This window comes from Euphorbia lathyris, chromosome 2, assembly GCF_963576675.1.
Source record: "Euphorbia lathyris chromosome 2, ddEupLath1.1, whole genome shotgun sequence".
NCBI lineage: Eukaryota > Viridiplantae > Streptophyta > Magnoliopsida > Malpighiales > Euphorbiaceae > Euphorbia > Euphorbia lathyris.
This window is the reverse complement of record NC_088911.1, coordinates 83,894,076-83,966,164: the sequence shown is the minus strand read 5'-3', so window position 1 is coordinate 83,966,164 and position 72,089 is coordinate 83,894,076. Positions and strand designations below refer to the sequence as shown.

General features: G+C 34.6%; 5 protein-coding genes across 16 annotated transcripts; 3 read left to right on the top strand and 2 right to left on the bottom strand.

The window, feature by feature from the left end:
• Window positions 1-22,688: 22,688 nt before the first annotated feature.
• Window positions 22,689-27,213, bottom strand: LOC136218769 (V-type proton ATPase subunit D-like). Of its 3 annotated transcripts, none has more exons than XM_066005868.1 (3): window positions 27,078-27,213; window positions 26,675-26,922; window positions 22,689-23,762 (listed from the first exon to the last, which is right to left on the bottom strand). In XM_066005868.1, the coding sequence occupies exon 3, from the start codon at window positions 23,749-23,751 to the stop codon at window positions 22,966-22,968; it is 786 nt and encodes a 261-aa protein (XP_065861940.1). In that variant the 5' UTR covers window positions 23,752-23,762; window positions 26,675-26,922; window positions 27,078-27,213; the 3' UTR covers window positions 22,689-22,965. The 3 variants fall into 3 exon arrangements, with proteins under 3 accessions (XP_065861940.1, XP_065861941.1, XP_065861939.1); XM_066005869.1 differs by lacking the exon at window positions 26,675-26,922 and adding an exon at window positions 25,707-25,843 and having other exon boundaries at window positions 27,078-27,171; XM_066005867.1 differs by lacking the exon at window positions 26,675-26,922.
• Window positions 27,214-27,369: 156 nt separating this feature from the next.
• LOC136218768 (uncharacterized) lies at window positions 27,370-32,974 on the top strand. Of its 10 annotated transcripts, none has more exons than XM_066005858.1 (9): window positions 27,372-27,613; window positions 27,727-27,835; window positions 28,463-28,579; window positions 31,293-31,486; window positions 31,566-31,671; window positions 31,764-31,911; window positions 32,014-32,153; window positions 32,242-32,408; window positions 32,488-32,974. In XM_066005858.1, the coding sequence occupies exons 2-9, from the start codon at window positions 27,775-27,777 to the stop codon at window positions 32,779-32,781; spliced, it is 1,227 nt and encodes a 408-aa protein (XP_065861930.1). In that variant the 5' UTR covers window positions 27,372-27,613; window positions 27,727-27,774; the 3' UTR covers window positions 32,782-32,974. The 10 variants fall into 10 exon arrangements, with proteins under 10 accessions (XP_065861932.1, XP_065861931.1, XP_065861930.1 ...); XM_066005857.1 differs by having other exon boundaries at window positions 27,372-27,618; XM_066005864.1 differs by lacking the exon at window positions 28,463-28,579 and having other exon boundaries at window positions 27,372-27,618.
• A 4,699-nt stretch (window positions 32,975-37,673) lies between these two features.
• Window positions 37,674-39,134, top strand: LOC136220643 (pathogen-related protein-like). The gene is made up of 4 exons (XM_066008436.1): window positions 37,674-37,919; window positions 37,995-38,127; window positions 38,498-38,796; window positions 38,884-39,134. The coding sequence occupies exons 1-4, from the start codon at window positions 37,749-37,751 to the stop codon at window positions 38,998-39,000; spliced, it is 720 nt and encodes a 239-aa protein (XP_065864508.1). The 5' UTR covers window positions 37,674-37,748; the 3' UTR covers window positions 39,001-39,134.
• A 1,272-nt stretch (window positions 39,135-40,406) lies between these two features.
• Window positions 40,407-42,327, top strand: LOC136218767 (pathogen-related protein). Its single transcript, XM_066005856.1, has 4 exons — window positions 40,407-40,567; window positions 40,974-41,106; window positions 41,451-41,749; window positions 42,057-42,327. The coding sequence occupies exons 1-4, from the start codon at window positions 40,439-40,441 to the stop codon at window positions 42,186-42,188; spliced, it is 693 nt and encodes a 230-aa protein (XP_065861928.1). The 5' UTR covers window positions 40,407-40,438; the 3' UTR covers window positions 42,189-42,327.
• Window positions 42,328-42,403: 76 nt separating this feature from the next.
• On the bottom strand, window positions 42,404-61,419 carry LOC136218766 (anaphase-promoting complex subunit 6). The gene is made up of 16 exons (XM_066005855.1): window positions 61,080-61,419; window positions 60,593-60,727; window positions 58,790-58,863; window positions 57,134-57,173; window positions 56,853-56,898; window positions 56,522-56,601; window positions 56,192-56,373; window positions 55,969-56,094; window positions 54,361-54,435; window positions 52,742-52,867; window positions 47,560-47,629; window positions 44,497-44,579; window positions 44,093-44,203; window positions 43,103-43,202; window positions 42,897-42,932; window positions 42,404-42,758 (listed from the first exon to the last, which is right to left on the bottom strand). Exons 1-16 carry the CDS (start codon window positions 61,323-61,325, stop codon window positions 42,654-42,656), a joined length of 1,635 nt encoding a protein of 544 aa, XP_065861927.1. The 5' UTR covers window positions 61,326-61,419; the 3' UTR covers window positions 42,404-42,653.
• Between the last annotated feature and the right edge of the window lie 10,670 nt (window positions 61,420-72,089).

Genomic DNA, 72,089 nt, shown 5'->3' with positions numbered 1-72,089 from the left:
ACCGTATTTAGTCGTCAAAACTTTCGATTATGGTTCTTTAAAACTGGAAGGTCCTAACGGAGTTCGATTCAAAGTTAATGGTAATCGATGTAAAATCTATTACGAAAATATTTCACAAATTGAAATTCCATTCGTAACGAGATTATCTGACGTATAAATTACTCAGTTTTTCTTACACAGTTTATTTTGTTTTATTATTTTTATGTTTTTGTTTATTTTATTTTTATTTTATTTTATTTTATTTTTCCAAAATGCCATTTTTATGATTAGATTACTTTATGTTATGATTTAGTTACGTAAATATTTTTATTTCATGATTTTAGATTTAATTTTTAGATAATTAGGATGAAATTGTAGTTTAAGGCAATTCTCTGCCGAGAATTTGAAATTCCCTGCCGAGAATACTCTTTTTCAGAATTGTCTATTTGGATTCGGATTTCTCTGTTCATGCCGAGAATTTTAAATTCTCTACCGTGAATCGGGAGGTAGCTTTGATGCCTGATTTCCGCAAGGAAATCAGCGTGTCGCGACCGCGGCTTTGCCATTCACGGTCGCGACACGCGTGTTTCCTGCGCTATCAGGTCTGAAATGTCACAATCCTTTCAACAAACCTCTTGACAAACGAAACATTGAGTTTCTTCATTTCCGAAAGGTGTAATTTTATACCTTTTCATAATTAAAACAACACCACTTTTCATCCTAAACTCTTATAAATTAATCCTAGAGGATTCAAGTTCTGTTACAATTTCTTTTCATCTTTGTCAGAACTCTGATTTTTCTTCACAAATACCGTTCTTTGCTAAAGTAACACAAACATTGCACCATGCCTACCAAATACAAACCATCTAGGCACAACGCTGCCTCAATCAACAAACGCCCAGACTTATCCAAGCGATATGGGGCACCTTTTCCTATCTTCAACCACGATGAAGGTAGGCGTTATTGGAATCACCGTTACAAATTCTTCACCGGAATGTTGTATATGGATGAATTTCTTAATAGCCAATTAGGCATTTCTGATGACATGAGCCGCTATATGGAGCGCCTAGGGTGGAAAAAATTCGCCCAAATGTGATTTCCAATAATAGGCGACTGGATACTCGAATTCTTCTGTACCGTGCGTTTTACTAATAAACGACAAGTACGTCTCAGTTTTCGTCGAGAAGGCGAAATCTTCACTTTCGGCTATCCCGAGTTGCATGCTTAGTTTGGTTTTCCCCCGAGGGATACAATCAAACGTCATCCTGGACGAGACATGACATCCTCGGACATTTGGAGAATGCTCACTGGATTCTGGCGGTTCAATTCAAAACTCGCCTATAATCACTCTTTTCGCTCCAACTCCATGTTGTATTTGCACAAATTTCTGTGTCACAGTTTATTCGGGCGCACATTCAGTAGTGTAGTCCGTGACACTGATTTATATGTTCTTGGAGATATATTCCAGGGCAATGCAGTGGATTCTTCCAAAATTCTGATGGAAGGTCTTGTCGCCGCTTCTCGATCCAAAGATAAGAAGATTGGGTTCGGCAATATAATCTGTGGAATAATTCTCGGTTCAAAGGGTGCTATTGATGTTCCCTGGAGTGATGATGAATTCTTCCCGACAATTGACTATGAATTTCTCGAGCGCGAAGGACTTGTGAAACGTGTCTTTCGAGCAGGGCCTCAATTTCTGTCTACACCGGAACGTGAAACTTTCGTACAGTTTCAAATTGATCGTATTAAGGCCAGAAATATCCCGTTAGATAGGGATGAATATGTAGAATAGTTTCTATTTTTCATTTTATTTTTGTATATATTTTGTTTTAATTATTGGTTTGTTTTCATTATTTGTACATATGTTACAATAATAAAGATCTTATTTCTTTCAATTCTTAATTTTTATCCATTTGATCCATTATATATACTTAGCATATTTCATATGGGTACATTCTAATTTTTCATAATCAAATTAAGATAAAAAGGATTCACATGAATTCATATGGTTTTCTATTTTTCCACACGTATATTCACGTTTAATTCTATTTGTAACTCAATTTATTTTTAATGAATTAAGTTTACATTTAATCAATTCAATTCATGTATTAAATATGTATTAACATGTACTTATTATGCATTTAATATGGTTCTCTCAACTTATATGCATAAATGCACATTTAAGTTTCATTAATTCTTCATAATAAATTTATTTTAATTCAATTTATTAAGGTTAAACTTTTGGTTTTCCTTGCAATTAATGTCATTTATTTTAGTTTTAAGTGCAGGAACACTTAATATTAAGTTCAGGAACCATTCCACAACAAAAAAAATGCACAAACCAAGTCAAAAGGCACCAAAATTGGCCATTTCAACCAATTCTCTACCGAGAATTAAGAAATTCTCGGTATGACCAGCAAGTTCGGCCATTTTTCATTGCGAAAATTGCCTGAAAGTCATGTGCCGCGGCTATGCCATTCGCGGTCGCGACACGCGTATAATTTGCCCTATTCAATCCGATTTTGCCACCAAATTTTGCCTATTCCTATTCCTATTCTACCTATTCACCTACCTATACAACCCTATATAAACCTACATCTTACACAAACCTCACATCACCTCTATTTTTACCCAATCCCTTACTCTAAACTCTTCCCCAAAAACCTACTTTTACTCTTCCCAATCTATTCACTCCAATTTCCTATTTTCAATCACTTCCAATTCACAACCCCCAACCTCATCTTCAAGCTTTGGTATTTCTCTCAACTTCTTCTTCTTCTTCTTCTCAAACCCTAAAAACACCATCACCATGGTTAGGACAAAGCGTGTTGGTAACAAGCCCGCCGTTACGGAAGCTAATCGCCTTCGGGTTCAATGTGGAGCTTATTTTGACATCTATTCGGAGGAAGAAGCCGCTCGTTTCAAACATTTTTCTCAAGCTGATCGCCAATTTGTTGATATGCACTTCTTAGACTTCCATTCGGTAAGAACGTTGAATTTCTCTACTCGAATTGATGCCTTTATTAAAGCATTGGGTTGGCAAGAATTCGTTAATATGCGTTTCCCGCGTATTAATGAATATGTGGTGGAATTTTTTGTCACTTTGTCCATGAATAAGAAGAAAACTTCAATTTCTTTTAGGAATAATGGTATCCCTTACACCATTGACTATGAAGCAATGGGAAATATGTTTGGTTTCCCTACTTCTGATTTTTATGATAAGCCTAAAGATTTTGATAATGATGCGGTTTGGCAAACTCTTTCGGATCAAGATTATTTTAATTCGAAAAACACTTCCAGCAAGTTGATTAAGGACAATTGTGTGTTCTTCTTTCATAAGTATTTGAGTTTCTCCTTGTTTGGTCGTGTTGAGAGTTCAAAGGTTCAGGTTCGGGATTTGTATGTTTTGGATAGTTTGCTTAAAGGTTTGAGGATTGATAGCATTGGCATAATATTTGATAATTTGTTCCGTGCTTCGAGGGCTAGTACCATTCAAATCCCTCTTTGTAATTTTATCACCGGTATTGTGTTGGGAGCTCGGGGTGAATTGGCCGAATATGACATGTCCACCTACCGTGGGTATGTTCCGCTTTTGGACATCTCGGCTCTTGAGCGAGCTCATTTATTGCTTCCCCAAGGACCTCCCGTCTTTATTTCCTATGCTACCCGTATTGCCCATCTTCGTGGCACTATGGGTGGTGGCGCTTCAAGTTCTCAATTTGTAGGTACCGAAGGCGGCGGAGATGCGGAAGGAGAGGACAATGAACCACCGGCTCAAGCACAACCCCAAGCACCTCAAGCGGAGGATGATCCGGTAGATTTGCGGAGGATTTTGGACCAAATCAATTCCAACAACCGTCAAATGAATTTAAGAATTGATGATTTGGTTGAAAACAATATGGTGATGAATGACAACCTCAACCTTTTGAGGCGTGAGCATAGATCGACTCGGCATCGGATGCTTTCCTTTTTCCGACGCCGCAATGTGGAGACGTCACCTACACCTCCCGATTCACCACCTCAAGCTTAGGTTGTTTTCCTTTCATTTTATTTTTATCTAGTTATATGTTTAGTACAATTTTCATTTTCTTATGTTTGGTACAATTTTCAATTTTTCATTTTATGTTGAATGTTTAATTTGCTCAATTTCAATCTTTGTTTCGTATTTTATGTTTTCTCCATTATTTTTGCACCAATGAGGACATGGTCCAATTTAAGTGTGGGGGGAGACATACATATATTAATTTCTACACAAATACGAACAAATGCAACGAATGATATTCATGCAAATGCAACACATATATATATTGCAAAACATTTTTCACAATAACTTAACATTTTTCACAATATATTTTTCAAATTTTTCACAAATCTCCGATACGATTTTTTTAAGTAAAATTGTCTCGAGTGAATGTATTTAAGTAATAAATTCTTTATTTTCAATCTCTATTTTATATCATGAAATCATGATAGAATAAATCTTATTTTAAATTTTCAATTAGGTTTATAGGCTTTTAATTAAACTAACAATTTTTAGCTCGGTTTGATTTCGTCTTACATTAAAACTAATTGAAGTTTTTAAGGAAACTTTAGCCATAATACATGTTGAATTTTAAGTCAATATAGGATGAATGTGCTATTTTTCTTTTTCCCAAGATACAATTTAAATTCATGTTAATTAATCGATTAGTTGAATTCTTAACTTTTGGCCACGATTGAGACCAACCTTATCACAATCGAGGTATGAAAGGGAAGAAAATTAAGTACCGTTTACTTTTGGCCACGGTTGCGACCACCCTTATCACAATCGAGGTATGGAAGGAACGTTAAAAAAATATAATAAAAATTAAGCGTGTATAAGTTTAAAGTAACGATTGCGTCCACCCATGGCATGGTCGGTACCTCTTTAGCGAACACAAAGCAATAAAATACGTATAAGGTTACGGTTGAAACCACCCTTATTTCGGGCGTAACCAAGCAAATAAAAACAAGTACTTATTCATTTTAATATATCTTATATATTAGTTTAGGTTTGGGAAAGAAAATTTTGTGCTTTGAAATGCCTTGAGATGAAAGACTCAATAACATGCGTGCTTATTTCGTCCTCAATGCTTCAATACAAAAATTGGAAATACAAGACGAATGATATATCATATTTATACTAAGTTAGTTTGATATTTTGCGTATAAATTTGCCATGCGAAGTTAGTCTTTTCGGCTTAACTAATTTAAAAGGTAATACAAAGATATATGTTTTATTTTCATAAAGAGATTAGTTAAAGAATAAAATCAGTGAAATTTTGCTCGGAACTAGCAAAAGATTAAGTGTGGAGATTTGTTAAGCCCAAAATATACCTAAAATATCATCAATAATTACATCAATATTGCTACGAATTTATGTTATTCATACCTATTTAGAATACTTTTACTCTCGAATATGTTTCTTTCGTGCAAGGTACATAAATATTTGGTAAAATCCAAATAGGAGTAAAAAGAGCTTAAAAATAGAAGAAAAGCCCTACAAAAGGAGTCAAAGACGACGAAAATTAATAACGCCAAGTCGAAGACACGAACAAGAGCCAAAAAACCGAAAAACGCTCCGTGCCACGACCGCGCCCCCCCCCCCCCTTTTCACGGTCGCGACACGCGTCCTTCAGCCTTTTTTCCCTTCTACCGATGACCAAATTGTTGCTCCCCTATTCTCGGTAGAGAATTTAATAATTCTCGATACGAGCAGGAGATTTTGGAAGCCTAGTTACACACTTTCGTTTTCGACGAAACACGATCGTTCGGGTGGATAAAGACGTCCTTTCACAGCGGACACGATCCTTCACAAACGGACACGACACTTCAATCAAGACTCTTCAACATCTATAAATAAAGAGTTGATGGAGAGTTGAATGAAATAATGATATAATGATATGTGTAGAAGAAAGAAATTAGTGTATAATTTATGCTGAAATTCCGAATCAAGTGATTCAGAAGTTAGATTTAGATTCTGTAAAAAGCAATATGATGTACACACATTGTTTACAAATTAATAACAAATTCAGTAGCGTTTAGACATTGTTCCAGTTTAGTTTTCATTTTGGTAGTAGACCGACCCAGTCTCTATTACGAAGATTCAACGAGAAGATTGAGTAGAGGATTCGCCCCTGAGCCTGACAAACTCTAACGAAACCCAAGGAAAGGATTGACAACCCGTTCACTTGCACGCCGTCGAAGAATTCAATGCTCCATATTCTCTGTAAACTTGTATCAATTTATATTTCATCTAATAAAGTCTGTTCTATTCGATAGATTCTTATGCAGCACTTTGGTAAATGAGCCGAAGTGGATTGATGCTGGTGTTTTCATTAAAACGTATTTAATTCAAATCTTTACAAGGAAACTTCGTTGAACACTTAGGCAAATTATCATCTCGAAAGAGTTTTAATTTGATTAAGGGCAACTATCCCGAAAGGGTTTTGTCGCGTTCAAAGCCAATTAATTAGAGGTTCCGTCATTTATTTCATCTTTATAATTCGTACAAAGTTTAAAGTTGTTTCTTTGCTTAATGCAAACAAATATACCTGTTTACTTTTCTAAAGTACTAAAACGTTCCTGTTTTGCAAATTCAATCTTAAATCAGATATTTTCTAACATTTTCATATTCTAATCTAATTCTTATTCTAGCTATTTCAAAACCAAAACCGATTAAACGATTTTCCATATTATAAACCTTTAAAGTAAATTTAACCGATTATAAATAAGTTTTGTTCAAAAAACGTTCCCTGTGGGATCGATATCTTTTATTACTATAAGCGTATACCGTGCACTTGCGGAAATCGCTCAACAGCTGCCTACTCAATAAACATATTGTTAGTCCCTAACAAAGGCGAATTAGTTCTAAAGATGGGGTGAATATAACTATTGAGTAATTTACGCCTGTAAAAACTTTTCTTACTCAAGTCAATAAAACACAGAGGGTGATTTAAGTATCAGAGGCAATTTCAGTCTGTTGAACTTTTCAGCAATTCAGTATACTGAAATTGCTTCAGCTTCTGATAATTCCCAACTCAGAGGATGACTCTTTTATTAGAGGTTCTGAAGATATGTAATGTATGCACAGTTTAACGAGTGTCCAAGGTGTTGATGTGTGAGATTAAGTTCAAAGCATAAAATAATTCAGTAGAAGTGAAGGAAAAAGCAAGAAAAGAAATACTCAGTAGATTTATACTGGTTCAGCCTCTTGCCTATGTCTAGTCCTTAGGATACCTTCTCTTGATCTTTAATCCACTATTGATCTCTTTCAGAGGTAGAGAACAAACCTTTACAGAATAGCCTAAGTTTGAATGAAGTACCTTCCTTCACTCAACTAATTCACTCTTTGCTGCTTATAACCGAAGCAACAAATCACTATTGATTACAATCGAAAAATTACAATTTCTTCACATAAGAAATGTATTTGAACTAATCTCTCTCTAGCGATTACATATATATGAACTTGATTTGTGTTTTAGACTTTGCCCTAATTTTTTTAGCTTTTTACAATATATCTTGTATGCACTTGAATTTATCTATGCTAATTTGAACTTGAGCTTTGCTTATATAAGCAGAGATTTAAACTAGCCATTTGATTCTAGAAGGTGTACATTGAGATGAAACTGTTGGTCCCGTGTGATTAGTTCCAAGGGGAGGTTAGGAACTAATATAACTTTTTTCGTTTAATTGATATGCTGACTTAATTATTTTGCAAGTTTGTCAACTCAGCTTTTGGTCAGCTTGGCCAGATATGCTATAAGACAGCTTTGGCCGGATATTGACTAAGGCTGTTTTATTTGTAAGTTAGATATTGACACTCTTGGAGGTCAGCTTCTAACTCAACACTTGAAATTACTCAGAGTCAACTTTAAACAATTTTATATGCTGAGTAAACTTCAGACACAACATATGCACATATATATATTGAGAGAGAGTTTAGAGATTACTCAGTATCACTTATCCTGGTTCGGCCTCTCTGCCTACGTCTAGTCCCTAGAGTCCTCCGGGCTTTTAGAATCCAATACTGAGCTCTTTAAAGGTAGAGCACAAACCAATTACAAAGCAGTTGAATATGCAAGAGTACCTTCCTCTATTCGTCTACTCAACTCCTACTAAGTGCTACAGCCCAGCACCTAGATTTCTCTACCACTGAATGTTTACAACCAAACACTCAGCACAACACTCTCAATTTTACAATTGATAAACACTTGTTCCTTTTCAAATAAAGAACACTTTAGAAGATTACAAGTAATCACTCTAGCATTTACACAAGGAATAGAAAATGGGTGCAAGATCTCTTTTTGTATCTAAGTGCTTTTGTATCTTTTTCTCTCTTGTATTTTTCTTTTTGTAATTCGGCTAAAGATCCAAGAGGTTTGATTGTCCTTATATAGGGAAAATTTGTGATGGATCATTTTGAAATGATTTAGCTGTTGCTGTTAAAACAGCTCTTTTAGGGGACAGATTCTGGTCAGCTTCAGACTGTTTCGGCCATTCCCTTCCTCTGCATTCCTTCAGACGTCAGGCTTGTCTTCTTGCGTCTGGCTTGTCTTTTTGTGACAGTCGTCCTTTACCAATAATCCATTGACCCATACATCTCGGAATGTGTCTTCTGCGTATTTTCAAGGATTCAATTATTGGTTCAGAGGGGCGGTAATCATTATCTTTTAGCAAACGACTTGTTCATGCTGTCCTGAAGAATCACTCAGCTTCTACTGCGTAAATCATTGTCTTTGGCAATTCCTAGGCTAAGTATGTTTTTAGTCAGCTCAGCTTCGTAAGACACTTGTTGTTGTTGTTTCTTATGCTGAGTTGCATTTCGCTTCTCTTTGTTGGACTTTTATGTCTTAGTCTCTTGATGCTAAGATTGATTCCACTCAGCTTGATACTTTAGGCTTCTATGCTGACCTTCATTCCACTTAGCTTGTTTTGTTCATTTCATGCTGACTTCTTCCTGTCTTTCTTTTTATATTTATCTTTATTTATATTCATACTCAACATTGAACAAACGGATTAGTACAATTAAAATAAAGCACTTAAATTTAATTGTCTCTGAATCATGGATGATTTTGTCAAATCAAAATCTTGTGGAAAGGTGTTTCAACAGAAACGTCATATGTTCTTCTCTGGAACTTCTAGTTTCTCTGTCGAAATACCAAATGGGGAAACTAGCCATTTCAGCCTTCAGAATGTCGTTGACCGTTGAGAAGCTTCATCTAATGACCTTCTCTGGTTTCTGATATTGCAAGCTGCAGGCTAGAGCATTTCTATTTTGGTGATTGCAGAGAGAGATGGGTTAATGGCAAAGATAATTGTCTTATGCGTTTTACTAGAATGGGCAAGTCTTTGGAGAAGACGATGTAGTTGTCTTCTTCCGAGTTTGGACTTGGGCTTACGTCTTCTGGTTCTAGGCTTGCTTCTGATTGGATCTTTATTTCTTAAAGGCCTTTTTACTCTTTATGTAGAAATAACCTAATATGCCTTATACAATTTTTACACTTTAACCAAAATTATTAGATGATAAGGACATTTTTAATTCTGAATTTCAATATAATTTGAGGGATCTAATTTCTTAATATAATTTTTATCTTAGGTTTCAACACATATTACACATATATGTATATAAAAGTAATTTAAACATCACAAGTACAAACATATCATCATTATCGTAATAGCACTTTTGAGCATTCTCAATACAAAGTTAGTCATTTGCTTCACTTATTATAATAAGCATTGTTTTATTAATTACGGGTCATGTTATACTTAGATAACATATGTAAAATGGTCATCGAGTCCAATTTGTATCCCGGCTCACTAAATTCGGAATACAATCATCTGTGTTACGAATGAGTTAAACTCAACTCACGTAGTCTGCTACAGGTATAACTTAACACATGTTCTTTTGGCTCACTAAATTCGGATAGCACTCTCAACCAAAACTATTTCACATACTGTATCCATCTAAGTAAGCTCGTATTCTTTTCTTATATGACCATTATTCTGTTCAAGTGTGTGCACAAGACTCAACATGCCACACTTTAGCTCATAACATTGCCCAACTTACCCAATCATATAACTTTAGTATCTATCATAAACATTCAAAACATTATTCACATCAGATTCAAACACATCCCACACTCAACAAGTCACAGGCCACAATACATTTTTACACATATATAAGCCATATGTACCGTTGCACTTGACTTGATCTATTCTACACGATCGAGTGTGTGTTCAATTGCACATTATCCTCCTAATGTCACATAACATTTATATAATTATTCTCAATGAAAACTTAATAAAAATATAAACTAATGCTGCTATATAATATTCACAAGACACTAACTCCACAATGTTCTTGCAATCTATTTCTTTTGTCTTATACCCTCACATGACCTACTTACACACATTCTGCCTTAACTCTCTCTATACTAATCCAAATTCCATGTTTCTTAAACTTACTGAAACTAGACATATATCGGTATAACATATCCAAAATTCACATTAATATCACTTTTACACAATGTATGGCATGCAAAATGATTTTGTCTTGTTTCCAGCCAAGAAATAGACTACCTAGCTTTGCATCTACCATAATACACTCAACCTATCTCACAATCAACATAATGTATTTCCAAATCCTTTTATAGGAATAAACTTAAAGTAGTTAGTAACAATGTTGTATGAATACACTTTCCCAAATTCTAACCCTAAAGTCCTTAAAATGTCATATCAACATGGTTGTCTCACATGACATTCAATTTCAAGGCAGTCAAGTTCTAGCAAACTTAGCTTCATCTATATATTGAATTAAAGTATGGTTAATTATAAATAACTACCCTGTGGTTTGGCCGATTTGCACATGTGGTATTTTTTTTTTCAAACACAATCTTGTGGTTGCAAAATTTTACATATTTTTTTTTACTTTGCCAAATTTGGCCGATAACAACCTCAAAATGAAAATTTTCAAGAATTAAACTTGTTTAGTATCATATTTACTATGGAATCATATTCTTAATTTTTCAAAATCTTCATTTTTAGAGTTTTCTCTCTCTAAATATTATCTTTCTCTCTCATAAAAAAAACACCACCTAAATGACCTCAAACCTAAAAAGTTCAAGAATTAAAGTTGTTTAAAATATCATTTAACTTTTGAAAATTTTCATCTCGAAGTCGTTATCGGCCAAATTCTGATAAAGTAAACTCAAATGCAAAATTTTGCAAACCACATGGTTGCGTTTGCAAAAAAGAAAAAAGATACCACAGGTAAAGGTCTGTAAATCGGCCAAACCACAGGATAGTTATTTGTAATTAACACATTAAAGTATCATATTTTACTATAGTTAGTTAGTATATATATGCAAATATTTTGTTCTTTATGTTTTTCCAAATTCGAACTCTATCAAGATTTACAATATGCTACAAGATGACTGAAAACAGTCTCATATATTTCTATTTAGGACACTTGATATATACCTTTCAATTAGACAACATATAACTAATTTAAACAACACCAAAAGTCAATAAAATCAATCATAACTCATCCATAACAAATCTTATCATCGTACTTGGGGATTTAAGAATCCCAAACCCATAAAATAAGATGTTAAGACAGCCTACTACCCTTCAATTGGTGTCTTTCACCTACTGTGTTTCCTAACTTCACTTGTTTGCCTTGAAAATGGTAGAAAATGGAAGAGTTTTATTTGGAGGGTTTTAGGATATGAAATATTAAGGTTTTGAGTACCTCTCTTCGAAAATTTAGGCTAAAATGATAAGAATTAAGTATTGTACACCATTTTAAAGTAAAGTGGTATGGTTTGTCTTACTCATGTGTGACACCTCGTGCTTAATAAGGTGCTTGCTCATAAATTGCAATTCCAATCCTCCATAAGTCTACTTTAATTAATTAAGGTCATATTTGTTCATTCATTTAGGTTTTAACTTAATTAACTCTCATTAACCAATCGTTACATCTTAATAACGTATTAATCGCCTACTAATCATATGTTAATCGCATTATTCATATGAAACTTCTAATGAAAATGAGATTAGGGGTGTTCAAAAGCCGAACCGGAGCGAAATAACCAACCGAACCGATATATTTCCATTTTTCGGTTCAGTTTTCCGATCTATTAGGTTCGATTTTAGTTTTATTTTTTTCTAATATTTCGGTAATTTTGATCGGTTCAGTTTTTGTGATAAAATAACCGAATTAACCAAACCGACCGAAATTAGAATTAATTATTAGTTATCTATTATTAATTATTTAATTATTAAGAGTCTTAAGGCAAGCAATTTGTTTAAAGCAACTGTTCAGTTCTCTAGCTAAGACCATATTTGATATATTTTGGATTTTAAGGTTATAATTTTATTTTTCTGAAAGCATAATTTTATTTTATTTTTATTGTCAATACATATTTTGAGAATTGAGTGGCATTTGATTTAAATATTATGAATAATATATTCAATTGTACATTGCACAATTAATGCATTGTAAGTAAATACCTTCAAAAATATTGTACTTAATCTATTAAATTTTTTAATAATAATCTATTAAGTTTTTAATAGTATTCAAATACTAAGTATCTATACATTCTACATTGCGAATTAGGAAAGCTTTTTTAGTCTAGCATCATGAATTTTTAATATATATATTTTAATATAATAATATAATATAAACTAATAAATAATTAATAATTTATTTAATAGATGATGAAACCGAGTGCTTAATCGAACCGAATCGAAATACTTGGTTCAATTCGGTTCGGTTTTCATTTGAAGTGTTATTCGGTTATTTCGATTATCAGTCTAAACCGGCCGATATATTAGGGTTTTAGGGATGTTACAAGTTGCCCAATATCTCTTTAGTGATATGATGGCCTCATGTCTCCTCATGATATGAAGCTCTGCGGGAGGTAGGATTGGTGTTTCCAAAATATTGAGGAACATGTGACTTACCAGAATTTTCTTGGCCTGCTGAATTAGCGGTCACCTGCAAGATGATCTCATCCCTTAAGGTCGAAATTTGATACTTCTCAGCACTAGACACACAACACCTTCATTAGACTCTCGGAAGCCATTGGGAACATGGTTTCCTCCACTTTTGATGACCCCTGGCTGCGACAACTTCTACAGTATCTTATCCATCTTCTGATCCATGCTGCTCCTCAGAGCTTTCAGAATCTTTTCAATGGAACTGAAATGTCTCTCCAAGAATGGTGAATTTTGGATCTCTGCAGAGATCCATGATTATCTTCCGGGGCTAATATTCTTTTCCCTTTCAATTTGTCTCACCATTATGTGTGGAACATTTCTTGTTTTCATGACCTCTTCCTCTTCGTAGCTGGCTACAGGATCTTTGTTGTTCTTATCAGTTTTCTTTAGTGGCATTGTGATTTTATCCCAACAAGTCTACTAATTTTTGTTTGGCTCTTTTTTGGGAAATGTGGGCGTGGAAGAGAATTATTGTGTTCTCAACTTTTAAAATTGATCTGAGTGCGCTTTCTGACATTTCTGAGTAACAAATGATTGTAAGAAATAAAAAAAAATTAAGGATTCTATTATCAAAACGATATCGACCTTACAGAAATGGTTGAAAAACAAACAAAATAAAATTGTACTGAAAACTTGAATGAACTTGAACTTTGAAAATTAAAACTAAAGGAATAATTGGAAAATCTAAAAATGATGAAGTATAAAAAGAATTTATTAAAGTTTTGCTTAAGTGTGTGTTGAGTTGTTTGTTTTATAGTGATTTCTGACTTTTATAGATGTTGGAGGTAAAGTTCCTTCCAGTAAGTCACGTTCTCCACCTTCAGATCACGTCTTGAGTAACTGCTCCACCATTTGGTTTCCATGATCTCCATTATGGATTGACTCTAATATTTTTTAACTTTCCTACTTTTAAATTCGCTCACAAAACACACGTCAAAAATATTAAATAGCCTTCTGCCTCCCATTAGGTTTACCTAAAGTCTCCCCTGAGTTTCACTCCAGGTAGTAGATTTCACTGAGGTTCACTCTGGGAAGTTGAGGTTCACTCTCCCAGATTTACTCTAGGAAATAGGTTTCATCTCAAGTTTACTCTAGAAAGTATCCTCTAATTTCCCTGGAGATATTTATCTTATGGATTGTTTGGATGATGGTATTTGAAGGTAGGTGAGGGTAAGTGTAATTAACTAACCTTGTTTATTTTGATGTGTAATTGAAGAGCATAGTAAGTGATGGTGAATTTTAGGTAATTTTTCTTACATCCCAAATTGGAGAAGAATCTTTTTCTTCAAAAACTACCCTTTGCCTTTTATTTTATTTATCCAAATGAAAAAATATAAGAGTAATTTTATATATAATTACATTATTAAACCATCGCTTGTCATACCTTCCATCCAAACACAACAAGTTATTTTATACACTTCACTTACTTCATCTTACTTTAGTTACACTCCATCCAAATAAGACCTTAGTTTCCCTCGAGATATTTCTCCTCGAAAAGCTGAGGTTCGCTTCAAGAAATTCTATGTGAACAGGACACTAACGAAGATAAACCACTAAAAGTGGAGTGCATGAGGAAAATATAAAAAAGAAAGTTCCCTTTTTTTTTTAGGAAAAGTTCTTTTAAAAGTTTACTAAACAAAAACTTCAAATTCATACATCTAATTCGATGTTGGACCAAATTGCAATTCGATCAACCCTTTATCATTTTGTCTTAAATTGACAATTGTATCCCTCTAGCACGTGCTCTCAAAGACATTGAAGTTCTTTTAGGAAAAGTTTCTTTTAAAAGTTTACTAAACAAAAACTTCAGGGGTTAGGCTATGCTTACTTTGTTTTTGACAATTGTATCACTCTAGCTAGGAGTACATGTGGTCGGTTAACCAGTCCATTAAGGTCAATTCGGTCGGTTAACAATTTAATCGGTTTTTTAAAAACACTAACCATACACTAGTCCATTAAATTCGGTTAACCACTAATCGGTTAACCAATTATTTCGGTCGGTTAACCTTTTATTTCGGTTTCTAACCATTAGTAAATAAAAATAAAAATAATAAGAGAATTCTAATTTTTATTGTGAGGGAGACGGCGGGTCAATGGCGAGTTGAAGAGATTAACTGCGGAGAGGGAGATGTATGTGCATTATGATCCCTCAGTTTTAATTCCGTTAAATTGTTTAGTCCATATATCAAATCTCCGTCTAAAAATATGCTAAAGAACAATTAAATAAATAAATAAAAGGCAAAATGCCTCTAATAAAACTTCTGGCTATAAAGTTTTGAAAAACAAGTAATAAAATTTTTATCATTGTTTCTACATCCAGAAACATAAAAGAAAAAAAAGTGGCATAAACTGAAATTAGAGAGACAATAAAAAGTTTTAATATTTCTCTCTCTCTCTCTCTGCTAGGGTTTATGGTGAAAAGGGTGAGGGATAGATCTAGGGAAAGGGGGGAGGCGGCTGGTGGAGAAGGTGATCTGGCGGCTAGGGCGGTGAGGGGAGAAGGCTTGGGTGATGTCGGGGTGGGCGACGCGGAGGGTGGAAAGATAGGGGAGGAGGGAAAGCGGAGATCGTCGGTTGGGGGCGGGGTGATTCGATGGTGAATAGGGGAGAGATACGAGCGATGGTGGCAATGGGGGCGGGGCTGTCGATCGATGATGGCGGCAGGGGACAGCGGCAGGCAGGAGGCGCGGCTGAGGGTTTTGCGGGTGGGGAGAGTGAGTTATGCGCTGATGAGATTCAGGAGGTAATGGAAGGTGCGGGTAAGGAGGAGTTGGTAAAGGCGGAGGCTTCCGCGATAGGGTTTGCAAACACGGGTCGAATCCTGACGGGTGAAGGGGATTCGGGTAGGGTTGGACATTTTGGTGGTGGTCATGTTCAGGGGAATACGGTGTCCTCCAATAATCGGATTGGTGTGAATGGATCTCTCAATCCTATTGGAGAGTTGGCAAATAAATTTTCTTCTAACATTGAATTAGGGAGAATTTCATGGAAAGATACGGTGATGGGGGTGGTAGAGGAGGAGCCTTGTATGGATGAAGTTTTGATGGGGGAATCGGAAGAAGTTTATTCTGAGTCAGACGAAGAGGACGGTGATCAAGATGATCCGCTTTGTCTAGTGATCTGGCTTTCCTCGGCCGAGAAGCATGCTCTTAGGATTAAATGGAAGCTCTCTTTAATTGTTACTGTGCTTGGTAAAAAAATTAGTTTTAATTATTTCGCTCAAAGAATCCAGGCACAGTGGGCAAAAAAAGGGAAAGTCAGTATTACTGACTTGGAAAATGACTACTATGTAATTAAATTTACTAGGGCTGAGGATTTTAATGATGTGGTTAATGGGGGTCCGTACATTATTTCTAATCAAGTTCTGGCCTTAACGCCATGGGTTCCATATTTTAATCCACTTGATTGCTCGGTGAACATAATTTTGACATGGGTGAGATTCCCAGGGCTTCCAATCGAATATTAGAATGAAAGTTTTCTCAATAAGATAGGTGGGTTGGTTGGCAAGGTCCACCATGTGGATAAAACTATCATAGGGGCTATTAGAGGAAAGTTTGCAAGAGTATGTATTGATATTGACCTGGCTAAACCCCTTTTGTCAAAATTTTGTGTTCATAATAAGGTTTACTTTATTGAGTATGAAGGATTACATAATATTTGTTTTGAATGTGGTATGTATGGCCATACTTTTGAGGGGTGCCCTAAGAGGGAGAAGGAGTTAAAGGAGGTTATTGAGGTTGTGGAAGGAAGAGTTGAAGGGTTCCAAAGAGATGGGGGGAATTTTGGCCCCTGGATGGTTGCTAAAAGGTCAGGTAGATGAAGGACACGTCCATCGGTTGTTCAGAATCGTCCTCCTCACATCAATATCGAAACTTCTCTGACTCATTCTATTTTTAATCCTGCTGTTAGAGAGAAGATTAGCCCATTAAATAATAAAGGTTTTGGGGTAGACTCAGTCATTACTTCAGGGTCTAGATTTGGGGCTCTGAATTGTGTGGAGGCTCAAGAATCTGACCAGTCAGACGAACACATTGAGCAAAGTATGCCAGGTTTAGAATCTGTTGAGCCAACAAATAATGTGGTTGAGACTATTAATCCTCTCTTTGTTTCCAAAGGTGAAGGCCAGAATGGATCCCAAACTCATGCTTCACATGTGAAAGAGAAGCATAAAGATGTTAGTATCCCTAAATCCTGTGTTGAGCCTAGTGTTGGGAAGGCAATGGGTGTAAATAAAATTAGTATGAAAAAGCCTAAGGGTAAGCAAAAAAGTATCCAGAGTTCTATGGACTTATCGGATAAAAGGGGGCCTATTAGTACCTCTGCAAGGCTCTTAGGAGCCCCTAATAAATACCTGGTTTAGGGTTTTGGTGGGGTCAGTAGTCTTCCTTTCTATGGATTTGTTGGTTTGGAATGTTAGAGGAGCGGCAAGCAAGGCTATCTGCATCCATATTAAAGATTTAATTAAACAGTTTAACCCTTCTTGTTTTGTTTTAATGGAAACTAAGATTAGTGGAGTTAAAGCAGATGAGGTGGTTAAAAAGTTTAGGAACTGGAGTTGTGTTAGATCGGAGGCTACTGGCCGGGCTGGAGGGATTTGGCTTTTTTGGAAGCCAGATCGAATTCATTTTGATATTGTTAGTATGGATAAACAGTTTATTCATAGTAAAGTGTTATTTTTCCTGGTAATAATCCTTTCTTTATTACCTTTGTTTATGATGATCCTATCCTGGCTAATCGGAAACGGCTTTGGGAGGTTCTTTATTCTATGAGTGTAAGAATGACAGAGTCTTGGTTTGTGGCTGGAGATTTTAATGATATTGCCCTTATGCGTGATCAGTGAGGGGGTGTTAATCACTATGTTAATCGTTGCCTCAATCATAAGCAAAGTATGGATTTGTGTGGGCTTTTTGATCTAGGGGCTGCTGGTCATAAGTTTACTTGGAAGCGAAATAGTACTTTTGTTCGTCTTGACAAAGTTTATGCTAACGTGTCGGCTCAAGCAAGGCTTCCTGAAGTGTCTGTTTTAAATCTCCCCTTCAGACACTCGGATCACTGTCCTATCTTAGTTAGGCTGGTGCGAGGCCATCGGTCTAGAGGGAATAGACCTTTTAGGTATCAGGTGGCTTGGGAATCTCATCCTGAATTTAAAAACTTTGTTAAAGAGAATTGGAAACCTCATTCTAATGTCTTACAAGCAGCTGAGGGCTTTAGAAAGAATGTTCTGGGGTGGAATAAGAATGCCTTTGGTCATATTATTAGGAGAAAGAACAAATTATTAAGTAGAATTGAGGGCATTCATCGTAGTTTGGAGGCTAGATTTGATCATAGTTTGGATGGTCTTCTTAGAACTCTTCAGAAGGAGCTGGAAGCTGTGCTTAGGTAGGAAGAGTTACTCTGGTTTCATAAGGCTAGAAAAGCTTGGATTAAAGATGGGGATCGCAATACCAGGTTTTTCCATCTTTCTACTATTATCAGAAGGCAGAGAAATAGGATTGATGCTATTAAAGATCTAAATGGTGATTGGGTCTATAAAGATGAAGATATTCGTCACTTGGCCCTTACTTTTTATAAAGATTTATTCAAAGAAGAGAATGTGGATCTGGATAAAGCCCTGTCTAATACCACGTTCTCCAGGATGGGGGAGGATATGTTTCTGAAAGCTTTCCACCCTTTTGAAAAAGATGAGATTGATCAGGCGGTCTTTAGTATGGGAGCCACTAAAGCTCCTGGGATTGATGGCATCCCTACTGGTTTTTATCATAAACATTGGGAGACTGTGAGGGAAGGTATCTATAAGTTTATTGAAGGTGTATTTAGGAATCCTGAGGATATTAGGCTTGTTAATAAAACCCTTCTGGTTCTGATTCCGAAAGTGGATAGTCCTTCTTCTTTCTTACAAATGAGGCCTATTAGTCTTTGTAATGTGTTATATAAAGCTATTACCAAAATGGTGGCGGATAGACTCCGTTGCATTCTTCCAGATATTGTTAGTCAGAACCAAGGCAGTTTTGTTCCTAGTAGACAAATGATGGATAATGTGGTTATAGCCCAGGAGATGGTTCACTCTATGAAAATCAAAAAGGGTAAAAGGGGTATTGTGGCTCTTAAGCTGGATTTGGAAAAAGCTTATGATCGCCTTAACTGGAGTTTTTTGCTAGATAGTCTAAAGAGAGCAGGTATCCCGGATAGTTGGAGGAGCCTAATTGAGGTATGCATTTCTTCTCCTACTTTTCAGGTTTTGATCAATGGTGATATGTCGGAGGAGTTCTCTCTTTCCTGGGGTATCCGTCAATGTGATCCTATGAGCCCTTTTCTTTTTGTTATCGCTATGGAAAGGTTGACTCACCTAATTCAAGAGGCAGTTGATAATGGGACTTTTCATCCGGTGTCCATCAATAGATTCTGTCCCGCTATTACTCACTTATTCTTTGCTGATGATGTCATGATCTTTGTGGAAGGGAATGGGGAGCAAATTGGTGTGGTTATGAACATCATTAACTGTTTCTGTGCTGCTTCTGGTCAAAAGCTCAATATCCAAAAATCCAGGATGTTGTGCTCTAAAAATATGAGTAAGAGTACTTGCAAAGAGTTGAGCGTTATTTCTGGTATTCCTTTAACCAATTCTTTGGGTAAGTATCTTGGGGTCCCCCTCCATAGTGATAGAGTTTCCAAAGCTTCATTTAAAGAGACTCTTGATAAAACTTCTAGTAAGTGTGCAAGTTGGAAAGCTAAAACTTTGTCTCTTGCTGGCCGTCTAACTCTTATTCAATCAGTCAATTGCGCGGTTCCTAACCATATTATGCAAGCGTGTAGACTGCCTGAGCCTGTCCTTAATGATCTAGATAAAATTAATCGACGGTTTCTCTGGGGGAACTCTGAAGGGAGTAAGAAAATCCATCTTGTTCCTTAGAGGGAGGTTTGTAAACCTAAAAACATAGGGGGCCTGGGGATAAGGCAAGCTAAAGATAATAACAAAGTGTTATTAATGAAACTTCTTTGGAGGATGTGGCAACTTCCTTCTTCTCTTTGGGTTCGCTTATTATGCGGAATGTATAGAAAAGATAGGATTTTTGGAGGTCCAAAAGAAAAAGTTTTAAATTGTTCTTTTCTCTGGAAAGGCCTCAGTTCTGTTTTCTCAGAATTCTGTTCTAGGATTGGTTAGGCTGTGGGTAATGGTAAGTCTATCAGCTTCTGGAATGACAAGTGGATTGGTGACAATTCTTTATTAGAGGTTTGCAATTCCCCGTCCCCTGTTAATATTCGCCACTAGAAGATTGCTGATGTGGTGGATTCTGAAGGAGATTGGATTTGGTCAAAGTTTGAATCCTTTTTCAGTTTGGATACTCTTCTGAGATTTAGAGGTGTGGAGATTAGCAGCAAGGAGGAGGATAGGGATTCTCATTGTTGGGCTTTGACTAACAATGGAGCCTATACCTATAAATCTGCCTTTGAGGCCTTTAGCCACAATGATGAGGGTCCTCACTCTGATATTTGGAAGATTATATGGGCCCTTAAAGTTCCTTACAGAATTAGAAGCTTCTTGTGGCTTGGTATTAAAGATAGATTGCTAACTAATTCAGATAGGAAAAGGCGCCATCTGGTGGAGTCTGGTGATTGTAGTAGATGCAGAGGGCATAAGGAAACCATTTGCCATGCTCTTAGAGATTGTACTAGAAGTAAAGAGGTGTGGAGGAAAGTTCTCCCTAACCACATGTGTGCTGCTTTCTTTTCCCACTCCAATCTTGACTGGTTTGTTGATGGTGTTAGAGGGAAGTTATTGGCTAACCTGGAGCGTGGTGAGATCTTCTTTGCAATTATCTGCCACCAGATGTGGAATTGGAGAAATAAGGAGCTCTTTGGAGCAGAAACGGTTATTATCCCTAACTTGGTTGAGTTCTTCGCCAAGAAATTATATTATATTATTGATAGCTTCAAAGAGGATTCTCTTGCTAGATATACCTAGAGAAGGGCTTTCCACCTCCTTTGCTGGAAAAGACCTAGGGAAGGAGTGGTGAAACTTAATACTGATGGTTCTTGCCTAGTTGATGGTAAAATTGTTGCGGGTGGAGTCTTGAGAGATGATGGGGGTGCTTGGTTGTCTGGGTTTGCTCAAAATCTTGGCTTGGGTTCATCCTTTTCAGCTGAGCTTTGGGGCATTTTTTCTGGCCTTAGTCTTGTTAAGAGACTGGGTGTGGAAAAACTGCTTGTGGAATCTGACAATCAAGAGGCTATCAAAATGATCTCCAACAATAACGCTATTTGCTTAAATAGCCAAAATTTGATTAAAGGTATTAAGAGAGTCTGCTCTTCCTTTGTTTCCATCAGTTTCAGCCATGTCTTTAGAGAGCAGAACCGGGTGGCGGATCGTCTGGCGGCTGCTGGTCATGAAGAGATGGGGGGGATCACTACCTATTCTTCTCCTCCGGCGTTTCTTTCTTCACTCCATTTAGAGGGACGTGGTGGGGGTTAGCTTCCCTAGGCTAATCTCAGGTTAGGTTTTTGTTTTTTTTTTTTCTTTCATGTTCCTACCAAAAAAAAAAATTAGAGAGACAATAACAAATTAACTGAGAGTTATTTACATATTTTCATCTCATTTTATGCTAATATTTGATAGAAGGACTAAACCATTAAAAGTGAAGAAATTTAGAGATCTTATAATTAAATAGTGGATTGATTAATAAGTTATGAAAAACTATAGGGACTAAATATAAATAAATTTATTTTTATATTTTTTTAATATTTAATTAAGATTCGGTTTCTGTTAACCGCGGTTTTTGGAATAAAGAAACCGTAACCATTAACCATTATTTTTAAAATTAAAAACTGTACACTAGTCCATCAGTTTCGGTTAACCTTACTTTCAGTTTGGTTTCAGTTTGGTTTTCCAGATTTTTGTGTGCACCCCTAGCACGTGCTCTCAAAGAAATTGAAGTTCTAAACTGGAAACGGAAGAACTATTTCTTATGTTAAAAAAATTGAAACCTTTTGGAAGGGAAATAATTGAAAGGGATAATGTACTAAAATAGGTTTATGGTTTTGAAAAAAATATCAATTTGGGCCAGTAGTTGTCACCTGATCAATAACTCATCAAGTGAATTAGTCGATCACCATTAGATCTAGGAGGTGTAAATCTAAGTCATACAATTATTTTAATCTCAACCATATGGTTTTGACAAGTTTAAATCTAACGGTGACTTACCAAATTTACTTGGTCAGTCACTGACCAGGTGAAAACCACCGCAATTTAGGCTTCACGTACAAAATAGCACCAATATAGGCTTAACGTTTAAAAATGATATCAATTTAGACCTCGAAAACGGATTGAACACGTCATTCCTATTACTCCGTTAATTTTTTATTTCTCCCTCCACGTATAATTAACAGAACTTAACGGAGTAATATTAACATCGTGTCTCGTTCCGTTATCGAGACCTAAATTGGTACCATTTTTAAACGTTAAAACCTATATTGGTGATATTTTGTACATAGAACCTAAACTGATACTTCCCTAAAAACCATAGGCCTTGATACCTTATCACTAATTGAAATTGTCTCCGCACTGAAATAAAAGAATAAAAATCTTTGAATTCTGGATATTCTCGCTAAAAGATTGAAAATAATAAACAAAATATTACTAATAAGTACCACCCAAATATAATTTATTGCGTCCTCATAAGCAGATGCTAATACTTGATACTGAAATTAAATAGCTTCTTTATCTGCTCAAATCCAGCTTTGCAAAAATGCACAAATTTATAACTCATACAACAGATAAGCTGAGCCAACTAACCAATGACTCCACAAACTTTTTCAAACCAATACAGTGATGAAATAATATAAGCAATAAATAGAGCCATAGATTTTGCCTTTTATTCAACATCTAAAAATAACTGCAGATCCCTCAGCATAAACCGAGCACCAAGCCGAAGCCGCACATCCTAAGGAAGAACATAAACTAACTTTTAGATCAGAAAATTATATCCTCGTCCTTCTCCATGGCTGCAGACAGCATGTTGTGTGCTGATTTTAATGAAACTCCTTTCTGCAAAGAGACTTTTTCTGCAAACTGTTCCTCGGCAAATTGCTTTGCAGAAGCAAGTTGTCTCTCAATTTCCCTTTTCTTATACCCTTGGATTTTCTTTAGCCTGAAGAAATCTTCCCTTTCAAGCTCATCCAACTCTCCCTTAATGTAACTTATTGTATTTTCCAGTTTCGGCTTTACAACATTCTCTAGTGCGTTAACCCTGCGATTTGTTGTCTTTATCGCCTCATCAAGTGTTAAAAATGATGTCTGGAGTGAAGCAAGCTCAACAAGAAGCTCAATTGATTTCACATAAGCAGCACGGCAGGCCTGAACTTGTTGGCCACCTCTAGCCAATCCAGTCAGGTCATTCCTGGTATCACTTTCAGTGAAATACTCGAACTTAGGAAGCTTCACACCAGCAACATTCTCTTGTCGGGATCGAACTTTGAGTGAGGCATTTTGGACATTCTCAAGGACAACGTGCTTGATGTTATCACCAGCAACATACTTAGCTTCAGTTAGGGCAAATGATGAGGTTTTCATAATCTCTCCCATTGATTCTTTTGTCGAAACAATCTTCTTGAGGATTTGACGGAACTGCACAGTCAAAGCATCACTCTTCTTCTTGAGAAGAGCATGACCTCTTGTAGCACCAACAAGACGAGCTTTAACAACAGCAAGCATTGTAACAGTTGGAACCACATTCAAGCGTTGAGTTTGGCCTGACATATTTCAAAAATCTAAACAAAAAGAAAGAAACATGTGTCAGCAAATAAATGCAAAAAGGAGATTATCTTGGGCATACAAGTTTTAATAACATCAACATGAAGTCGGAGCAATCCCAAACTGCTACCTTAACAAACCCAAACAAGATCTTCTCTAATAGGCCAAATTCTCTTTCATATTCATACTTAAATCCTAAATTTGTTTCACAATCCACAACTGTCATTTCAAATTGAAATCACTGAGATGCAATTGATTCCTAGATAAGGCATAAACACTTCATAAATTTGTTCCTCTTATCAGAGTTTCAACAAACATCAAAACAGTATGCTGATTAAATAATATAAGGGTCATGTCTTCTATTATAACTAGTGTTGCTTTCTCATAAAAAGACTAAATCATTAACATACCAATAAATGAATATATAGAACTCATTGAACATGTCAGTACAACGATGAATAACTAGAACAAACAGAAAATTGAGAATGCATCAACACATTTCAAGATCTAAGAAAATAGAACTCGGAAAACCTAGCTAATTCCATACAAAATACAAAAAATTCACCAATCTAATTCTAGGGGTGAGCAGAAGTTGATTTGGTTCAATAACCGGAACTGAATAAACAAAAAAAGAAAAACAAAATCATCTAAACTTTCAGATCAAAGCAAACTGGGGTATTCAAAGAACCAAACTGATTGAGCCAAAATTTTGTTTTAGTTTCATCCTAGGAAGCACCGACACAGGTACTCATACGGGTACGGGTGAGGCAAATGAATTTTTTTTAAAGTATGAGACACGGGTACGATGGGGACACGCTATATTTATACATATGTATATATATATCATAAATAACATTCATTTTAGTGATTATAAACCATAAATAACATCCATAATAAGTCACTAATTCATCAAAAAGAAACATCTGATACTTCAAGCTATTGAAACTACCAAAAATGGGGCGGCTGCAATATTCTTTTCATTAGATTTTGATTTTTCTTTATTAGGGTTTTATTTTATTTTGTATATACTAACCCCTCTTTTTTGTAAAATTATTAAAAATTACCCCTATATCCCTACTTAATTAACTTAGAATCTGTGTCCCTAAAAGGCCCTGAAGTGTCCCCGTTAAAAAAGAAAAGAAAAAGAGGGGATACTTATTTTGGACTGTCGGGTGCGTGTCCCCGGAGTGTCCGAAACTTGTACGTTAACCTCCTAGAAGTGTCGGTGCTTCCTAGGTTTCATCAGTTTTGGCTTTGGGCGACATTATTGGGATCTTTTTGTTGTCAAAGCTTGAAACTTATTTTTATTTAATAACAATCTGAAAACTATGCAAATATATTAAACTAAAAAACCAAGCAGCTATAGTAATTAAAGAAAATACAAAATCAATAAATATAACTGAATTTCCATTTTTGAAGCAGATCACAACATGTAATTGAACTGGTAATCATGTTAAAACAAAAAGCACCATGAATCAATTAATTTCTAATAATCTATCAGAATATAGAACAAACCAAAAACATCATAAAAATAATTAAAACCTAAGTTGGGAGAGGATGATGTGCAAATGATCAAGCTCAAAAGAAATCCAAACATTCAACTGAAATTGTAATATCAAAAGGTGTCCCAAACAATAAAAAAAAGTGTGGGCTGCAACTTAACCACATAGACACAATAATACAATCCAAATCTCTTATGGAAAAAAAGCTTCTCTACTATGCAGTAGATAATGACATATTATGAGACTGACAAATCAACTTAAATTGAAAAAGAAATATCTGCAAACACACTATTCATGCATGTATTAGCTCAATGTAATCAAGTCCAGAAAGCAACAAATTTTATTAAAAAATTGTCATACAACAATAAGTAGAAAAAGTTTTCAAGTTTCAGTAGGGAAAGAAAGGTATCTATCCCAATTCAGAAGGCCTAATCCAAAGGGGAAATGAAGCTAACTAACCTGAACCAATTGGCAGCAGCAGATAATGAGATGAAGTTAGAAAGCCGAAAATCAGCTAAAGTAGATCAGAACTTGAGAAGTCAAATCTTCAAATACAACTGGAAGTTTCAGAATGCAGATGAGACTTGAAACAATACCTTGAAGATTCAGAGGATTAGGTATGGAAGAAGAATGGAAGTAAGGGGGCGTTTGGTATTTGATGGGGATAGGGATAAGGATAATTGATTGGGATAAAGGGCGGCCCGGTGCACTACGCGTCCCCGCTAAGCGAGGGTCCGGGGAGGGGTCCCACCACAAGGGTGTACTGGGGGCAAGCCTTCCCTTGCCAATTTTTTTGGCAAGAGGCCGCTCCTAAGACTCGAACCCGTGACAACAACGTTTACCTATACTTCAATAAAATAAAATAGAAGTACCCGTCCTAAAGTAAGAAGTCTGCCAAGTATGTAAGGACAAAGAATACATTCCCTTGCAGAAAACATACACCATCTTATATGTATTAGATTAGAACACATTTTTCATATATAGAGATAAGATTTTTTATAGATCCTAAAAGACTGAACTTGTTTTCTCATAGGCATTTTATTTTCTTTACAGTTTAAATATAGTTTGATTTGCTAGCTTCAACTAATAGGCAAAGCAATATCATGTCCTGCTAGCAACCTTTTCCAAGTTTTTCTGAATATATATATATGTTCTGCCAAAGAAATATGATACTTGTCAGATTTAAAATTGTTGCGGGCACTATACATCTGCCATCACTTCTGAATCTTCCATGAGCCCAGAGAAATCAGGGGATCTGATTTGTCTTAGGAAGTTCAACATGGAAACAAAAAGATAGGATTCACATTCAGCAGTCAAAGAAATTCTGCATCAACTCTACAAAAGCAATACTTAAATTCTAAATAATTATAATCAAAGTAAATTTCTATTGCATTTTAGACTTAAAGAGAAAAAAGAAATGAAAATACCAAATGGTCCCCAGAACCATTGCTATGATCATGCTCAAAATTATGAGACTTGTCCCCATATAAAGAAGCAACTACCGAAGCATAATCATCTTTGGCTATGTTTTCAGATTGCAATACTTCCTTGAGATAGGGTTTGATTTTAGCAGCACAATTAGTGATAACTTTTTCTCCGAGTTTCCATGCAATAGGAGAAACACTCTGATTATCTTTTCTATTATATGTTTAGTATGTTGGATAGAGATTTACCCCTACATTAAATAATACATTTTGAATTAGGTTAGATTAGGTTTTACAGATTTAGGATTAGGAGAAATCAAGCATCAGATTAATTAATAAAAGCAACCCTTTTAACCCAAATACAGAATCAGAAAGAAAGATAATGAATCAGAAGAATAAAACTGACCTTAAACAGGGAGCTGAGAAAATGGTAGCCTGGAGAAGCGGGATAGAAGATGAAGATGAAGCTTCGCAAGTGAGAAACAAATGGGGAAGAGCTGTTGATTGTCGATATTGTTCATTGGGACAGAGGAGGAAAATAACATTTTTTGCCAGGGATAATATAGTATTTTCCATTCTATTTTAGCAACTTATCTTGTACCACCCCCTCCAAAGTAGATCTGTTTACGGGCCTAGGTACTCGCCCGGCCCATCCAGGCCCGTGTCTTTGGCTGGTTAAACCATGCAGTACTCCCCACAGTTCAGATGCAAATGCTGAGCAGATTCCCAGATTGACCGCGAACCCGCTGATTCAGGCACCACAATGATCCCGTAGCAGGGCTCCGGCTGAAGCGTAACCCAGCGATCCCTTACTTGCTCCATCGGTGTTAATTTTAATCCAAGGCTGTTCCTGCTGATGCCATTTAATCCATTGTTCCACCGCCTGATTAATTCGGATGTTCCGTCCCGTTGCTAGGGCCTTATTTAGCTCAGCATTTATCAGTGAGGTTTTTTCTTGCTCCTCTCTCTCTCTCATTTTTTTCCCTTTCTTGATTGTTCTTGCTAAACCACAATTGTGTATCGAAATTCACTGCTAATTTTCTGTCTGTTTATAGCTGAAAAGGGTGTAGTTGTATTGCAATTCTCATAGAAGCGAGAAAAATATGGAGAGAACAAGGAGCTCAAAGTTGAATATCGCAATAATTCATCCTGATCTTGGCATAGGTAACTTTATCTTGAGCTCTGTCTCCTTTTTCTTATGAAGGTTGATATGAATAATCATTAGCATGTATAGAACTTAAAAAATGAAATTATCACTTCGATTAAGGCTGTGAGATTACTTAAGATAATAGATTTTGGTTTCTCTTATTGACTATCTACATGCGTTCAAATGTTTGTTGTTGGATGAGATGAGATCCTAATTTAGAAAGAAAATAATGAATCTTCATTCGTCTTAGAACAACAAATTTCTAGCTTCTACTCTAGGAGAAAGGAAAAGTCTGTATATGTATGGTTGCAACTTGCAGGCTTTCACTGCAAAATTTCGTTCTGTTCTGGAAACTGAATATAGTTTTAGGCCGGTTGAGTTTTTTTTTTTTTTTTCTGAAATGTGGACCCTTGGGGAATTCTCTATTCTGGACAAGACACAAAGGAGGATTTCCTATCTCTCTTTTTTTAACCATGTTGTTTCATATGAAATATACGCTTTATGCTATTAGAAGTAATGGTTGTTTTTCTCCTCTTTTCCATATTGTATGTTGTGTAGTGTCACTTATGTGATAAATGTTCCTCTTCTATTGTGCTTATCATTTTCAGTTATATTTTTTTAGTGTGTTTTATAATGTTCTCTAGGTGGAGCCGAAAGACTAATTGTTGATGCGGCTGTTGAGCTTGCTTCCCATGGCCATAGTGTTCATATTTTTACATCTCACCATGATAAAAATCGATGCTTTGAAGAAACTATTTCTGGTAAGTGACTTGTAATTTGTTGGCTCAATACGTACGCAGCCCTTTCAACTTGGCCCCAAACACCAGTTGACCCCCTAAACTTTAAAAACGACAGAATGACCCCTGAACTTGCTTAAAATAACAAGATTAACCTCCTTTCCTACTTGACAGAGAGAGTGAATGGAAAACATAATCAGGCACATCCGAGACATCTAATATCACCAAAATAAAAAATTGAAAATTAAAAAACTAATGATGAGGTGTCAGTTATTTTCATATAAAGATAAAAAAGTAAATGGTCAATGCATTGTGTCATCCATGCTTTTTATCGTTTGACGAAATCAAGGCAAATGTGTTTCAATTCCAGCTATGCCATGTGTAAATTACAGTGGCAAGGATTAAGAAATAACGAATTTTACAAGTTTAGATAGTTAGTAGGTCAATTTTTTACCACTTTATGTATTTGATGTCGTTTTCAAAGTTTAGGGGACAGTAGGCGTTTGGGGCCAAGTTGAAGGGGCAAGGTATGTATTAAGCCCTATGTTGCACGGAAACTGACACCGGGAAACTGACACCGGGAAACTTTATTTCTGTAAACAATGGCCTAACTCACCCCAAAAGGTACCTCAAATGGTGAGGATTGCCTCACATATTTAAGGAGCCATATAGCTTCCTCATTTAGCAATGTGGGATGTCTAACACGCCCCCCTCACGCCCAATTCATTTGGTGCGTGATGCTAATATTAGCGGGAGCCCCAACATTAAACCATGGCTCTGATACCATGTAAACAAAGTCCTCGAGCATGGTTTGGAAAGTTTAGTCAAGCAATTGAGGTTTTTGGGATGAAGAAGTGTAAGTGTGATCACTCTGTCTTTTATAAACATTCTGCTTCAGGCATCATTCTCTTGGTCGTCTATGTAGACGATATTGTTATTACAGGTACTGACAGTTCAGGAATCTCGTCTTTGAAATCATTTCTCCATGGTCAGTTTCATACCAAGGATCTAGGAGCTTTGAAGTACTTCTTAGGAATTGAGGTGTCAAGAAGTAAGAAAGGAATTTTCCTGTCTCAAAGAAAATATGTTCTTGATTTGTTATCCGAAACTGGAAAATCTGGAGCTAAGCCATGCAGTGCACCTATGACACCGAATGCGCATCTCACATCAGAAGGAGAGCCCTTTGAAGACCTTGGAAGATATAGGCGCTTGGTTGGAAAGTTAAACTATCTTACAGTGACTAGACCAGATATTGCCTATTCTGTCAGTGTTGTTAGCCAGTTTATGTCATCTCCCACTGTTGATCACTGGACTGCACTGGTACAGATCTTATGCTACTTAAAGGGAACTCCTGGCCGGGGCTTACTTTACAAGAATTATGGTCATACCCAGATTGAATGTTTCTCCGATGCAGATTGGGCAGGAGACAAAGATGATAGGAGATCCACTACCGGTTATTGTGTTTTTGTTGGAGGTAATTTAATTTCTTGGAAGAGTAAGAAGCAACATGTTGTTTCTCGCTCTAGTGCAGAATCTGAATACCGAGCGATGTCTCAATCAGTGTGTGAGATTATGTGGATTCGTCATCTCCTCTTCGAACTTGGTTTCGACGTCACCACTCCGGCAAAATTATGGTGTGACAATCAAGCAGCGCTTCATATTGCTTCCAATCCAGTGTTCCATGAACGTACTAAGCACATTGAAATAGATTGTCACTTTGTTCGTGAAAAGCTAGAAGAGAACATCATTGCTACAGCCTACATTGGCACAAATGAACAGCTCGGAGACATTTTTACCAGAGCCACTATGACCAAACGGTCGAGGGTTCGAGTCCCGGCAACCTCATTAATTTGTGGAATTAATAAAACACATGGCGGGATGGGCCTGTGTTGTGCACGCTGCAAGCCCAATGGGCATTTGCGTATGGGGGTGTGTCGGAGATTAATATAAGATATATGATTGGGCCTTAACTATCAGCTCGAGCTTTTAGCTAAAACGGTTCCATGACAATTTCTAAAAGAATATAGCTAGGAGACGGTATTGGAAACGGAAAAGAAACGGAACGGAAACGGACATGAAACGCGGAAACTCTAGTGTATAAGAGTTTCCGTGCAACATAGATTAAGCCTAATTTATTTGTTGTCATTATTTCAGAATATGGGTTATGTTGTTTGAGGTTTTGTATTCATGGATTAGAAAAATATATTCTAATTTGTCTTGGTCTTTAAGTTGGTCAGTTTGAATTTTAGAAAATATAATTTACTGAAAAATCCTGTGATTTTATAGAAATTAATGTTACGGGCTCAACCAATATGTACTTGTGAAAACAGGGAAGGATCGTCAAACATGATTTCATATTGCAAAGATTGAGGAAGAGAAAAGTGGCATTTTATTGATCAATGAGATATCAGTTCTATGATTTGTGTATTTCATCATATCTTTGCAGTTGCATGTTGCAGAAGACTAACTATACGAGTTCACCCTGCTTAAAGCTGAGTTTAGGATTATATGGTAATTCCTCGTAAAAGAAAGAACTGTTCCATTGAAAAATAGTGGAAATTATTTAAAGAAAAAGAAGAAGCTTCTTTCCTTTATACATTTCAGGGAAGTGATAATTGAGGTGACGATTGTGCTTATGTAGACCTTGAACCATTCTCATCTCCATAACTCTACATGATGTTCTTATAGTAATTTACATGCTGTACCAAACTGAGATTAACTTAAATTTCCTTTGCAGGTATCTTCCCTGTGAGTGTATATGGTTCCTTTCTACCTCGGCACATATTTTATCGTCTACATGCACTATGCGCATATTTGCGGTGTATTTTTGTTGCTCTATGCATGCTGTTCCTGTATCCATCATTTGATGTCATATTGGCAGATCAGGTGTCTATTGTCATCCCCCTGTTGAAACTTAAAAAATCAACAAAGGTAGAATATATTTTCTAGTTGACCTGTGGCTTTTAGGCTCTTGACGACATGGAATTTCACGAATGGTCTGTGTATCCAGGTTGTATTTTATTGTCATTTCCCTGACCTATTACTAGCTCAACACACTACCTCTCTCCGGAGGTTATATAGGAAACCCATTGACTTTGCGGAAGAAATTACAACTGGTACGCTTTCCTATTATCAGGTTGTAACGAGGTTTTAGGACTTGTATCTCCCATGTTTCTGACTGTTATCAAATTGCTTTTGGAGCCTGCAGGAATGGCAGATATGATCCTTGTTAATAGCAAATTTACTGCATCTACCTTTGCCAAGACATTCACCCAACTCCATTCACGAGGAATTCAACCAGCTGTTCTATACCCTGCTGTAAATGTGGACCAATTTGAGGAACCACATTCTTATAAGTAACCAACATATTTGCAAATCTCATGAATCCTTCATTTATGTGCATGCTTTTGAAATGTTATGTTTATTTCTCTTTGTTTTTTTGTGCTTATGTGGTGTAGATTGAATTTTCTGTCCATAAATCGGTATGAAAAGAAAAAGAACATCGAATTAGCAGTTTCAGCCTTTGCTATGCTACGCACCCTCGATGAGCATTCTCTTCAAAATTCCAATCTAGCTGATACCACTTTGACTATTGCAGGTAAGGTCCTTAACTACTCCTTTATTTGGCTCAATTGGCTGTTCTTGCTTCATTCACAACATGTTTTTGACTTTGTTTCATGATTCAGGTGGATATGATAAACGGCTGAGAGAGAATGTTGAATACTTGGAGGAGCTGAAAAGCTTAGCAGCAAGAGAAGGGGTGATGGATCGGGTTAAATTCATAATGTCTTGCTCAACAGCTGAAAGGAATGCTCTTCTTTCTGAATGTCTCTGCGTCATTTATACACCAAAGGTGCAATATCATTATTACCTGATGACATAAATTACCAAATTAAGGATATCTTGTTGATAAAATATAGAATTGAATGTAGGACGAACATTTCGGGATTGTTCCTCTGGAGGCAATGGCAGCTCATAAGCCCGTTATTGCATGCAACAGTGGGGGTCCTGTGGAAACAGTAAAGGATGGAGTTACAGGATTTCTTTGTGAATCCACTCCTAAAGATTTCTCTCTGGCAATGGCTAAACTCATTCAAGATACCCAGATGGCGAAAATTATGGGAAACGAGGCACATCGACATGTAACAGAGTCGTTTTCTACCAAGATTTTTGGCCAGCATTTGAATGAGTACCTAGTAAATGTTGCAAGCAGTAAGGAGGATTAAGAATTACCAGAGTGAACTGTGAAATTCAACCATTCAGGGCTTTACAAAAGATAAATTATAGTATTCATGTGTTTAATGAAATAAATTGCTAAATATGAGGGATTGACATGACATTGATGTTGGAGTGGTAATTTTTGGCCAAAATGAAATAATGTGATCTTAAGCATCATTTAATCAGAATTTATTGATTGGATTTTATTTTGTAAAAGAATAGAAATAGATTTAAGAACTGGAAATATCATCCCTACAGTAAATTTTGTTTCTGTATCGTTCATTTCCATTCAAAAATGTAATCGCCTCAATACCAGGTTACATGAAAGGCAAAGCGTAGTATGATCCATAATATAATTTGCTTCATCATGAATATAAAATAATCTGTAGTCCTTGTCGAATAGGAACACTGCTAACAATTTTCACTATGTTGAATTACACATATTTGTGCATTACTGTTGAAATTTGAGGGATATTTAGATAGATTGACATTTGGTTTTTGATTGTCGAAAGCGATTGTAAAGAAGCTATTCCATTTATCCCAAGCTCCGAGCTCTTATCCTGTCTCTCACCTTTCTACAAATCTTCTCAATTTCGTTGGAAGCTATGCTTTCAATGATATTTATACCAAGTTTGTTCACATCTATTGAGAGTAGCGGATCAAATATGTCGAAATTATGGCTAGGAAGGTTACTTCCTACCCTTCGGGTATTACCATTCTTATAAATTCCTCAGATTAGGTCCATAGTTCGTTTTCATTTAAAAATCTAATTTTCTCAATATCAGGTACATAAAAGGCATGCTTCAACATGAATATAAAATAATCTGTAATCTTTATCATCAGCCAGTTATATTATATTGTATTCTGTGGTGTCATCAATTTGATAAAATATCACGTACTTTCCTCTCTGAGTAATCAAAATTCCTTAAATGACATTGCTAAGAGCATTCAGTAAGACCTAGTCGAGATCACTCTTCCTCAGGCTTCTCATTCTTTAATCCTTTTTGTTCTTTTCCTTTTCTTTCCTTTCTGTGATCCTTATCATCAGCCAGTTGTATTATATTGTATTCTGTGGTGTCATCAATTTGACAAAACATCACGTACTTTCCGAGTAATCAAAATTCCTTAAATGACATTGCTAGGAGCATTCAGGAAGACCTAGCTGAGATCACTCTTCCTCAGGCTTCTCATTCCTTAATCCTTTTTATTTTTTTCTTTTTCTTTCTTTTCTGTAATCCTTATCATCAACGAGCTATATTATATTGTATTCTGTGGTGTCATCAATTTGACAAAATATCACATATTTTCCTCTCCGAGTAATCAAAATTCCTTAAATGACATTGCTAGGCGCATTCAGGAAGACCTAGCTGAGATCACTCTTCCTCGGACTTTTTTTTTCCTTAATCCTTTTTGTTCTTTTTTTTTTCTTTCTTTCTTTTCTGTGTTTGTGTTGTAACAAAAGAAAAAAATCAAGTATCTGAACAATAAAAAAATATGTAAGAATCCATTCAAATTTCATTCATTTAACTTTAATAAATAGCACTAAAACCAATATTACTGGAAAAAATTTATATTTATATTTATATTACTCATTTCATTCCCTTATCTAGATCAGTCTATCAAATTCGTTTTTTTCCCCAAATATAAGTCCTTCTAGGATTCCAAGAACTTTTAGTTTAGTTTTTTGGTCCAGATATTAAAAAAAAATTGTATTGGTACATGTGTTTTTAATATTCCAATGCTTATTCCCCAATAGTAGCATGAGAGAGATTTTTTTAGTTAACCAATATATTTTTTAATTTGTGTGTAATACCCTATAATAACTTATATAAGGGAATGGATGTAGTAATAGATATAAAAATAACTTACAAAATATCTCAAAGAAAAAAATTATATAACAGAAAAAATATGTAAGGATCTATTCAAATTCTTTTTATTTAACTTTAATAAATAGTATTAAAACCAATATAACTGAAAAAAATTTATAACAAATATGTAAGGATCCATTCAAATTTCATTCATTTAACTTTAATAAATAACATTAAAACCAATAGAAATGAAATATATATATATATATATATATATATATATAATAGACATAATAAAATAACTTACAAAATATGCCAATGAAAACAAATTATATAACGATAAAAAAATATGTAAGTATTCATTCAAATTTCATTCAATTAACTTTAATAAATAGCATAAAACTAATATAACTGAAAAAAAATTATAACACACATTTAATTTTTTTGTTGTAATAATTAGGGGAAAGTACGAAAAAAATGCTTGTGGTTTGTCCAATTTGCAAACAGAGGCATGTGGTTTAAAAGTTCACAAATAAAGGTCTATGGTATGTTTTATTTACAAAACAAAGTATTACAATTACACATTTAAGTTTTAATCACAAACAAAGACATTTTTATCTTAACAAAAATTATACTTACATATCAACAAAACATAACCCCCGAAAAAAACAACTTTCTAAATCCAAACAATAAATAGTATGGTGGAATTTTACGTTTTTTAATAATCTGACAGTTTATGAATTAAATTGATATTTAAGTTCATTTTATAAAGTTGCAATTTGATTTTGGGATCTGTGTTTTGTTAATATATAAATGTAATTGAAAAAAAAATAAAAACTGCTCTTATTGTCATCGATTACTTAAAAGTTTAATTTTAAATACCTTGTTTTGTAAAAAAAGCATACCACATACCTCTATTTGCAAACTTTTAAACCACATACCTCTATTTGCAAATAAGGTAAACCACAAGCATTTTTTTCGTACTTTGCCCTAATAATTAACACAATATTTAAACCTCCAAACTACTGTATAAACCAAATAAAATTTAAAAAAAAAGACATGCTTATTTCAAATTCATGGATTTATCAAAAAAAATTAGAAAGTACGAGAAAAAGAATTTTGAGAAAAACTAGAATTTGATTGAAAAAAACATCGCCACAAAGTGTAGTAAATATTTTAAAATTGCAGATTATATAAAAAAATATTATACAAGAACGGAAAGGAATGACCTTTGCAAACATTCAACTGGGACAATAGATTATGACTTCAACAACTTCCAAACGCTATATCAAGCAATTATAAAGGTATGTTTTTTAATTTATTTACCATTTATAAATTTAAATTATTTTAAAACAAAATATTAGTATCACTATATGTAAACGATATAAAATTTAAAAAATGTTAAAATGTTAAATTTGTGTACAAAAAAATTATCAAATACTAGTGATATTTATACCAAGTTTGTTCACATCTACAGAGAGTAGCCGAACAAATACGTCGAAATTATGGCTAGAAAAGTTACTTCCTACCCTTCGGGTATTACCATTATAGATTCCTCATATTAGGTTCATAGTTCGTTTTCATTCAAAAATCTAATTTCCTCGGTGTTAGGTACATAAAAGGCAAGGGATCAGGGGTGGGGAGGGTCGGCCGACCCTTCGGCCTGCCGGAACACCCTTGAGGAACATTGGTTTAGCCCCGAGCAGCCCTCAAGATAGTTAAAATTAGTATTTATAATATTTGACGTGATTATGTAACATAAAATTAAGTTTGCACAGTTAGTCTTATTGGTAATTAAAGGCACATCCACGACCAATTGGTCCTATGTATTACCTAAGTATCATTTTTAATCATTATTATTATTAATTAATTTTAATTTTTTTGATTGAATGTTTTCCATTAAATCTCCCAAAATGTGTTTTTATCCAATTATAATTTTATCTCATTATGATTTTTCTCCTTAAATCATTTTTTCCCATGTCAATATTATTACTTAATTTAATTATATTTTTTCATTATTATTATTAATTCAATTTAATTTTTTCTTTAATCAAAATGTCAATTTAAATATTCAATTTATAAAGAATAATATACTTTAAGGGTTTTAATTTAGAAAATTAACATTCAACTTATAAAAAATTAAATATATCTACACTTTTCATGTTAAAATTAGCCCCTCCAAGCGTGGAGTCCTGAATCCGCCGCTGCAAAGGATACACCACACCACACTGCATATATATCATAACATGATCTGCTTCAACATGAATATAAAATAATCTGTAATCCTTATCATTAGCCAATTGTATTGTATTGTATTCTGTGGTGTTGTCAATTTGACAAAATATCACCGTACTATCCTCTCTCTGAGTAATCAAAATTCTTTAGATGACATCCCTAGGAACATTTAAGAAGACCTAGTTGAGTTCACTCTCTTCAGGCTTTTCATTCCTTAGCAGATAAGGATCATGATTCATCATTTACGTTTATTCAGTGGCAGATCCAGGATTTTATAAATATGGGTTAATTTTAAACTTGCGGACTGGCGTCGGATTTATATTTATGGAGATGAAGGAAATTTTTAAACTCGAACCCTTTAGGTACCAAAAGATATTAGAGTTACCTCTATTGGATCAAATTAATAGACTTTCAGGGGTAATTGTTGGAAGAAATTCTCTTCTAATTCTCTTACTACTTGTATTTTTTTTTTTTTTTTTTTGAGAAAAATACTTGTATTGATAGGTATTTATAGATTACAGACATGACTCTTGCTAAACAACATTAACTCTCTATAAATACAAATACAGTTGGATAATACAATGAATCAAATTAAAGACTATTAATTATAAATTCATTATTTCAGATAATGATACAGAAATGACTCTTGGATAATACAATGAACCAAATCAATGACTAAGTTCATTATTTCAACAACCTCTGGTGACTCTAATATCTTTTGGTATCTATCTATATCTTTGGATATCTATTGCATATCTAGGCTTTATTACATACTGAAAAATTATATATTTTTTCTGAATTATCATAAAGTACACTAGTCAAATTTGTATCTAAACAGCACATTATGATATACTTTCAGAAAAAAGACAGTACATTCTGATATTTTGTATCTTAACAGAATCTGTATTTTAATAGTATATATATCTATACTGATGGACAGACATGGAGATAGGAAGAAGAAGTGGAAAATGGAAAGTGTTGGAAAAGCAGGAGATAAATATCGTTCAATCTTGAACGAAGAAACAAAGGAAACAAAGTGGAGGCATGGAGGTCCTCCTATTTTCGATGCTGTGAACAAGCTCTTTGAAGATGGCCGAACCAGGGTTAATTTACAATTCATCTTCTTCAAATTAACCTAGCTAAGCTAGCCACCTTCTAATTAATTAATTAATTTGCAGGAATGGCCAAAAGGATCACTAGAAGAAGTAGTTCAAAATGCAGTGAAGTCATGGGAAATGGAGCTGTCTCATAAGACTTGCTTACAGGATTTCAAAACTATAAATCCTGAAAAGTTCAACCTCATTGTTAACGGTACGTACCATCCTCCATCCAACTTGAAAGAAGCTCAATCCTAATATCTTAAGGTTTTTCGGTATGGTGGATGAAAGGTTTTGGCCAGTAAAAATTCTCAATTGCTCTCAACTTTCAGTTTAGGTGAAAACTTATTTAGAATGTCCGACGTAATGATCAAACAACTAATTTGTTAAAATGTTCTATTAGACAAAGGAAAATTTGATCTTACCATAAAATATTATTTTATATGTTAGAGATAAATTTACAATTCTTAACAATGGAGACAAAAAAAAATTATAATTTTTAAAAATATTAGTTTAACCATTTCAATTATGAATGGGGTTAGTAGCATAAATACATAAATTTGATGAGTATAAGAAGGATACAGGAAGGGAAGGATTGACAGCAGAAGAGACATTAAAGATAGGAAGTTACAATGCGTTGCTGAAAAGCTCATTGCCAAAGGAATTTCAATATTACAAAGAAGAAGAAGAAAGCTTTGAAACATCGCATGATGCTTTTCGATCGGCCTTTCCTCGAGGTTTCGCATGGGAAGTCATTCAGGTCTACAGCGGACCGCCGGTGATTACTTATAAATTCAGGCATTGGGGTTACTTTGAAGGTCCTTTTAAACAACATCCTCCTACTGGACAATTGCTTCAATTTTATGGACTTGGAGTTATGAAGGTAATTAACTTATACCAAAAGGTACTTCAAATGTTGAGTATTGAAGGTAAAAGACTCAATTTTGTAATTAAATTGTTTAATATGCAGGTTGATGAGCATATGAGAGCAGAAGATGTAGAAATATACTATGATCCAGCTGAACTATTTGGAGGTCTTTTGAAGAATTCTCACAATTCTCTATGTCCGTTCTCCAATAAGATCTGAAGAATATTTTCTTTTCTTTTTTTTCCTAAAAAAATAATAAGATGCATTGTTCTATGCAAGACATGTAACTTTTAATGATTTTAGAATTGATGTTTTGTTTTCTAATTAAAATAAAGAGCAGAATTTCTAAATTACTCTTCCTAGTCTTTTATGTATGTTTTTTTTTAATCATTGTAACAATCGTTTGCTCAGCATAATATCAAAATCATAATCTAGCATTTTTGTTTCCTTTATATTTCAATTCAAGCACTTTTTGTTTAAAAGCTGAACTGATGTAAATGGCTCATTCACATAAGAGCAACTCTAGAAGGACCATTTTGCATAGTAATCTATGTTGATGATGCATTGATTACTGGCACGTTTGAAGAATTAATTATAGAGATTAAGCGATCACTTGATAAGACTTTTACTATCAAGGACTTGGGAGCAGCAAAATACTTTCTATGGCCACAAGAGTGTGTGGATTGAAATGGTTGAGTTACCTACTTAGAGAATTCAAGTTAAAAGTCCAATTGATTATTCCATTATGTTGTAACAATCAAGCTGCAATTTATATTGCAGCAAATCATGTTTTTCATGAAAAAAACTAAACATATTGACATTGACTTTCATGTTATTAGAAATCGGTATTTGGAAGGATTTATAGAAACACCCCTATGTACAAACTGAAGACCAAGTTTTACCAGGTTCTCAACTACAAGCAGTGATATCCAAATTGAAATTTCTTTTCTTGCAAAGGCAATCTTCAGCTTGAGGAGGGAATCTTGGACTATATTGATAGTTCAAGCTTGGATTGCAGAGTATCTACAATGATCTGTATAATAGAGGATTCAAGCTCAAAGTTAGTCATTAATCAGTTGAAAGACAAATATCAAAAAGCTGATGGGGCAATCTGCCTATAATGTGAATAAGAGAATGTATACAATTTAGATTTTGCAATTATAATCCTATATAAACAGATAATGTATTACTTTCAAATTAATTCAATTCAATAAGAATAAGGTTGTTTTCCTCTTTCAGCTTCACAAGAACTCCTTTATTACGTGTATAAAATAAAATTATTTAGAAGAAAACTCCCAATATTCTGCAACAATTGAAGTTGAGAGAGTTGGTAGTAATGAAAGGAAAGGAGGTGGGTCATACAACAGACCATTTTTAGTTTTTGTGGTATTTGTGTAAAGAATCTTTTTATAAATAAAACTAAACAGCCCATAAAAGACCATTAATTACCCCTCCTAAAAGGGTCAAAATGAATAAATGTATGTACCTGAAAAAGGGTACAAAATTACATGTGATAGTTAATGTACCATATGGTTAGTTGCAAGTTAGAAAAATAATTTAATAAAATGATGTAATAATTAGGAAGGAATAGTAAAAACATCTATAAATAATGGTAAGCAAAGCAGATTGATAAGATAAAAGAGATAAGAAGAAGAGAATGGATATTAGCAAAGAGGAGAAAGATAAGTATAGATCTTTCTTAGATGATGAGACTACACAATGGAGGCATGGTTTTCCTCCTACCTATCATTCTGTCAATCTCCTCTTTCAACAAGGCAGAACTAAGGTCTTCTTTTCCCTACCCATGCCTCTTTTATTTCTTGATTTTTGTGTTTCAAATATCTAGAAAAAGAATTCTACTTCTTCTTGTACTGGTTTTGGATTATTCGGGAGATAATAATCTGTCGGTAATTCCGACTGTACATCAAAATTTGTCCCGAATTTTGTAAAGAACGAAACAGGGAAGTTTTATGTTTAGTAACCGTCAACTAATTTAAAAAGATGTGTGTCAGCATTAAAAAAATAAATAAATAAATAAATAAACACATGTTGCCATATGTATTTTTGGACTAATTTAACGGTCATATATATTATTTATAGGCTAAAATGGTACTCAAAGTTATTTTCCTAAAAAGACAAATTGATGATATATTTATGGAATTGTTTAGAGTATGATATTGTTAATTTGACAGGAATGGGAAAAAGGATCCTTAGAAGAAATAGTACAAAATGCAATCAAGTCATGGGAGATGGAGCTTTCTCATAAAACTCGATTGCGGGATTTTAAGACCATAAATCCGCTCAACTTCAAGCTTATAGTTAATGGTACTTCACTATACTTTTACTATTCACAAATGTGACTACACCTTTAAGATAAATTATATTATATGTTCCGGCATCATTTTATATGTATTAGATTAATAATTTGAACATTGTATATTTTAAGGTCTAAAGTTTATTTTTTTAGTCTATGGTTTAAGATGTAGAATTTTCTATAAATAACTAACTAAAAAATATAAAATTAATTAATTATACCGTGTTTATATTTTATTGGTTAAAGTGTAATGTACATTAAATTATATAATTCGTTTTCAATTAATCCTTTCAAAAAAAAATGAAATTAAATAAAAGAATATTGAAATTGAAGTGGTGAGTTAAATGAATGGTAGGAAAAGAGGGATTAACAGGAGAAGAGACAGTGAAAATGGGAAGTTACAATGCATTGTTGAGAAGTTCAATGCCAGAAGAATATAAATACTACAAAGCAGAGGAAGAAAGCTTTGAATCATCACACAAAGCATTTACAAGTGCATTCCCTCGTGGTTTTGCTTGGGAATTACTGCAAGTCTATTCAGGGCCTCCTGTTATTACCTTCAAATTTAGGCATTGGGGTTTTTTTGAAGGACCTTTCAAAGCTCATGCCCCTACAGGTCAAATGCTCCAGTTCTTTGGAATGGGAATTCTCAAGGTATGTATGATGTATGTTTTTGCACAACACCCCACTCTATTTGGATAACAATAGTAATTAGGGTAATTTGATTTAGGCTAATTTATTTGCTTTTTAGTTGATTTAGTAATTTAACCTTGTTCATAAGATAAGGTATAATGTCACATCAAATATGTAAAGTTAAAGTCCACGTATACTTAATGATTCTGGTGGTCAAACATTCAATAAATCAAATGCTTAATCACGTCACGACCACGTACTTTGTGTCACATAATCCATTATTTTTATTTTGGAACAATAATTTCATATATTATATTAAACTGGTCAGGTAGATGAAAATCTGAGGGCAGAAGAAGTGGAAGTTTACTACGAAGCAGGAGAGCTATTTGGTGGCCTACTTAAAGGACCATTGATATCATCCTCAACTCACGCTACCTGTCCATTCTCCGGCCACACTTAATCGAACATATTTTATTTAGTCTTCTTCTACCTGTCTGTTTCTATGTTTGTTCAATGCCAGTAATCTTAGTATTGTGTTCGCCCAGGTTTATTGTATCTAACCAAGGTTGCCTTTATCCTTTTATTTTTATGTTTTTAAGACCGTAATGGAACCCATTTATTGCATCAGAGAATCCCTATATTACAAAACTAATTCTTTCAATTCATTCTCAGTAATTACAAAATCAACCAAATCAAGCTGCTTGGTTTCAAATTAATGCTACAAAACTGGGTTTCATTTGTTGGAATTAGAAGGAACTCAAATTTATGGCAAAATCTTAAAATATCGACTTCACAGAAGACCGTAAAGATAGACCCGGCCCAAATGATACACGATAATAAATTATAAATATGCGCAATTAAAGAGAGCTGATACAAATGTTAATCAAGAAATTACTACACATCTATGCTACAATTTAAACGAGCATCAGCGAAATTCAGATTCTGCGTCTATGCCCCGACGACTTTCATCTGCAAGCGCTAAACTCAACATTTCTGTGCAAAACTGATCATCTGATTCCAGCCACAATGCCTGATTTACAACATATTTCAGACACATTTCCATATGATTCATTACATATTCAAGCAAATGTCAAAATGGATACAGATGCTACATAAATTTCACTATGTACTTTATAAAAAAAAAAAAAAAAAAGATCACAAAATTTACCTTGTGGTAGCATGCAATTGCTGCCGTAAAATTATCCTGCACAGAGGAGAATGATAATTTGAAATAAAATCTAACTGACAATAAAACCTGAAAATCTGCCATGTTCAGCTGGGCCAAATTTAACTAGAAAAAGGTGATTCTTTTTCCCAACTAGAAAACTGTAACAGAAGAAATAACCAACTAATTGAAAAATGTAAGTAGATAACCTGTAGGTGATATGTGTATGCAAGACCTGCATAGGTACTTAAACTTCTAGTTGATAATGTAAGTGCTCTCTCATAATTTGCAATTGCTTTATCGTACTTCCTGATCCACAACAAGTTCAAAGATTTAGTATCAATCATTTACATTTTTCTTATCATCCATGTTCTACAAATGACTCAGAACACCAATTAAAGCAATGGCATATTTAATCATCTGAATGACTCTAATTCAGAGGAAATGAAAATATTAATCACATGAATCAAAAAACAATAAGAATGTTCATCCTCCAAATTAATAATATATACAAAGATTCATGAATAGTCCTATAAGCTACACGTTGAAGGAACAATAATGTTTCATAAATGAGATTTTCTAGGAGAAAAGAGACTTGAAGTTGCTTTTGAGGAAAAGTGGTATAAAACCACGAGTTACAAAGTTATCATCTAGCTAAAAATGGTCCGAGACTATAACGTGCCAAAATAATAGGTATTGTAGATCAAAAAACACCCATCCTGCCCCGCCCTCACTGCCATCCCTCTTACCAAACATACCATAAAGTGCCCATGCATAAACATAAAGAGAATACTATATATAATGTTATGCATATACACAAGAATACGATAGTTGATCAAATATTATTCTAAACAATTCTTTCTTTTTTTATTAAAGACATGAATAAGTTAACTATAAAAATAAATAACTTGAATAAAATGGAGAACTTGGTGTTGAAGCTACTAATTATGCGGAAATAATCTAGACATCAAGGCTCAAGAAATAGTCATTTAATCAATCAATTGCTTGAAAATATTGAAGTTACCAAAAAATTAACCTATATTTATCAGGAGCCTTCATTTTTATATAAAAAATATATTTGAACTCTTATCAGTTTAGGAAGATATTTCCCTTAACATTTTTCTTCAGAAATCTAAATCCTTAGAGAATGAGAATTGTGGAAAGGAGCAAACTCAAGCACAAATTGTTTTCTAATGTACCTTAACTTTCTGTATGCATGGGCAAGATTGACAATAGTTGGTTCCCACAGTGGAGTTAAAGATGGAATCTGTGCCAAAGTCATCTCAAACCAACTCACAGCGTTTTTATACCTGACAGTGTTCCAGAAGACAGAACTATGCAAGTCAAAATACGTTTAGCTAAAATAACAATATTAAAAAAAATGCAATAGACACGTTGAAGCTGCAAAGCATCAAGTAATAATATTATTCAGAAGAGACAATTTATCACTGTAGGTGAAAACAGTGGCTAAAATTTTAATATTTTGAGAAAGCTACCAGTTAAAATCACATCCACAGAATGATTATTGATGATATGATACTATAGGTGTAGGTGGTGACAGCGACAAATACCATAATCATCTCAATCAATTGAACATACTTACTCTTTCATGTTATAAGCAACGACCCCCAACTCATTATACACTAGAGGATCTGAAGGACATATCTTCTTTGCCTGCATAAAAAACTGAAAAACAAAAAACAAATCAGTATCAAGAAAAACATAACAATACCCATCATGAAGAGAATAGCACAGAAATCATCATTTCTTTCACAACATAACATAAGGTTTCATCAGCTTAAGATTTAAACATGAATTCACAGGTCTCCTCAGCAAAAACATTATCAGGTGACAAAAGTATCAGATGGCAAACTAATAGTTGTCCAATATGGGAAGAAATTGAACTAATGGAAGTAATAACATGAGCAGGTAAATTAATTTATACAAAACTCTCTGAAAAATTCCACTAGAATAATGATAAGTCTCAAAAATCTATAAGCAGTCCAGGATTTCCTCTAGACATCAACGTAATTGTTTTATTTTCATGGAAATAGAATAATACTCATCTTATTAGCATATCAATTGGTTTTTCCTAGATTACACCCAATTGAGTTCAATTTATTTAGTATCCTTCCATCTCAAGCATATTTGCAGGGCAGAATTGTAATTCCTTCTATAAAGCAATTCATGTCTATAAGATGCTTTTGTTGCCTAGTTCATAAGATCTCTATTGCCTGGCCCCATAAAATGTCTTTTTTACCTAGCTCGGAATTTGGAGGCTTGTCATACTCCCATAAAAAAGATTTCATCAACGTTGATCCGGTGCATTACGCGTCCCCGCTTAAGCGAGGGTCCGGGAAGGGGTCCCACCACAAGGGTGTAAAGGGGCAAGCCTTCCCCTACAAATATTTTGGCAAGAGGCTGCTCCGAAGACTCGAACCCGTGACCTCTCAGTCACACGACAACAACGTTTACCGTTGCGCCAAGGCTCGCCCTCTCAGTCACACGACAACAACGTTTATCGTTGATGGGGAAAAAAAAAAAAAAAAAAAAACTGGTCACAAATTAGACAGGGGGAGTATAACAGTAGTGCTCCTCTCTGAAAACCTCTTAATAATATCAAGAAATTGCACAAAATTCGAAGCAAACTCAAACTCCAAAAGAGAACAATAAGATCCCTACAGCAACAACTAGTAAGATACATTCCCCAAATTGGTGGGATAAGCAGAACACGTATTTCCATCTTCCCAACCTCAAAATTCTAAACCTCCTTCAACATTCACAACCTATGCAGCTGCCATACCTTTGATTCGAAATCATTTGCAATTAGAAATAATTAACCCTGTCATGAAACCGTTATAACTAAAAGCTAAGCTGATAGTTAAAGGTCCACTTCATATTAATATCTGACAAACCCAATGGTGATGTTCCCATTCCTTAGATATCCTAGATCCAAAAGATCTTCTGGATCTGAAACGAATAAGCTACTGTAGCCAACTTCAAAATGCTTCCGTGCATTAAATTGTATGGTATACCCATCTGCAGGCCACCAGTTCTGGCAGACCAAAGGCCACACTGATTGCAAACTTTAAAATGTGTGTTCATGTGTATCGAGCACTGTTGTTAGAATCTTACGATTCACGATTCAAATCGTAAGATTCGATTCGATTCAGCTCTATTTCAGGGTGAATCTAAATTGTTACGGTTCGCGATTCAAATCATACGATTCGATTTAGCTCTATACGAGTCGGATCTTCATCACTGTTCATCAAAAACTTCAAAAACACTAACTACTAAATCTACTATCCTCTAGTCCGATTGTTATTTATCAAGTTATCAACTCAAACTAGTTTCATTCCATCATTATCAAGTTGACAACAAAGCAAAAAAAAAAAAAAAGTAAGAAGCTTAAACTCTCCATCTCCACTAAGTTATTAAACAGCGTCCCCTTTGTGAATTAGTTTTATTAGGATTGCATTTGCATTAGATTTGAATTGTAAGTACTTGGTTGATATGATTTCTTGTTTGACATTAAAATTGAGTTTCTAGACTAATAAAGGGCGGCCCGGTGCACTACGCGTCCCTGCTAAGCGAGGGTCTGGGGAGGGGTCCACCACAAGGGTGTATTGGGGGCAAGCATTACCCTGTCAATTTTTTTTTTTTTTTTTGGCAAGAGGTCACTCCTAAGACTCGAACCCGTGACCTTTCGGTCACACGACAACAACGTTTACCGTTGCGCCAAGGCTCGCCCTCTGCATTTCTAGACTAATATTTTGAATTCAACGAGGTAAATATTTTATTTTTTATAATATTATGAATTTGACAACTATGGTATTGAGATTAAAATACATCCTTATTTTTTAAATTAAACAAACAAATCAGTTGACAATATCAGCTGTACACCAGTAACTCTCCTAATTGACAATGTACCATGGAGCTGATTGCCTACGCATTAGAATCGGAAAAAAAAAAAATTCAAAAAATTGATATAAAAATTAAAACATATAAGCTGAACATAGATATTAAAGGCGCTAGGGGTCCTGGAGCCTTGGCGCATGGCGCGCCATAGTGAGACAAGGCGCACTTACAAAAACAAAAACTATAAAACTAACATAAAAATGCAATGAATATTAAATCATGACAATATTCTAAAGCATAATAAATTTTAAAATGCAAAATAAACCCCATGTTAGAAATTCGAATTCCCCTTGGCCGCTTTGGTTCTGTTTGAATTCGTTTTGTGTTGTGTTCTACTAAACTTCTTCCTCTTATAATAAGACTCTGTTGCTTCCTCTTCTAACTGTCTCTTCCTCTTCTAACTAATCCAAATGTATAATCTCTCTCTTCCTTTTTAATATTTTTTTTTTCTCATTTGGACCCTTTAGAACACTTGTTCCAGATATGTAACTGTCAAAAACACCATAAAACTGCCCCTATGTCACCAAGGCGCACCTTGGTGTGCCTTTGGCAACTACCCCTTGGCACAAAATGGCGCACCAGGCGCACGCCATGGCGGTTGCGCCACGCCATGGGGCTGTCATGGAAATAAGGCCTGCGCCTGGTGCGCCTTAGACGCGTCTTTAATAATTATGAAGCTGAATATCAATATATTTCCCAACTGTAAAAAGTCACTGGATTTCTGCCATGAAAAAAGAGAACATGTCACCTGCTCAGCAAGTTTATAGCTGTGGGTTCGCATGTACTCCATCCCAATGTACAAAGTTGGTAAATGACACCTGGAATAACAGAATATCAAGATTCAACCTGTAAAAAGAGAATTTATGACTAATAAGAGCACTTTGACATTCCAACACCTTAGAATCAATAAACCCATGAGGTGTTATCACTAGGCAAACATAAAATGCATAAATAGTATAAACCATTAAAAAGAAGTCATTGTAAGAGATCAAGCCTCTCCCTTTTGGTAGCTAGTTTAATTGATTGCAATCAAACTGTTGAGAAACTCGACCAAACACAAACTATAAACAGTACCCAAAACCACAAACAGATATTGAATGATAAATGAAGAAGAGCTGCTATAGCCTATATTTATAACTCAAATACTCAATAAAAAGAACAATAACTTGAAGATAGGAAAAGAGATCTCCAGGGAAGGTTCCCTCTCTCAAAGCTGAAAAGCTAAGAGCCCAAAATGAAGATCACCATTCTCTACCCCCTCATCCCCGCACATACACCTAGTAATATAACTAACTTCTCTTCTGGCAAGGCTATAACTAACTTCTCGTCTGGTAAGGCAGTTAAATGGGCGAAAACTGGCCTACTAACTTGTTTTGTATAACAAATCTTGGTCAGGAATAGGAAGATGTAATCTATTCCCTTATCAAGATCAAAGAACAGCTTTATCACCATTTAAAAGAAAATCCCCCTTATCAAAAAGAAAAACTACTACTTCTCCAAAAACTTCATCTGCTGGTGCTTCCATTTCCCTGATTGTGTCAATTATGCCCTTCCTATACTTTGAAATTGAGTCTTTAATTATTGTCCCCATGGGTAGGAAGGTGTTACCAGCTAAAATCGTGAGGTGAAAACTGAAAGAAGCATTTCCAAGAACCAGCAGTTTGAGTTGTTTCATCAGATGCAGATGCAAGTGATTTTAATGATGTAATACAACAACAACAACAACAACAAAGCCTTAGTCCCGAAATGATTCGGGGTCGGCTAACATGAACCATCATATAAAACCGTGAAATCAAGTCGTGTCAGCAACACAAATTCGCTCCCTCCACTCCGTCCTATCCACTACCATATTTTCCTCAATTCCCAGTAAACTCATATCACTCTCGATCACCCTCCTCCAAGTTTGCTTAGGTCTTCCCCTACCCCTCACCACTACATCCCTTTGCCACTCTTCGGTTCTCCTAACCGGCGCATCAAGCGCTCTACGTCTCACATGGCCAAACCACCTTAGTCGGTTTTCTCTCATTTTATTCCCAATAGATGTGACCCCTACTTTTGTCCTAATTATTTCATTACTCACCCGATCCTTTCTCGTATGACCACACATCCATCTCAACATACGCATCTCCGCCACCGACATCTTATGGATGTGGCAGTGTTTCACTGCCCAACACTCCGTACCATATAACAATGCTGGTCTAATTGCCGTCCGGTAGAATTTCCCCTTCAATCTATTAGGCATGCCGGGGTCACAAAGGAAACTCGTAGCACTCTTCCACTTCGACCAACCAGCTTTAATCCTATGAGCAACATCTCCATCTACTTCTCCATCCGTTTGGATAATAGATCCTAAATACCGGAAGCAATCCGAAGCCTGAACAACTCTCCCATCTAGGGTGATTGTCCCTGCCTCCCTACTCCTATGGCCGCTAAACTTACACTCCAAATATTCCGTCTTACTTCGGCTCAACTTAAAGCCTCTAGATTCTAGAGTTTGTCTCCATAGTTCCAACTTCCTCTCCACTCCTTTCGTCTCATCAACAAAATCTTCAGCAGTCTTTGTCCATTATCATATAAACTACATTCTCCATGTCCAAATTTCCTTTTCGAGAAGCAACTTGTCTTTTCTGTTTTATCTAACTGAATATCTGAAGTCTTTTGCAGCCAAAAAAACACCTGAGAATAACCAATTGTGACCAAGGAACCTAAAACACCCACCATCTTAACTTCATCAGAATGATGCAACACCGAATGCTATGTAACACAGAGTGCTAGATCTATAATTGAAGTGTAAATGTAATAACAGAAAACCATGAATCAACTTTTGGATTATTGAACTCTCAATGTAAACAGTTCTGTAGGCAAGGAATGCTACAACTAATCAGATCCTATTTGCAAATAGTGACCAACAAATATGGATAGGCCACAAGAACATAAAAAAGAAGAGATCTAAAAATATAATAAGGGTGTTTCCAATATACAAAATATTCTACATTCTAGAGTTTTGAAAGGGTTGTACAGAATCTATATTTACATGCAAGTCATAAAGAAAGAAGAAACCTTGCCCCCAAATCAAGACACCCTCATAGGTCATAAATTTTGAGAATGGAATAAAGAAAGAAAAACAAGACAGCCAAGATGTATAATAAACCATCCTGCAAATGGACAGCGGAATCTCAAGCTAGCAATTTTATTCAAAAATTAATCCTTCCCACTTTGTGCTTTTCGGGTGAGGACATTGAAATAATCATCATAAACCTAGTACAGGAACCAACAAATTGGTTGGAGTGTGATAGAGAAGTGCTATAGTGGGCCCAAAGCCTAAGATGTCTCGGGTTTATTCTAGAAGGAAGAGGGCATCTAGGGGTGATGAGGTGGCATAGCATAAGTTAGGAAGTGGTCAATGGTCATAGTCAATAGTCAATAAGGAGTAAATGTATTTCCTTTTATTAGCTTTCCTAGTTTAAACTCTTTACCTCTAGTATAAATATCTAGCAAAAGAATAATAGGGGGGATTTTGGATTATTTTATCTTCGCTCTTAGCGAGAGAGGGAAGAATTCCCTTACTATCATTATAATCTTACCCTAAATTTCAAGTTTCCATCATTGGTCCGACCTGCCGGATCTGCTAAAAGGCGGAAAAAACAAAAAAAAAAAAAAAAAACTGATCCAACAATGGAAACTCGTAATCAAACCCAAACCCGTTTGGATGCTCATGAGGCACAGATTCAGAGCTTACAGAATGATGTTCATGATTTACAGATTGATGTGCATGACATCATTTGTTCAATCTAGGCAGAGAAGGTTAAACAGGACGAGTTCAGAGCTTTCATGATGGATTGGGTGAAGCAACTAGGAAAGAAATTTGGAGACGACGGCCCCCATAAGTCTTCCCGCCCTGAATCTTCTTGGGACAATCCAAAGAGCGGCAACGTTGAACTCCGATTAACTGTTAAGAAGGTCAAGTCGGCTGAGTTCAATGGGTACGATCTCCATGGATGGATTTCTAAGGCTGAGACGTATTTTGAAATTCATGAAACCCCACCGTATATGCAAGGAAATAAAGAATTGGTAGGAGATAAGTCTCTCCCTTCTACTGTTACCTGACTAGAAGAAGGATTTCAGGAGAAGCAATTTAAGGAGGGATCATCAATCGGGGACAGAGTTTGACATGTGTCAGGTACATGATGTAGACAATATCCTTGATAAATCTCCAGGGGAAATAAATATGGTCAAGTCATCGAATACTTTTGGCAAGGATTTTCACGATGAGACTGTTCAAATTGAAAATGGTGTCTCTGATCATCTATTACCACAATGGCCATGGGGAGCTCTCTCGTCACAACAAGACGAAACTGTTTGGTATGAGAGGGAAACCACCGGCCAGATGCAAAGGCCTGGTAACGAAATCATTTGGTATAAGCTGGAAACCACCAGACAAATGTAAAGGCCCGGTCAAATGACTTTTCCAGAAAAGGATAGTTCAGATTATGATGATACTGGCCATGATTCAAAAATTGATGGGAGAAATGGTTTTCAATCCTTATCCAGAGATTGGATTACAACACTAGCGGTTATTATCTATGATGAAGCTGCCATAGGTATGAAGGGTAAGAATATCAATTTTCAAGATGGGGGAGGTTAAAATATACAAGACTCGGTTTTATTTTATCAAGGGCGGGGGACCATTGGTAACGTGCATCATGCATGGGGCAACCGTGCATTTGAGGTCCATTCACCTTGCATTCAAAATGGAGATAATGCTACAAAAGGTAGGGAGGGCATTAACAGGTCTGCATTACAGATGTGAGCAGGAGATGGACAGAGAAGGGCACATGTCGAGTCACCCGGTCAATTGCAATCACTTGGAATACTTGTGATTTAAAAGTTTCAGATTCTTTTCACAGGATGACGAATAAACTGCAATGTGCCTTTTGGAAAGCTAATTTTTCACACAGCAACCTAAAATTTAACCCAAGTCTTGAGGACAAGATTTTCTAAAGGAGGGAGGAGTATTGATAGAGAAGTGCTATAGTGGGCCCAAAGCCTAAGATGTCTCAGGTTTATTCTAGAAGCAAGAGGGCATCTAGGGATGATGAGGTGGCATAGCATAAGTTAGGAAGTGGTCAATGGTCATAGTCAATGGTCATGGTCAAAGGTCATAGTCAATGGTCATGGTCAAAGTCAAGGTGCCAAGATAAAATAATCCAAAATCCCCCCTATTATTGTTTTGCTAGATATTTATACTAGAGGTAAAAGTTTAAACTAGGAAAGCTAATAAAAGGAAATACATTCACTCCTTATTGAATATTGACCATTGACTATGACCACTAACCATGACCATTGACTATGACCATTGACCACTTCCTAACTTATGCTATGCCACCTCATCATCCCTAGATGCCCTCTTCCTTCTAGAATAAACCTAAGACATCTTAGGCTTTGGGCCCACTATAGCACTTCTCTACAAGAGTGATAGTCAGGGTCCTTCCCAGATTGAATCCAAATTCAACCAGATAGTGAAATAAAAATGAAAAAACCTTGGTATGAATCATGCTAAATAATGGCAGACAAAGAGGAAGTCCCTTGCATGATGTGTGAGCATGCACACATACACAATAATGGCATCAAATGGAAGCGGACTGACTATCTTACAAAAGCAGCCATATCGCTCTTCACAAAAGAAAAGCAGGGTGGAGATTTTAAGCTGACATTGGAAGGACAAAAGAGAAGGGAGGAACATAGAGAAAAAGCAGGGACGCGAGGAACAATAAAGAAAGCTAAACAATAACCTTGACAAAAAGAATCACAAACTAAGCTAGAATTTCAATGATGACACACTTTAACCAGTAATTATTCTATTTCTAAGTAGAAGCAATTTTAATTTTTCCTGAGTTGGATCACATGAGAGCATCAGCAAATAAAAATACCCAGGGAATAAGCGAGCAGCAGAGCGATATGCGGACATTGCTTGATCACCCTCCTCCTGAGCAGCATAAGCATTTCCATATCCTATCCAAGCAGGTGCAAAGGTTCCATCTAGACTTGTAGCCTTGCTGCAGTGGAAAACAAAACAAATCAAATCTACTTTTCAGGATAATAAGTGTCATACAAAAGCATGAAGGTAAAATTCCGACACTTATTATGGCTCTGCAATAGAGTGCAGGGAACATAACCATTAGGCTGAGTCAACCTGAAAACGTGTCAAGCCAAATGTTTTTTGTTTGCCAACAAAATTGAGCTATTACCTTGAGTAAATTACAGTATAGAAGCCCTCAAATGACCTTATATGCATTAACGAAGCAAATTTGAGACTTCCTTATATATTCATGATGAACCGCTAACCCTTATCTCATAGGGGCACAATGCGGCATGACGCTTTAAGATATATCACACATTCAAGGTTATTTCAGTAGATGATACCGAACATGGTAACCAATCAAGAAATTAATTGTATAAAGAGAAAAACTAGAGACATAACATGTATGCGAGGTAGACAAAGAGAACAAAAAACCAATGATCAAATTGAAACTAAAAGACCACCCAGCAAATTAGATAGTGAAACCAATCCATATGATAATAATATCCATTTTGTAAGGATAACTGAGAAAAAAAAAAGGAAATGGTAGGCATTTTTGGTACCTTATGCAAGTATGCTTAATAAGTCATATTTATTCTAACATTTCTCATTTCCAACATAAAAGCATATAGTTTATATTTAAAAATGTTCATATGCTGGACAACAAACTTAGAAATACACACATTTCATAAAATTAACAGCAAATATTCAACATAACATGTGCTAAAAATGTTCAGCATCAAAGATTTTCTTGGTGCACTGTGAGGTTAATGAATTATTATACATTCCAATCTGTCCATGAACAACAACAACAACAACAACAAAGCCTTAGTTCCGAAAAAAAACAGAATGATTGAAACACGTGAAATGCCAATGAAACTGGCTAACAAATATTTGAAAGTTGGCTCAAAAGAACAACTCGTTATTCAGTTAACCATCAACATACTCCCTTAGTATAAAAGCATGCCTTCAATCTCAGACCAGCTATTTACAACCAAATAATATTATGGAAAAAAATAAAAAGCATACTCCTACAGCATTTCTGAAAAGTAGCTTCAGTACAACATAGGAACTTGGTATCTTGTCTAATCAGAATTACCAGACATGGTAAGTTCCAGGTGAATACTAAATAATTAATTCTTGACTTGACAAAAAGTATCTCTTGTTTTCATGGTTAAGCAATAAATAATTATGTTCTGTTTATATAGTTTCTGTAGTTTACTAAGAATAAGGTAGGATAATATAAGCTATAAAGTAGCTGTAACTCACTTTTAGTCCTCCGAAATCAAGATGTTTCACAAGTATATCAATCACCAATAACAAGGAAACTAATCCTGAATATCCACATCTTATTAGAATAAAGCACTGCAACAATTAGCATCTCCATATGAAAAGGCATCAAGTACAGGTACTTGGCAGTTGCACTTTTCATAAGAGGTTAAGTTTGCCGACAATTCGTGCAAAATTTACCTGAAATATTGCCGCGATTGACCATATTTCTTGATACAATAGTAGTAGCAACCAACAGCAAACCATGAAAGTGCCCTAAAAGCAGAGAATTCCAAATATGTAAAATAACTTCAATAAGGATGTCAAATTGCAATTTTCAAGTAGCATCACTAAAAGTGCCACCACAAGTTATCGATTGTGTGCATTTTAGCTTTTCCACTGTAGTCAAAGTTATCCTAATAGATAAGGACATCCAAAATTCAAATTAATGGATAGTCATCTATTTGTTGCATATTTTTTCAGCCAACCACGTTCAAATGCAGTCCTTGCATGTTATTAGACACTTCCATTTGAAGTCATTTTGATTGTCTTGCTTGGTGAAGGGGAAAAAACCCGTAACAAACTTTGCAAGGTTCCCATATACTTTACATTCAAATCCAATATGCATATTTCCTTTTTCACCCGTGCAATATTTTTAGTCATTAGACTGCTTTTGCTTCCACAAATCATTTACAATGTTTCATTTATTTTTTATTATGAAGCTTAGCAAATGGCTCCATTCCCCCATAGCCTATAATGCACGTAAACTCTTCATGACAAGCGTTTCCCCGTTTCCGGCAGATGTGGGAAACGGAAACTCTCGGAAACTGATACGAAACGTTTCCGGGCACGTTTCCATAATTACCAAAAATATGAAACGCGTCTCTCAGTTTTTAAACGGTTTTCCCTACCTATTTCGATTAAAATTTGGAAAATTCGAACTTTCTATTTTGTTTAATCTAAGATTAGCAAAATTGAAACTTTGTATTTGAGAGATAATTACTTCCTTGTATCCTTCAATTTAAAGAGCTTATCCGTATTTATTTCTCCTATAATCTTTGTCTCTTGAATCTTGATTGAGCTTGGACTTTCTTCATCTTGTTCTTCAATCTTGTTTTTATTTAATGTATTATTATATTTTTAATATTTATAAATATGCCCCTATATTTTTAATATTTACACGTTTCCCCTACGTTTTCGTTTTCTATGTTTTTCAGAAATTACGTTTCCCAGTATCGTTTCCGTTTCAGTTTCCGTTTCAGTTTCCGTATCCGTTTCCGTGCAACATAGCCCATAGCACATACTATGCTTTGATGAGTAGATCAAGAGGGCAAGTATATGTAAGAACTGCAAGCAAACCCATCTTTGAGGTATCCTAATCTATAAGTGAAAGTCTGTGAATGTGTATATCATGAAGCTATGTACATGATACCCTTAGACAGACCATGCTAGATGAGTAGATAAAAGAGGTTAGAAGACAAATATTATATGGAAAATATATGCAACCAGACTCATTTTTTTAACATAGAAATTCCAATTTGAAAATGAATAATGCGCTCCATCTCTTTTATCATGAATCTAAGTGAATTATTCCCTTTTACTGACTATGCTTGATGAGTGTGTATAATAAATGTATTCAAGGTCATTTTTGAAGACATCCTAAAATTAGAATCTGCACATGTACAATATATAATTTCTTTTTTATGATGTCTGTGACTGTGTGCTTCTGCATGTGTATATACTGAAAAAGAGGAGAGAGAGAAAAAGGGTAAAAGCAAATTAAAAAAAAATATATGGGAAAACACACACTTTTGAGGATAATCCTTCACCAAATTACAAGCCATAAGATAGAGCTCATTTGAATTCCCAAGCTCCATAGCAGCAGCCAAATGCACCAAAGTACATTTCAAATGGAAAGGGTCCTTCTCAAGTAGTCTACAAAAGCAAAACATAAAACTAATTCAGCGGAAGCATCTAACTAATCTACAAATTTTAGATGTGAAGCAACTACAAGACAATCAAAAAAACTTACACAGAAGTCAGGTCAAAGCATTTGTGATATTCACCACATTGATGGTAGTATTCAGCTTTGCAGGCAAGCAAATCGCTGTCATTCTTTAACGTATGCATGAAACTTGGGCTGGAAGGGTTACTATCGCAGCTTTCTTTCTCAAGCTCTCTAAATTTGTCTTCTATAGTACTTTCTTTGTCATACTTAAACATACATCGGGTGGAAAATTAGAAATTAATAGACAAAAGTATGCAAACTACTCAGAAAAAATATAAGGCACAGGAATCAATATATTTAGAATAATTTTATTTACATTTTGACCCTTTTATGATTGAAGTTACATGTGATTACCTTTTTCATCAAGCATGAGTAAAACAAAGAAAGCCACCCATCTTCAGAGCCAAATTGCAAGGAGGAAACCAGTGTTTTCTCTAGCATTCAGTAAAAATAATAATAAAAATAAAAAATAATATATGATAATGATAAATAAAACCATTGTATTATTTGATGAGTATTTGTATTATACAGTTATTTCAGGGCAATGTAAAATGAAAAGCATATGACTGTATGAGTTGCATTTGATGAGTCAAATACGAAACCAAAGCCTATATATGTTCTTCAGAAAGAAAACTATAAAAACTAATCAAGAAAATCAGAAATTTTGATGAATATATTTTTATACCTTCTTCAAATGTAAGCATGTGATTTTCAATAAGGCATTCCAAAGCCTGATAAACAATGAAGAAAACTAGTCATACCTTTCAACAAAAAGGTCAAAATTTAGCATAGATATTTAGTGAAAGACAGCATAACTTTATATCGGGTTCCTAATAAAGGCATTTTACATGTTGCAGATGATGCTAAGACCATGCTTTTGGCGGCCACAAACGATACAAAGCAGGAGAGACTTGAGTGAATTATCTCACATTCCAAGCTCAGAATTAAGAAAAATGGCCAGCATACCTCATAACATAAAGGGTCAGCCTTGATAGCAGCTTTGTACCTTAAATCAACACAACAAGATCAATTAAGCAACAAGACATAAATATATACCCTTTCTTTTCTGTTAGAAAATTTAAAAAAGAAATCATTAAATACCATTAAACAACAGAAAGGGGGAAAACAGGAGTAAGATGCATGCATGTCATGCTCATCAAAGCTGAAATTATAAACATTAGGACATTAGAGAAAAAGTTCCATGAGACTGGTAAAATGTAAACCTCCAGTTACAATTATGATTTGAGGTTTCCATAGTCACTTTGTATTTGACACAGTAACTTGCCAAGACTGAAATGTTAAAGGCTATCAACAGAGCTAGTTCAAACAGCAGGCCTGCATAGGAAAAGTTTGATGTTCTGCTATTTAGGCAGGAAATTAATTCTACACATTAACATTAGATCTTAAAAAACTGAAGTTGCAAAATCTACACATTATTGCTACAAACTGGATTCGGTTGTGATGGAAAATAAAAGACAGGGTTTTCTTTGTTTCATGGAAAGAACTACACTCTGACAGCAAATAGGTGAAATTCTCATCTCGAATTAAAGCAGATTAGCATTTCCCTTTTTTCCCCAAAGCAGGAGGGAAGATGTGAATTGGTCTTACAAAGACCCAGTGTTTTTCACTTGTAACTACATATAAGAGAAAAACTCACAAAATGACACATAACCAACAAACAACCGCAGATAGGTGAAAGAAGAGCTTGATCAACTGCTAGTATGAGATCTCATGGTCTTCTTGACATTATTTCCCTTTATATAAGCTTGTAAATCCAGAAGTTACCATTGTTTGGAAAATGAAAGAGGACAAAGCCTCAACGAGACAAATTTAAAATAAATACATCAATAGTTGTATTCTTCTTTCTTGTAACCTGGTGCAAACATGTTGACAGTAACTTGAAGACAAACAACAACAACAACAACAAAGCCTTAGTCCCGAAATGATTCGGGGTCGGCTAACATGAACCATCATATAAAACCGTGAAAATCAAGTCGTGTTGACAGTAACTTGAAGACGAAAACAAATTTTATCTAGTATATCACATAAAAGTGGCTAAAATCGGTGGGGGGAAAAAGAACTTCTAAGTAAGATTCAAGCACATATTAATCTATTTTTCCTAGACGATTAAGGGTCCAAAATATCGGAATTTGGTTTAGGAGACAAAAGAGAAAAGGCGTCACATGGCGATTGCATAGAACTGCATAAGTTGTGTTTGAATTTATGAAACATACTTTAATTGGGAGAGGAGACATCTAAAGGGTGCTTGACCAATCTCGAATAGATTTACCAGGTTCACTCACCAAAAAACAATAACTGCAAATTTATGATTGAAAAATCAAGTTTAGGCTGGTTTGAAGGCAGTCACTTTGCACCTATTTAGCACTTCTCTCACTGATAGAAAGCCCCCTCTCATTATTCGTGCTTCTTTCTATTATGTCATAATACTTTCTTTCTTTGCCGAGAAAGTGGAACTCTCTTTCCAAAGTACTAAGTAGAATTCCTAGTAATGGTTTCTTTACTACAAGAATGAGCAGAAAGCAACTCATTAATATGAAAAAAGGAAAGGATGAAAAGAAGATAAAAAAATTAATTGACATATAAGATGGTCAAAAAACTAACCATTGTCGCGCTTGAGCACGATTTTCCAGAGCTTCATAAGCCTTACCTCTTAGAAAGCATATTGCTGAAGATATCTGTCCAAATTAGTAAGAAGTGTTAACCAACCAAAATCTATAGCACAAATGCATGCTCAAGTAATGCAGCTCACATGCTTGATGCTACATTGCTACCATTATAACAATATAATCAACAACGAAAAATCAATCTGCAATGCATACAACAAGCTCAACCACAAGAACAAAAAGTGACAGCATGCATGAGAAGACTGCAAAAAGCAATTATTATCACCTTTTTAAAACAAAATTAAGACAATTTGGCTGAAGTCCTGACCATACAGTAAGTGAATCCCAAATAAGCATTTATTTGAAACTGTTTAGGAAAGCAGAGAACAAGCAACTCAACCTACCACAAGAAAAATAATTGGATAACTAGATAGAGATCTCCATCTGTAAAACATTGTACTTGTAGAAGGATACTATTAGCTGGAACTTCAATTTTTTACTTTCAACATTGTCTTTCCCCCTGATTCTACACCTCTGTTGAAGAGTCAGGACGAAATAGGCAAGATCCAGGTAGCAAAAAGGTAAGATCTTATTCATCCCAAGGCAGAATGTATAAGCAACAATTCTACATCTTAGACGATTGACATAGCAGACTCGACCTGATTTTACTCTTGATAATAGTGTCTTCAGTGCATTTGATCTAGGATCAACTTCACATCAAAAGGGCCATGCGATATAGGTTTCAATTTAATTACATGCACCATAGTTGTTAAAGGTGAGGCTCGGGGTCTTGAGCCTTGAACCCAGAAAACAAGGCTCTGTACAAAAGGCTCTCGCCTTGTGCGCCTCGCTTGCCCCTCAGAGCCTGGATCAAGGAGCCTCTGAGGGTTTTCAGTAGGGTGTTTTTTTATTTTTTACTGTTTTTTGTAAAATAAATGTTTGATTAATATCAACCACTAATCTAATTTAAATAAGATTAATCTTAACCCTTGATCTAAATAAGAATATCAAGACTCATAACTAAATATAGAAAGAATTGAGAAGCATTAAGAGCATCCAAGTAAAGAACTAAATATATGATTATGGTTATTTAGTTTTTTTTTGTTTGTGTGTTTTTTATTGACAATTAATGGTTATTAGTTTAGTGGTATTAGTTATAATTAGGTATTTAGGTTAAGACGTTAAGTATACGTTAATGTCTCTATGAGGTATGAACTCAATTTTGTGTTTTTGACATTTATGATTTAGTATTATATTTTTATGTGGTTTTGCTTGTATGGTCATAAGTATGTTTTTTTGGATTATGCTTAGCTAGTAAAAGAGTATATATTTTTATTTTATTTTATGTGACCCGTGTTCTTAAGGCGCGCCTCGCCTTGAGCCTAGGCTCCAGGACCCTTTAGTGCCTTAGCGCGCCTTTAACAACTATGACATGCACACATAAAACAGAAGCAGAAACGAAGCAGATGCACACTTCAAGCACTTGTCCTAAAAGATATTAACTTGCCATAACCAATTTGATTATTCAACAAATAATCTTAATACAAACTCAACCAATCTATAAGGTATGGAGTGGAGTGGAGTGGAGTTAATAATATTATAATCAAGTTTTTTATTTTTAAGTTATCTTGAAGTTCAAATGTGTTTCCCTTAACTATTCTACCAAAATCAAAAGTCTTAGTAACGACCAAAAAATTAGAAATCCAAAGTACAACAAACAAAGAGCCATACATGTTAAATAGTACCAAAAAACTAAAACAAAAAAAAAATAAAAAACTGCAAAACTGTGATGAAGACTGACAGTGATCTCACGATCTTCCCCATCTTTATCCAAATACATGACATTGCAATCTTTGGAGTCATAGACGTTTCCATGTTCATCAACTTTAGCGTCACCGAGCATTAACAGGCATTGATCCCATTCTTTCAGTTCCTCCTGATAATAAATTAAAATATATATATTAAAAAATTCCAGGCAACAGTAAAGGCGAAGAAATTAATAGATTACTCATCAAACAACTGTAGCACCATAAGATAAGGGGAAAAAATAAAGAACAAAAATACTCCTGACCCAACTTAAACGAAATATAAACAAACGGCGAGAGGAAGATGAGACTGAAATGAAGATGAATTACACAATTATACACTTCATAAAAGATTAAAGTAGAAATTCAAATAAAAGTGAAATAGGTCAGCCTTTGGGTGTCAGCAATTCACCTATCAAAAACCCTAAACGACAGACATGCTTTAAAAAGAGAGAGAGAGAGAGAGAGAGAGAGAGGTATTACCAGGCATTTGGCAGCGAGGTAACGGAACCGGAGGTCGCGAAGAACGATTTTGGAGGCGTTGAGGAGGTGGAAGGCACGACGATATTGACGGCCAAGAAAGAGAGCTTGAGCCTTCATGTAGATATCGGCGGGATCATTGGTTAAAGCGGCCACTTTGTCAGCGAAGAATATGGCCGAGGAGTACAAATGCTTGCTCACACAGTCACGCACCACTCCGCGCAGCTTCTCTATTTGCTCTTCTCTCATCCCTCCTACTACTTCTTCAAGGATGAAGATGTTTTGGAGGGAAGGAAAAGAAAGAGGTTTCAGGGGTTTGCGAGATTGGGAAATCAGGGGTAAATGAGCGGGAGGATTGATTTTGCTCCCTTTAAAAATAAATTAAAAAGAAAAAAAAAACAATTTCCACCGTTGTTTTATAGGAGTAAACTAGTTTTTTGCTCGTGCGATGCACGGATTCATCTTAATATATAAATATTAATAAAAATATAATTTAATAATTACAATTAATGACATAAATATATTATATAAATTAAATATTATTATTTCATTTTCACATTTACTTTAAATAATATTTTTATAGATAAATATAATAATAAAATAAAACTAATATATTATATATTATATTATATTATATTTTTTATCAGTAAAAAATGAGGAAGTGACACCTCAGTTCCATCGTTACTGTTTTATATTATATATAGATATGTAGAGAATTAGAGAGATTTTAGGGATTAATTTAAATTCTGTAGTACTCTTAGATATATAGGATAAAATAATCTTTTTATAGATAATATACATAATAAAATTAAAATTAATATATTAAATTTTTTATCACTAAAAAAGGAGGAAGTGACACCTCAGTTCCATCGTTACTGTTTTATATTATATATAGATATATAGATGTGTAGAGAATTAGAGAGATTTTAGGGATTAATTTAAATTCTGTAGAACTCTTAGATATAGTACGGATAAAATAATATTTTTATAGATAAATATATATAATAAAATTAAAATTAATATATTAAATTTTTTATTACTAAAAAAGGAGGAAGTGACACCTCAGTTCCATCGTTACTGTTTTATATTATATATAGATGTGTAGAGAATTAGTGAGATTTTAGGGATTAATTTAAATTCTGTAGAACTCTTAGATATAGTAGGGATAAAATAATCTTTTTATAGATAAATATATATAATAAAATTAAAATTAATATATTAAATTTTTTATCACTAAAAAAGGAGGAAGTGACACCTCAGTTCCATCGTTACTGTTTTATATTATATATAGATGTGTAGAGAATTATAGATATTTTAATTTAAATTCTGTAGAACTCTTAGATATAGTACGGATACAATAATCTTTTTATAGATAAATATATATAATAAAATTAAAATTAATATATTAAATTTTTTATCACTAAAAAAGGAGGAAGTGACACCTCAGTTCCATCGTTACTGTTTTATATTATATATAGATGTGTAGAGAATTAGAGAGATTTTATGGATTAATTTAAATTCTGTAGAACTCTTAGATATAGTACGGATAAAATAATCTTTTTATAGATAAATATATATAATAAAATTAAATTAATATATTAAATTTTTTATCACTAAAAAATGAGGAAGTGACACCTCAGTTTCATCGTTACTGTTTTATATTATATATAGATGTGTAGAGAATTAGAGAGATTTTAGGGATTAATTTAAATTCTGTAGAACTCTTAGATATAGTACGGATACAATAATCTTTTTATAGATAAATATATATAATAAAATTAAAATTAATATATTAAATTTTTTATCACTAAAAAATGAGGAAGTGACACCTCAGTTCCATCGTTACTGTTTTATATTATATATAGATGTGTAGAGAATTAGCGAGATTTTAGGGATTAATTTAAATTCTGTAGAATTCTTAGATATAGTAGGGATAAAATAATCTTTTTATAGATAAATATATATAATAAAATTAAAATTAATATATTAAATTTTTTATCACTAAAAAAGGAGGAAGTGACACCTCAGTTCCATCGTTACTGTTTTATATTATATATAGATGTGTAGAGAATTAGAGAGATTTTAGGGATTAATTTAAATTCTGTAGAACTCTTAGATATAGTACGGATACAATAATCTTTTTATAGATAAATATATATAATAAAATTAAAATTAATATATTAAATTTTTTATCACTAAAAAAGGAGGAAGTGACACCTCAGTTCCATCGTTACTGTTTTATATTATATATAGATGTGTAAAGAATTAGAGAGATTTTAGGGATTAGTTTAAATTCTATAGAACTCTTAGATATAGTACGGATAAAATAATCGTTTTATAGATAAATATATATAATAAAATTAAAATTAATATATTAAATTTTTTATCACTAAAAAAGGAGGAAGTGACACATCAGTTCCATCGTTACTGTTTTATATTATATATAGATAAAATTAATATATTAAATTTTTTATCACTAAAAAAGGAGGAAGTGACACCTCAGTTCCATCGTTACTGTTTTATATTATATATAGATGTGTAGAGAATTAGAGAGATTTTAGGGATTAATTTAAATTCTGTAGAACTCTTAGATATAGTACGGATAAAATAATCTTTTTATAGATAAATATATATAATAAAATTAAAATTAATATATTAAATTTTTTATCACTAAAAAATGAGGAAGTGACACCTCAGTTCCATCGTTACTGTTTTATATTATATATAGATGTGTAGAGAATTATAGAGATTTTAGGGATTAATTTAAATTCTGTAGAACTCTTAGATATAGTACGGATACAATAATCTTTTTATAGATAAATATATATAATAAAATTAAAATTAATATATTAAATTTTTTATCACTAAAAAAGGAGGAAGTGACACATCAGTTCCATCGTTACTGTTTTATATTATATATAGATGTGTAGAGAATTAGCGAGATTTTAGGGATTAATTTAAATTCTGTAGAACTCTTAGATATAGTAGGGATAAAATAATCTTTTTATAGATAAATATATATAATAAAATTAAAATTAATATATTAAATTTTTTATCACTAAAAAAGGAGGAAGTGACACCTCAGTTCCATCGTTACTGTTTTATATTATATATAGATGTGTAGAGAATTAGAGAGATTTTAGGGATTAATTTAAATTCTGTAGAACTCTTAGATATAGTACGGATACAATAATCTTTTTATAGATAAATATATATAATAAAATTAAAATTAATATATTAAATTTTTTATCACTAAAAAAGGAGGAAGTGACACCTCAGTTCCATCGTTACTGTTTTATATTATATATAGATGTGTAGAGAATTAGAGAGATTTTAGGGATTAGTTTAAATTCTATAGAACTCTTAGATATAGTACGGATAAAATAATCGTTTTATAGATAAATATATATAATAAAATTAAAATTAATATATTAAATTTTTTATCACTAAAAAATGAGGAAGTGACACATCAGTTCCATCGTTACTGTTTTATATTATATATAGATAAAATTAATATATTAAATTTTTTATCACTAAAAAAGGAGGAAGTGACACCTCAGTTCCATCGTTACTGTTTTATATTATATATAGATGTGTAGAGAATTAGAGAGATTTTAGGGATTAATTTAAATTCTGTAGAACTCTTAGATATAGTACGAATACAATAATCTTTTTATAGATAAATATATATAATAAAATTAAAATTAATATATTAAATTTTTTATCACTAAAAAAGGAGGAAGTGACACCTCAGTTCCATCGTTACTGTTTTATATTATATATAGATGTGTAGAGAATTAGCGAGATTTTAGGGATTAATTTAAATTCTGTAGAACTCTTAGATATAGTAGGGATAAAATAATCTTTTTATAGATAAATATATATAATAAAATTAAAATTAATATATTAAATTTTTTATCACTAAAAAAGGAGGAAGTGACACATCAGTTCCATCGTTACTGTTTTATATTATATATAGAATATAGATGTGTAGAGAATTAGAGAGATTTTAGTGATTAATTTAAATTCTGTAGAACTCTTAGATATAGTACGGATACAATAATCTTTTTATAGATAAATATATATAATAAAATTAAAATTAATATATTAAATTTTTTATCACTAAAAAATGAGGAAGTGACACCTCAGTTCCATCGTTATTGTTTTATATTATATATAGATGTGTAGAGAATTAGAGAGATTTTAGGGATTAATTTAAATTCTGTAGAACTCTTAGATATAGTACGGATACAATAATCTTTTTATAGATAAATATATATAATAAAATTAAAATTAATATATTATATTTTTTATCAGTAAAAAAGGAGGAAGTGACACCTCAGTTCCATCGTTACTGTTTTATATTATATATAGATGTGTAGAGAATTAGAGAGATTTTAGGGATTAATTTAAATTCTGTAGAACTCTTAGATATAGTACGGATACAATAATCTTTTTATAGATAAATATATATAATAAAATTAAAATTAATATATTAAATTTTTTATCACTAAAAAAGGAGGAAGTGACACCTCAGTTCCATCGTTACTGTTTTATATTATATATAGATGTGTAGAGAATTAGAGAGATTTTAGATATTAATTTAAATTCTGTAGAACTTTTAGATATAGTACGGATAAAATAGTCTTTTTATAGATAAATATATATAATAAAATTAAAATTAATATATTAAATTTTTTATCACTAAAAAAGGAGGAAGTGACACCTCAGTTCCATCGTTACTGTTTTATATTATATATAGATATAGATTACACTAAGTCGATTGCTATTCGTCGCCCCTATTTTAGTTACCGTCGCCTCCTGTTTGACATTTTTGCCTTTTTCATTTTTCATTCAAAAAAGTGAAATTCTCTCAACCGCGAAGAACAAAACGAAGAAAAATCATGCCTCCAAAACAAGGAAAAATAATTGAACATCTAAGTTTCGTATTTAGCAATAATCTGAAATTTAACGAATTTAACTTGAAAAGAATTTTTTTTTCATTGAATTTGCTCTAAACGGGTAGCCCATACGGTCCGATCCATGGACCGGTAGGATGAACTACCCGTTTTACCTAGATAAAAACGGGTAGCCTACCCGTTTCTACCTAGGCAAAACGGGTAGGCAAAACGGGTAGCCTACCCGTTTTGCCTAGGTATAAACGGGTAAGCTACCCGTTTTGCCTAAGTAGAAACGGGTAGGCTACCCGTTTTCCTTTATGGAAAATGGGTTTATTTATTTATTATTTTTAATTATAATAAATATTAATTATAGATAAAGTATGTATTGATTGGATAGAAAAAACGTATAGATAAATTATTGATTGGAAATAAAAAATACGTATTGAAGTGTCCAATTAATTTTTATTTGGTAAATTATATTTATTTACCTTTTAGAACGTAAATTTAATTATACGTAAATTATGTATTGAATGGATAGAAAAAACGTATATATAAATTATTGATTGGAAATAAAAAAAAATACGTATTAACGAGTGCAATAAATTTTTATTTCTTAATTTATTTATCTTTTAGAACGTAAATTTAATTATTGATAAATTATGTATTGATTGGATAGAAAAAACGTATAGATAAATTGAAAATAAAAAATACATATTGAAGCGTCCAATCAATTTTTAATATTTATTATAATTAAAAAAAAATAAACCTGTTTTACCTAGGTAAAAACGGGTAGCCAACCCGTTTCTACCTAGGCAAAACAGGTAGGCTACCCGTTTCTACCTAGGTACAAAAGGGTAGCCTACCCGTTTTGCCTAGGTAGAAACGGGTAGGCTACCCGTTTTTACCTAGGTAAAACTGGTAGTTCATCCTACTGGTCCATGGACCGGACCGTATGGGCTACCCGTTTAGAGCAAATTCAACGAAAAAAAAATTTGTTTTAAGTTAAATTCGTTAAATTTCAGATTATTGGTAAATACGAAACTTAGATGTTCAATTATTTTTCCTTGTTTTGGAGGCATGATTTTTCTTCGTTTTGTTCTTCGCGGTTGAGAGAATTTCACTTTTTTGAATGAAAAAAGAAAAAGGCAAAAATGTCAAACAGAAGGCGACGGTAAGTAAAATAGGGGCGACGAATAGTAAAACCTATATAGGTAGTTAGAGATAGAGGAAATTACATAGAAAATCAAATGTTATTCAAAATTTATAATCATAAGAATTCAACTAACTCTTTTTTATAATCAGAAACCTATTCAACTGATCTTTTAAATTCATAAATAATATAACTATTTTATTTCAGAATTTATTTTTTCAAAATATATCATATATCCATCTTATTAGAGATAATCATCTCTTGTTATTAATTAAGTTTAAAATAATAATTATTTTATAGGTAGTTAGAGATAGAGGAAATTACATAGAAAATCACATGTGATTCAAAATTTATAATTTGAATTATACCTGAGTTCAGATTTTTATACTTGAATTATATTTTGTTCTAAAACTATACCTTAAATAATGGTAGCCGGACAATTTAGTACATTTAGCCAATCACTAATCAGTTAATCCGAGTTTTGACCATTTTTAATTAAAATTTTGACTAAATTTTCTCTCTTAGTTTCTTTCTCTCAAAGTTTCTGATTCTTTTTCGGTTATCATCCTTGAACCAATGTCAGCAAGTGCTTTCTCGAAAAAATCTAGATTTACTTATATGGCATTAACCTCATATATATGAGCCAAAAAAAATGAACAATTATAAAACTAGCACCTTTTAAAGGGTTAGTTTTTTTTTCTAACTCCTTTTGAGAAACTCACCAAAACTAACACATTTTCATTAACTAAATTCCAATCTTGCCCTCATATCTAACACTCCGCTCCCGCTCTTCAACATTCGAACTTCCATCACTCTAACCTAACACCCCTCTATTCCTCTCTCTAACTTTTCGGTGATTCATTGCCCGATTCTGTACATTTCATCCGGCGAATCTCGGTTACTTCGAGTGGACATGGCGAGAACACCAAGCTCAGACAACGAATCGAATTCAGAAGGAAGGACGAAAAAGAGGGTAAATAACTTGACTTTACATTTGCGTTTCTCTCTTGTATTGCATGTACATTTGTTGTGTTTGAGAAGGAATATTTCGTTTCGTTTCGTTTCGTTTCGTTTCGTTTACTTCTTCTGGTGTTAGGGTTTTTTCTGGGTTCGTCTGGTGTTAGGAAGTCATTCGGTTTGGTTGAAATTCGTCGATGTGTATGTTCATCGCCAACCTAATTGTAGATAGTACATAGTCATAGACAGCCTAATGGCCGATAGAACATCCAGATCGACGATATATTGCCGATAGAACATTCATATCGTCGATCTAATTGCCGATAGAACATTCATATCGTCGATCTAATTGCCGATAGAACATTCATATCGACGTTATATTGCCGATAGAACATTCCTATCAACGTTATATTGCCGATAGAACATTCATATCGACGAACTATTACTGATAACTCTCTTATTTTAGTATACGCTAGCTCATTCTAGCTCAATGTTATAATTAGCTTAATTGTATGTTGCCTGATGATATGTCTACAACATTTTTCAGCATGATCGTGTAGACAAGAGGAAGAGAGATGAGCATGGCTCTCCTTCGAAGAAGAAAGCCAAGAAGAAATCTGGATATAAATACAAAAAAGCATTTGGAACGGAAAGCGTCATCACAGTTAGGTGTAACCTAGAAGCAACAAAACAGATAAATGATTGTTTAACACTAGACCAAGCAAATCTATTTAGGAAGAGTTGCTTCGGCCAGTATTTGGATATGACCAATATAGTATTTGCAGGAGTCCTTTGTCATACCCTTTTAACAAGGGAGATCATACGTGAAGACCTCAAACCCAGGGAGCTTTGCTTCAAAGTTAGAGGTGTTGAGTTAAGATTTGGGGATTGGGAGTTTGGACTCCTAAGTGGGTTACGGTTTGGAGACATGGAAGCATTTCTGGAAAGGTTCAGTGCGATAAATAAGCCATATAGATTTAGGAATAAGTTTTTTTCAGGCATCCCTACACCAACCTTTAAAGAGGTGGAAACAATTATGTTGCAAACTGTTTGGAAGGATGAATCTGATCAGGATGCAGTTTCATTTGCCATGTTGTATTTTGCCATTGGCTGTGTGTTGGATAACACTGCCGCAAAAAAAAGCTCTTCATTGGGTGTTGGAACTTGCTTAATTTCCAAGATTGTTTAACGAGTTCTCGTGGGGTGTTTGTGGCTGGGATGTGACCTACAAGTCTCTTGCTAATGGGATAGATGGTGGAAAAGACCGAATTGATCAATTGGTCGCTTATAGGGAGAATTTTAGGACTAACCGTGTCTCATACAACCTATATGGTTTTGCACACGTATTTCAGGTATGATGTGTGTATATTCTGTATACTAGAAATGTTGGTAATAGGCATAAATAATGAATTGGAACTTTATTGCAGGCTTGGTTGTTCGAAGTATGGGATGCCACCCAGGCATGGTATGAGAAGAAAGGCACTCGCATCCCACGATGGCTACGATGGAAAAAGACCAATATCGCTAAATTGTCCAAAGTTCTAGCCATTTTTAAAGTAAGTTGACCAATCATTGTGCCTATATGTGTCACTATTGTGCTATACATCTGACTGACTTGTTTATTTGTACATTTGTATTTTTAGTCGGGTATAAAACCAAATGCCACGCAACTTACAACTGAAGACATGGAGAAAGAAAGCTCATGGTGTGAACATCTAGTAAACCATGTGGATGGTCTGCCGTGTAATTATGACCAAGTGTTTACCGATTTGGAAAAGGGGCAAGAGGAGGAAAAGGGGCAAGAGGAGGAAAAGGGGCAAAAGGAGGAAAAGGGGCAAGAGGTTGCAAAGGGGAAAGAGGTGGAAGAAGAGGGGAAAGAGGAGCAAGAAGAGGGGAAAGAGGTGGAAGAAGAGGGGAAAGAGGAGCAAGAGGATGAAGGCATGGAAAAGGAGGAACATGAGGGATTGGGTACATATGAAGGGGGAGATGTTGATGTAGAGGATGACAGTGAATCTGAGACTGATAATGATGAAAATGCCTTCATTGTCTCACCTAGAGTACATGTCCAGAAGAAGAAACAATATGGTCTGGAACGACTACTGAGGAGGATGTTTGATGAGCACGAGAAGAAAATGAATGACAAGTTTGCTGAGCAAGAGAAGATGATAACTGAACAGTTTGGTCAGCAAGAGAGGAAAATGAATGCCTTTGTAAATAGATTGTCCGTTGTAGAATGTGATGTGCAGGAACTGAAGTCACAACGGGATGTTGATATGTATGAGATGGAGACTGGAGGACAAGAGATGGAGGATAATGAGAAGACAGAGCAGGAGGCGAATGAGAGGAAAGAGCAGGAGGAGAGGGAGAAGAAACATCAGGAGGAGAGGGAAAAGAATGATCATGAGGAGAGGGAGAAGAGGGAGCATGAGGAGAGGGAGAAGAAAGAGCAGGAGGAGAGGGAAAAGAAAGAGCATGAGGAGAGGGAGAAGAAACAACAGGAGGAGATGGAGAAGAAAGAGCAGGAGGAGAGGGAAAAGAAAGAGCATGAGGAGAGGGAGAAGAAACAGCAGGAGGAGATGGAGAAGAAACAGCATGAGGAGAGGGAAAAGAAAGAGCAGGAGGAGAGGGGGAATAAACAGCAGGAGAGGGAAATTGTTATAATGATTGATGTAAGTTTGTTTTTAATGTTTAATCTGGTGTTTTTAACATAGAATAATGATATGATCTGTGTTTCTAATTGGTGTTTTAACAGGATGAGAGCCATGACGGCCATGATGCTGAGATATATCATGGACATCTTACTCTTCTGGTTAACCAAGTTGTCCAATCATCTTTACCTAGACGTGAAGACGAAGGAGAAATAGAAGATTTGACTATCGAGGTTAAACATGAGGAGGAAGGGAAGGGCAAAAGAGGAGGTAGAGGAGGAGGAAGAGGAGGTGGAAGAGGGAGAGGAGGGGGGGTAAGGGATGCAGGAGGAAGGGATGGAAGGGGAGGAAGAGGGGCAGGAGGAGGAAGAAGAGGGAGAGGAAGGGATGGAAACATCAAGGATGAAGAAGAAGTGAAAGGGAGACCCCAGCGAGAAAAGAAACCTGGGAAAGACGTTAAGTCACCATTCACTGATCCTCGGATGGAATATCATTTTGATGATGATGATGATCAGTACCCTGTGGAACAACATGATGGTTGCGATCGTATAAAAGGACACCTTCTACAGGCATATGACGACTGAAGAAGAGTACTGATAGGGGTCAAAAACCCCTATCTTTGGGTACGGTTTTAGGACGGTTTTTAGGTTTATTTGGCTAATAAGCGAGCAATTCTCGCATTTAAATGCTTTTGTGTGAGTTAGTTAGAAATTGGAAGCATTCTATTTACTTTTCGTCGTTTAGGCTCGTTTTGTGATCAATTTAGGCAAATACGGCCGAAATAACACGCATAATAGAATTCCGTTATCTTTTGAAGCTAATTGGTCCGTCAAAAGTCGCACCAAACGAAGCGTTTGCTCAAAATAAGCGATTGACGGATCAATTCGGCTTTTGGACTAATGTTTTCTGGAGTTTTTATGCGTGTGCAGGTGTAAGTTCAGACGAAAAAGGGTTTGGAAGTCATCCAGTACGGATCGAGCGCGCTTCGGGCGAAAACGCTCGGCGAGCAGGGCCCCCGGGGCCATTTCTGCTCGCCGAGCAGGCCACCAGGCGCCTGCTCGGCGAGCAGGGGCTGCTCGTCGCAATCCTGCTCGGCGAGCAGCCTTTCCTGCTCGGCGAGCAGACCTGCGGGAATTGGTCAAAAAGACCAATTCCGCCCCCACGAAGCCACGTTCGGCCCCACGTCTTCCTACACCAACAAGGACACGAAATTAGGTCAAAACGAGGCCCGAGACGCGTCTATAAATAGAAATTTTCAATTGTAAATTAGATATCTTTTGTTTTTGTAATTTTCTTATCTTCCACCTTGAGAAATCCTCTCCACCTCCTCCAAAAACCTTCAAACCTCCATTGAAGA

Bases quoted from the DNA above. Each gene is read 5' to 3' on its own strand.
- LOC136218769 (XM_066005868.1), bottom strand. From the start codon at position 23,751: ATGTCAGGCCAAACTCAACGCTTGAATGTGGTTCCAACTGTTACAATG.
- LOC136218768 (XM_066005858.1), top strand. From the start codon at position 27,775: ATGGAGAGAACAAGGAGCTCAAAGTTGAATATCGCAATAATTCATCCT. The intron at 28,580-31,292 runs GTAAGTGACTTG...TTTCCTTTGCAG, and splicing joins CTTTGAAGAAACTATTTCTG to GTATCTTCCCTGTGAGTGTA. The intron at 32,154-32,241 runs GTAAGGTCCTTA...TTCATGATTCAG, and splicing joins TACCACTTTGACTATTGCAG to GTGGATATGATAAACGGCTG.
- LOC136220643 (XM_066008436.1), top strand. From the start codon at position 37,749: ATGGACAGACATGGAGATAGGAAGAAGAAGTGGAAAATGGAAAGTGTT. The intron at 37,920-37,994 runs GTTAATTTACAA...ATTAATTTGCAG, and splicing joins TTGAAGATGGCCGAACCAGG to GAATGGCCAAAAGGATCACT. The intron at 38,128-38,497 runs GTACGTACCATC...AGAAGGATACAG, and splicing joins GTTCAACCTCATTGTTAACG to GAAGGGAAGGATTGACAGCA.
- LOC136218767 (XM_066005856.1), top strand. From the start codon at position 40,439: ATGGATATTAGCAAAGAGGAGAAAGATAAGTATAGATCTTTCTTAGAT. The intron at 40,568-40,973 runs GTCTTCTTTTCC...TTAATTTGACAG, and splicing joins TTCAACAAGGCAGAACTAAG to GAATGGGAAAAAGGATCCTT. The intron at 41,107-41,450 runs GTACTTCACTAT...AATGAATGGTAG, and splicing joins CTTCAAGCTTATAGTTAATG to GAAAAGAGGGATTAACAGGA.
- LOC136218766 (XM_066005855.1), bottom strand. From the start codon at position 61,325: ATGAGAGAAGAGCAAATAGAGAAGCTGCGCGGAGTGGTGCGTGACTGT. The intron at 60,728-61,079 runs GTAATACCTCTC...ATTTATTATCAG, and splicing joins ACCTCGCTGCCAAATGCCTG to GAGGAACTGAAAGAATGGGA. The intron at 54,436-55,968 runs GTGTGTGTTTTC...CTCTGCTTTTAG, and splicing joins GTGAAGGATTATCCTCAAAA to GGCACTTTCATGGTTTGCTG.